This window comes from Aegilops tauschii, chromosome 4 (assembly GCF_002575655.3).
Source record: "Aegilops tauschii subsp. strangulata cultivar AL8/78 chromosome 4, Aet v6.0, whole genome shotgun sequence".
Taxonomy (NCBI): domain Eukaryota; kingdom Viridiplantae; phylum Streptophyta; class Magnoliopsida; order Poales; family Poaceae; genus Aegilops; species Aegilops tauschii.
This window is the reverse complement of record NC_053038.3, coordinates 313668165-313740253: the sequence shown is the minus strand read 5'-3', so window position 1 is coordinate 313740253 and position 72089 is coordinate 313668165. Positions and strand designations below refer to the sequence as shown.

Here is a 72089-nt window from a genome sequence, read left to right as displayed (position 1 = left end):
TCCTCGGTAATGTCGTAAGGCCTCTGAGGAAGAGGATCGAGGCTTGGACCATATTTATATCGCTTGTCTCCGCCTGTACTTCCTGTACTACCTCGACTTGTACTGCTACGCACCATAGCTGTGGCGTGTCTCTTCTGCGATTCCTGAGGCGGCGGAGACGGCTGACGTGGCTGAGTTGGAGCAGGAGGAGTGGCCTGACGCTGTGCCGGACTTGAAGCAGGAGGTGTCGCCTGACACGGTGTCGGACTTGAACCAGGAGGAGTGGCCTGACGATGTGCCGGACTTGAAGCAAGAGTCTGCTCACGCGTTCGTGGACTTGGAGGAGCGGGAGTTTGCTGACACGGTGGCGGACTTCGAGGAGGAGTCGGCTCATGCGTTCGTGGACTTGGAGGAGCGGGAGTCTGCTGACTCGGTGGCGGACTTCGAGGAGGAGTCGGCAGACGCGGTGTCGGTGGACTTCAAAAGACGATGCAATCCTTTCTCCATAGGATGATACGATGTATGGCCTCTCCCAGTGTGTGCTCGTCGTCAGCTCCAGGAATGTCAAGCTGTAGCCCTGAATATGGGTCCACCACCTCATCAACCAAGACACGAGCATAGCCCGCTAGAATCGGGGTGCAATGGAAGGTTGCTTGGGGGGTAATTGTAAAAGCAATGGCGCCCGCCACCTTCATGGATATGTTCTTCATTTTGAAGTGTAGCTGACAGTTAGTGTTCTCTATGATGTCATCCACAGGGTATGTATCCAGCAGTGCGTCGCCCAGGGCGGAACCAACGCTGCTTCTCGGCATGGATGGGATGGCTGAGGGAGTCCTGGATTAGGGGGTCCTCGGACAGCCGGACTATATACTTCTGCCGGACTGTTAAACTATGAAGATACAAGACTCAAGACTTCGACCCGTGTCCGGATGGGACTCTTCTTGGCGTGGAAGGCAAGCTTGGCAATACGGATATGAAGATCTCCTCCCTTGTAACCGACTCTGTGTAACCCTAGCCCCCTCCGGTGTCTATATAAACCGGAGGGGTTAGTCCGTAGGACAACAACAATCATACCATAGGCTAGCTTCTAGGGTTTAGCCTCTACGATCTCGTGGTAGATCAACTCTTTTAATACTCATATCATCAAGATCAATCAAGTAGGAAGTAGGGTATTACCTCCATCGAGAGGGCCTGAACCTGGGTAAACATTGTGTCCCCCGCCTCCTATTACCATCCGCCTTAGACGCACAGTTCGGGACCCCCTACCTGAGATCCGTCGGTTTTGACACCGACATTGGTGCTTTCATTGAGAGTTCCACTGCACCGTCACCGTAAGGCTTGATGGCTCCTTCGATCATCGGCAACGATGCGATCCAGGGTGAGGTTTTCCTCCCCGGACAGATCTTCGTGTTCAGCGGCTTCGTACTGCAGGCTAACTCACTTGGCCATCTGGAGCAGATCGATAGCTACGCCCCTGGCCATCAGGTCAGGTTTGGAAACTCGAACTATACTGCCGACATCCGCGGAGACTCGATCTTCGACGGATTCGAGCCCATGTCAGGTGCGCCGCACAATCACGATGAGCATGATTTAGCTCTGCCGTCGTACTGTGTTCGGGAGATCACACCTGCAACTACTCCGGCCCTCAATCCGGAACAAATCGCGCCATCTGTGGATGGGTGGATGGACCCCGCCACGGAGGCCGCACACTCAGTGGCGATAGCACCGAATACTGACTGCACCTCCTACGATACCCGTGTTGCCGAACTGTTGGATTCGTCCCCGGCCACGGACTCTGAGCCGCTTGTGTCCGTGCCCATCGAATCTGATGGGGCACCGATCATGGAGTTTACCTCCACGGATATCTTTCAGCACTCGCCTTTTGGCGATGTGCTAAATTCATTAAGGTCTCTCTCCCTGTCAGGAGACCCTTGGCCGAACTATGTCTGGCTAGAATGGGATACGGACGACGAAGAAATTCGCGACCCACCCACCACCCACTTAGTAGCCACTGTCGACGATTTAACCGACATGCTCGATTTCGACTCCGAAGACATCGACGGCATGGACAACGATGCAGGAGAGGAACAGGAACCATCACCCACAGGGCGCTGGACAGCCACTTGATCACATCACATATACATGGTGGATACACCCAAAGAAAACAATGACGAGGAACGAAAGGATGCAGCAAAGGATAGCTCCCTCGGGAAGCAACCAAAGCGTCGGCGTAGGCGCCGCTCCAAATCCCGCCTCGGCAAAAACAGCGATAACAGCACAAGAGAAAATAACACCCCAGTCGACTCCAGAGGAAACGACGACCACATTGACCCAGCGGCAGAGCAGGATGAACCAGCAAATGGCGAACATAGTACGGATCCGCTGTCCGAACACGGCGACGCCGAGGATAAAGCTCATCAACCTCCCTCCGGAGAGGAAAACAGTCCAGACGAGGATGCACACATCATCCCAGAAAGGCACTTGGAACAAGAGAACCTCCGCAGAAGGCTTATCGCCACCGCGAGGAGTCTGAAGAAGTAGAAGCAAAGGCTTAAGGCCGCGCAGAATACGCTCAACAATAGATGGAACAAAGTGCTCGATAATGAAGAAAAGTATGGTGGTAGTTACCACACAAAGAGTTATCCAAAGCGCAAGTTGTTGCCTGAATTTGATGATGAGGCCTTAGAGCCCACACAGCCAAAAAATAAAACGGCCGACCGGTCGGATCAACCACCTTGTGGCCGCGATAGAGCGGCTAACAAGGCCGCACATAAGTCAGCACACGATTCACGTGAGGACTTGCATCAGAAGACCGGCGCGACCGGATCCATCTACGGATCAAGGAAACGCGCTCCAGCGCACAACCAAAACCAAAGACAACAACCGTCAGAACGCCACGACACATCCAAATACAGGGGTGCCGCACACCCCCTATGTTTCACCGATGAGGTGCTGGACCACGAATTTCCAGAAGGATTCAAACCAGTGAACATAGAGGCGTACGACGGAACCACAGACCCTAGGGTCTAGATTGAGGACTTTATCCTCCATATCCATATGGCTCGCGGAGACGATCTCCACGCCATCAAGTACTTGCCCCTCAAGCTGAAAGGACCAGCTCGGCACTGGCTGAAAAGCCTCCCCGAAAACTCAATTGGAAGTTGGGAGGAGCTTGAGGATGCTTTTCGGGCTAATTTTCAAGGGACCTATGTCCGACCTCCGGATGCAGACGATTTAAGTCATATAATTCAACAGCCCGGAGAGTCAGCACGAAAGCTTTGGAACAGATTTCTCACTAAGAAGAACCAAATCGTCGACTGCCCGGACGCCGAAGCCTTAGCAGCTTTCAAACACAGCGTCCGAGACGAATGGCTTGCCAGACACCTCGGCCAAGAAAAACCGAGAACAATGGCAGCCCTGGCAAGCCTCATGACCCGCTTTTGCGCGGGCGAAGACAGCTGGCTAGCCCGTAGTAGCACCAGCGACCCAGGCACATCCGAAGTCAGGGATGGCAATGGAAAACCACGACGCAGTAAAAGCAAGCATCGAAATAAAGAAGACAGCCCAGATAACACGGCGGTAAATGCCGGATTCAGGGGCTCCGACTGGGTCAGCGGAAAAAGCCTTTCAAAGGCAGCAGAGATGGACCGTCCAGCCTAAACAAGATTCTAGACAAACTATGTCAGATTCATGGCACCCCCGATAAACCTGCAAATCACACCCACAGAGAATGCTGGGTCTTCAAGCAGGCCGGTAAGCTAAACGCCAAACACAAGGGGAGGGAGACACCAAGTGAAGACGAGGACGAGCCTCGCCAGCAAAGCACTGGGGGACAGAAAAAATTCCCACCAGAGTTCAAAACAGTGAACATGATCCACGTCACGAAGAGGAGAAGCAAACATGCACTCCGAGACACACGCGCCGTAGAGCCCTTCACCCCTAAGTTCAACCCCTGGTTGGCCCGCCCGATCACTTTTGATCGCAGGGATCACCTGACATGCATCCGGCACGAAGGATTGGCTGCCTTGATGTTAGACCCAATAATAAACGGATACCATCTCACACAAGTCCTTATGGACGGCGGCAGTAGTCTTGATCTGATATATCTGGACACAGTTCGCAAAATGGGGATAGACCCGACAAAAATCAGCCACAGTAATACTTCCTTCAACGGAGTAATACCAGGCCCAGAGGCCCGCTGCACGGGCTCTCTAATACTAGAGGTTGTATTCAGTTCTCCCGACAACTTCCGTAGCGAAAAGTTAACCTTCGACATGGCTCCATTCCGAAGTGGCTATCAAGCACTACTCGGAAGAGCAGCTTTTGCTCGTTTTAATGCAGTAACGCATTACGCTTCCCTTAAGCTTAAGATGCCCGGTCCATGTGGCATCATCACAATTAGCGGAAATATCGAGCGTTCCTTATGCGCGGAAGAACGTGTGGCGGCTTTAGCAGCCGAACACTAAACGACCTCTTCAACCAGAATAAATGATCGGTCGTCAAGACCGCAGACATGGCTAGACGAGTCCGGCGCATTACTAGCTATAATAGCTTAGATAAACCCGGTATTGGTTTGATGGTTATACCCCCATAGGCGGTACCAGGGGCTTCCCGCGTGTAAACAGGGCTAGTTCGGCTCAACTTTACTTATCTTGAATTTTCATGGTTTATCGAGAATAACCAATTTTTCGGACGACAACTTTCACCTAAGTTCTTCTCTTTTACAGACGACAATCGTGCTACACCCTTCTAGGATGCGGCACAACGGAGACACAGGCACATACGTGCAGCAGGGACCCGCTCAAAGGTTTCTTTTCAGATTAAGACCCTGTGTAAACCTTTTTTACTGTCTTTTGTTGTTCACATCCTCCGGATACTCAGTATAACCGAGAGCGATGCTGACGTTATTGGCATTTCGCCACGTCAGAACGATGCACGTACCTGGACACTCGGGGATAATTATCAAGGGCGTTATTCAGCCCGGTATATGTTGTAAAGACCGAATACCTTAGGGAGTGTTCGGCGTCGTGAGTTTGGCCTTATATGCATCAGCTCCGAATCATGTCTTTGGTCAAATGTTGGGTTTGCCCGGCTCCCGTGTTTTGCTACCTTATGTTCCGCTCTATCGGCTAAGGTGGCACCGGGAGAACTACTGCGATTGTGCCCTGGTTCATCCGGGTGAGCACCTCAGTAGAGAAAGCCGAAAACTGACTGTCATGATAAAGCGCGAGACTGGTCAACCACTCGATGACTTAGCGGAATCTTCGGGATTCCTCTGCATTAACGAAGGGCCGTTTCCCGGTCATGTACGTACGCGCCCCGTATTCGGATGAGCGCGGAGATACCAGGGGCTATATAGTAGTCCCACCGTCAAACTCCTATGGCTAAGTGAAAGTGTTAAAGCAATATAGTCTGATTGCCTCGTTCGCTGCGCTATCACCTCCTTGATCGACCAAGAGGTTGGATCAAGTGTGAACATGCGTTTTTTGTGAACACTCCCGCATTATATGCGTGGGGGCTGAAGCCGACGACTACAAACTTTCAGGTTATATACATATATACATAAACGGCCGCACATGAGGCATCATAATACTTTCAGGCAAAAGTATAAACACAGCCTTTATAATTTAATAAACATTGTCTTACAATGGGAATACATGTCACTAGAACATAATATTCTTCGAGCACTGAGCCTCTATTAAACGAGCGTCTTCAAGGACATCTTCAAAGTAGTGCTCGGCCGATACTCGGCCCACGGCCGAACTATGGGTTGCAATAGCGGTGGCCTCCATCTCTGCCCAGTATGTCTTGACACGGGCAAGTGCCATCCGCGCACCCTCTATGCACACCGACCTCTTCATAGCGTCGATGCGCGGCACAGCACCAAGGAACTGTTGCACTAAACCAAAATAACTATTCGGCCTTGGCCCTTCCGGCCAAAGATGATCCACAACAGACCTCATGGCAAGCCCGGACAACCTATGGAGCTCGGCCCACTCGGCCATTCGCTCATTCAAGAGCAGCGGACGCACTAGAACATTGAACTGTGACCAGAACAGTTTTTCCACTTCACAATCTTTTTGATCTTTGAAAAACTCGACCGCATCAGCAGCACTCGCTGCCAAATCCAGGTATGCGTCTGTAGAACTCCATAGTTGATCAAGAGGGGCATACTTAGGATCTCCGAACTTCGTCCGCAACAAAAAGGGCTTCCCAGCCGCGATATCCACGGCTTGACGTAGCTCCTCCTTCGCCGCTCTGATTTTAGAGCGGGCGTCCTTGGCCGCTACCATGGCCTTCTCCAGGTCCGTCATCTTCGTTCGGTTTTCCTTTTCAAGAAGCTCGTAACGGTCGGCGGCATCTTTCAACTCAACAGCCATCTTGGCTATTTTATCCTTGCTTTGGCAATGCGCAGCCTATTCAGCTCTCAGCTCTTCGACCGCCTTTAGAGCGGCCGCATCACTCTTCCTGGCTTGTTCCTTGGCTCGGGCAAGTTTCGCCTGAAGGGTCTCCACGGCGGCAGCCCCATCTGCAGTCACAACATATTAAAGATACTAGCATTTTGCTCCTCTTAATATGTGTTGATCACCGGAGAAAACGCATACCCTGTGCCTCGTTAAGCCGCTTGTTTACAAGCACGATGTCGGCATCTGCCGCATCAAGTTGCCGCTTCAATTCGGCAAACTCACCAGTCCGGCCAGCCACCGGACCCGCAGCCACCTGCACATGAAAGTAGCACGGTTATTACCTGGGACCATGATCCTCTATTTGCCGTCTTTTTCGACAGCAACCAGAGTCTCAGGGGCTACTATCTACATAGGCCACACCTAGCATGTGCGGTATGGTCCAAAAAATATATATTACTTCACGTACCTCAAAGCCTTTCAGCAGACTCATAAAAGCTTCATGCAACCCGCTTTCGGCGGATGAAATCCTCTCAACCACCGTGCCCATTAGAGCACGATGCGTTTCCGAGATAGCCGCTTGCTCCAGAAGATTCATCAGTGCGTCCGATCGCACACCGGACGATTCCGGACTCTTTCTGTGGCTCTTCTTAGGAGCCGAATACCCTGGACTTCGGTTGGCCGAAGGTTTACCTCCTGGCCTTGGCGGATTAGGAGAAATCCTCCGTGACGACACCTCAGGGTCGCCCGCTTCACGAGGCGGGGAGGCACGGGGAGGTGTTTCGCTCTCCATCATCTCCGGAAGAAGATCCCCCGAAGACAAACTCTGTCGAGAAGGGCTACGATCCGAACTACAAGACGCACGCCTCGGTTATCGTTCTCGGAAACGAAGCAGGATATATTTACTATAAAGTACTTTTGTTCACTTATAGCTCGGTAGAGGTCTGGTCCCCTTGCGGGTACTGTGCAGTAAGGATGCCCTCCGGGGTAGGACCCTCCGACAAAGGATTCTTCCCTCGCTTGGAGACCATTACTTCCAAGTCTTCAGAGGCGGTCCTCTTCCTCCCCTTGGGAGAGGGAATTTTAGATTCTTCCCCCCGGTTATCCTCCCTCGAGGAGGCACTAATTCCCCCGGTTTGGATGAATAGTGAGTGAGGCTCACTCTCGGCCTCTTTGTTCCTCCCGTTACCTTCCCCTGATGGCGCTTGATAAGGCGCAAGCTCAAGCATCCTGGCTAGTACAGGATCCGGTGAGCCCTCGGGAAGGGGAGCCGGACACCTGATCATCTTCGCCTTTTTTATCTAGTCCTGGTCAAAAGGCGACTTTTCAGAATGATGTTGTGATAAATTAAAAGACAACGTGTTCGTCCACGGAATTACTTACTTGACTGTCTGGACGATTGCAGTTCAGACCCGCATCGTCGGAGGTGTCCGGACACTCTATTTGTGACCCGAAGAACGATCTGTACATCTCTTCAAGCGTCACGCCGAAGAAGTGCTGAATAGTCCACGGTCCTTCCGGTTGAACTCCCACATACGGAGAGGTCGACGTTTGCAAGGCAGGGCTCGACGAACTAGCACAACTTGCATTACCTTAACAAGGGTGATATTTCCCTCGTGGAGATCTCGGATGCGACTCTGCAATGTCGGCACATCATTTACTGCCCCCAGTCCAGCCCCTTGTTGACCCATGACGCCAGTTGTGGCGGGGGGCCCGAGCAGAAGGCAGGGGCGGCTACCCACTTGGTACCCCGGGGAGCTGTGATATAAAACCACTCCCGTTGCCATAAACTGGACACCTCCGGGAAGGAACCCTTTGGCCATGGAACATCGGCGCCTTTGCTTATTACAGCACCTCCGCACTCTGCATGTCGCCCCTCAATCATCTTCGGCTTCACATTAAAGGTCTTGAGCCATAGGCCAAAGTGTGGGGTAATGCGGAGGAAGGCTTCACACACGACGATGAACGACGAGATGTGAAGGATAGAATCCGGAGCCAGATCATGGAAATCGAGCCCGTAGTAGAACATGAGCCCTCTGACAAAGGGATCTAGACTGAAACCTAGCCCTCGGAGGAATTGGGAGACGAATACGACACTCTCGCCAGGTTTGGGAGTGGGAATGACCAGCCCTCGGGCGGGCAGCCTGTGCTAGATTTTGCCGGTCAAATACCTAGCCTCTCTTAGCTTCTTGATGTCCTCCTCTGTGACGGAGGAGGGCACCCACCGACCTTGAAGGTTGGATCCGTACATGATTGTAGGTACGAAGCGCCTAGCCTGAGCCTTGGGTGTTGGAACTCGAGGTGGGGGGACGATTTGATTGAGCGCGAGAGGAAGGAGACAGGCCTAGGCCTCTTTATAAAGGGGATGAATATCAAGCGTCCTCCGCATGGCCGTTTGGGACTTGCCTAAATTGAGGAGTCATACCAACGGGCACGATTGGGTTACCTATACCCGTATTGATGAGAATCCCGTGAAAAAAGGGACACGATCTCTGCTTCGACAGGACGTGCCAATAAAAACCGCCTCGCAACACGCGTAGTGGCAGGCTCGGAAAAACGGTTCGTCGTGACCAGACCACGGCAATACGTCACATTATGAAAAGCGTTGGCAGATTGGATTTGTGGAAATATTATTCTCTCTACGGTGGTATGTGGAATTTGTTTTGCAGAGCCTGACACTATCCTTGTGTTCAAAATCTTCTATGGAGTATTCGGAGGAGGAACCCGCCTTGCAATGCCGAAGACAATCTGTGTGCTGGACTCATCGTCATTGAATCCTGGTTCAGGGCTACTGAGGGAGTCCTGGATTAGGGGGTCCTCGAACAGCCGGACTATATACTTCTGCCGGACTGTTAAACTATGAAGATACAAGACTCAAGACTTCGACCCATGTCCGGATGGGACTCTCCTTGGCGTGGAAGGCAAGCTTGGCAATACGGATATGAAGATCTCCTCCCTTGTAACCGACTCTGTGTAACCCTAGCCCCCTCCGGTGTCTATATAAACCGGATGGGTTAGTCCGTAGGACAACAACAATCATACCATAGGCTAGCTTCTAGGTTTTAGCCTCTACGATCTCGTGCTAGACCAACTCTTGTAATACTCATATCATCAAGTTCAATCAAGCAGGAAGTAGGGTATTACCTCCATCGAGAGGGCCCGAACCTGGGTAAACATTGTGTCCCCCGCCTTCTGTTACCATCCGCCTTAGACGCACAGTTCAGGACCCCCTACCCGAGATCCGTCGGTTTTGACACCGACAACGGCGCTATCCAATGCTGGACGATCATCCGCTTGCTGCTGCTGCTGCTGCTGAGACCCCCTTTCCTGGCTAAGTGAGTCGATCTGCTGCTGCTGCTGCTGGAATTTGAGTGCCAACTCCGCGTGCCTTGCTTCTAGGCCTTGAAGGCGTTCTGCGTCCTGCTTCCTCTGCTCCTCCTCCAGCTTCCTCTTCTTCTTCTCCTCCTCCATCTTCTTTCTTGCATGGGTCCTGTAGTCGTCGTTCCATTCCAAAAAGCCCTCATACCAGGGCATAACGCCCTTGCCTCGTGTTCTTCCCGGGTGTTCAAGATTTCCCAGGGCGCGCGTAAGCTCGTCATTCTCTTTGTTGGGCGTGAACACCCCCTTTCGAGCATCTTCTATTGCGTCATGTAACTTTTGTTCGGCTCCTTTTAGACTTGCCTTCTTCAAAACCAGGCCTATCTTCGGGTCCAACGCCCACCCATGCGCATAGAACCAAGTTCTGCACCTAGGGGGCCAGCTCCTAGTAACCGGAGTGACCCCTGCATCCTCCATCTCTTGCTCAGACTTATCCCACTTAGGCATTGCCACCGCATAGCCACCTAGACCCAGCCTATGGAACTGCGTCTTTTTTGCGGCATTGGCCTTGTTTTTTCTCGACCGTTCCTTAGATAATTCTGATTCCTTGAATTTCACGAAAGCAGGCCAGTGTTCTCTTTGCTTCTCCAGTGTTCCCTTGAATTCTGGAGTCTTCCTTTCTGCAGCAAGGTAGTTGGCCCATACAGTTTTCTTGTGGGTGTTGAATGCAATTGCCATCTTCTTAAGAGCAGCGTCCTTGACTTTTTGCACATCTGCATCAGTGAAATAATCTAGTAGGGTGAAATGTTCCATCAGAGATTCCCAAAGATTTTGTTTTGCTCTGTCGTCGACCCAAGTAACATCTGGACGTTTAGTTTTTGGGTCTTTCCATTCTTGAATGGAGATCAGGAGTTGGTCCTTCACAAGAACTCCGCGCTGACGAGTCCACTTGTTCGCAATCTTCTTAGGCGTGAGGGGTTCGCCATTAGCTTTGATGGAGTCGATGTTGTACTTTACACCCTCCTTCAACTTTTTGCCCGGGCCTCGCTTTGTCCTGCTGTCTGTAGAAGCAGATTTGCTCGATCCAAAGGGCTGAAAGAAGAAAGATCGATTCGTTAATATATCTTCAAATATAAAAAATGTGATGATCACCATATGCCTGCTTATATAAATATACCTCGCCGGTAATCTTTGTTATTTCAAGATCAACATTGTCTGTGTCATCATAAACATTGTCTGCGTCATCATAATCATAATCATAGTTCATGGCTTCATCAGCTCGGTCGTCGAGATCGAATATCTTATCATCACCCTCCCCGGTATTGTTCAGATATTGGGAGTCCTTGTCATCTGCTTCATTCAGATCATCTAGCCTGCGAGGGCTGCGTATGATCTCGAACAATTCCTCTTCTCTCTCTGCCGGTATTGTCCGCCATAGCTTTTACTTAACTAATACAGAAGAAATATAAAACAATTTAGTATTCAAATTACAATGTATGGATGCAATCAATAAGGAAAAACTGAATCATATAGTACATAATATGCATCGTCTCGAATAATATATAATCTCGAATACATCGTCTCGAATAATATATATAATCTCGAATACATCGTCTCGAATATTATATATCAAATACATCACTGGCTAGGTACCTAATAAAGATCGAATACTATAGAAGAATCTAGGCCACTCGAGGTCCCTGGGGCGCGGGTGGTGGACACCCAAAGAGAAGGAACCATCACAGGATCATATCTCCGGTCATCTGCCCAAAGAACCTACCAGGTATTGGAGAACCTGACGTCCATAGCAGCCATGTAGCGATGGACGTGCTCGTCCTCCTCCCTGACACGGCGACGCACCACCTCCGGCGGGGCTGGCTCCCTCTGCACCGAATGTGGCCCACGCGAACGCCACCAAAGGAGATCAGGGTCGACGACACGACCTGGTTCCTCACCAAGCGGCGCGCCCCTCCAGGTAGCACCTCCCAGTGCCAGCCCGGCGGAGCCCAGTCCCGGACATGGGTCAGCCAGACGTCGTCGCGAACAGGTCGACAGCGAGGATGCGGGCCGGGCATCGTCGAGAACAAATACTATATGCCCGCAAAAAGTAACATTTTTTAAATGATTGGATTGTGATAACTAAAATTCTATATGCAAATTCTAACAATTTGACATTAATCTAATTCATCTAACTAAAACTAATTCTAAACTTTCTAATATTTCTATATATATAACTAACATTTCTATAACATTTCTAATATTTCTATAACTAAAAAACAGAAAAATTGCTAACATTTCTATAAATATTTCTATAACTAAAACACAGAAAAATTTATAACATTTCTATATAACTAACATTTCTAATATTTCTATAACTAAAAAACAGAAAAATTTCTAACATTTCTATAGATATTTCTATAACTAAAAAACAAAAAAAATCTATAACTAAAATTTATAACTAAAAACTAAAAAACAATGTGTGTGTGTGTGTGGACATGGCGGTCGGGGCAGGAGCTCACCGGCGAGGCGCGGCGACGGGGGGCGGCGATGGGGACGGAGACGGGCGGTGACGACGGGGATGGGGACGGGGCGGCGACGACAGGGACGGGGACGGGTCGGGCGGGGACGACGGGGCGGGGCGCGGCGACGGGGACGGGATGGGGACGGCGACGAGGGGCGGAGGCGACGGGGCAGAGGAGAAAGAAGCAGAGGGAGAGATGAGAAACTGAATTTTTTTGAAGTGCTTTCTTATATAGAACACCCCTTTAGTACCAGTTGGAGCCACAAACCGGTACTAAAGGTCTGTTTTGGCCAGGCGAAGCGGCGGGAAGCGCACCCCCTTTAGTACCGGGTGGTGGCACCAACCGGTACTAAAGACACCCCTTTAGTATCGGTTGGTGCCACGACCCGGTACTAAAGGGTGTGCGCTGCCAGGCGAGGGGCGCAGAAGTTTAGTCCCACCTCGCTAGTTGAGGAGCGCCAAGACCAGTTTATAAGCCCCGGAGCAGGCACTGCATTGAGCTCCTCTCAAAAGCAGGCCTTCTGGGCCTACCACTCCTACTCTGCCTGTGGGCCTACTGGGTTTGCGGGCCTGCATCCTGGCCCAACTACAGGTTGGGTTTCTAGTCGTATGCATGTCGCTCTGGCCCTGTAGGTGGGCTTTTTATTTTCTTATTTTTTTGCTTTATTTATTTTTGGTTTATTTATTTTTGAGTTGTTTTTTGCTGTATTTAGAGTTTCTTTGTGCATATTTTTCCTTTAGGTACAAAAAATTACAAACTTTCTGTTAGTGCCGGTAGTTTTCAAATTTGAAGAGTTTAAAATTTGAATTATTTGAAAAAATCAGTAAATGCATGAAAGAATTTGTTTGCATAAAATTTCTTCGCGTTTCAAATGCCAAAACACATAACTACCCTAACTATTACAGAGATTCCCTCCTGGGTGTGAAACACAGAAGAAAGTGATGATAGTGAAGCCGATCACATCCCAGATCTTTGGGTGTGAAACCTTTTCTTCGCGTGTGTCCCTTTGCGACGTAGCCATGGAAAATCTTCATCATTTAACTGGATGCTCGGGTCAATATTCACTGTGAATGGAGCAATTTCATCAAACTTTTCATAATCTTCTGACATGTCTGTCTTGTCATCCACTCCCACGATGTTTCTCTTCCCAGAAAGAACTATGTGGCGCTTTGGCTCATCGTATGATGCATTCGCTTCCTTATCTTTTCTTTTTCTCGGCTTGGTAGACATGTCCTTCACATAGAAAACCTATGCCACATCATTGGCTAGGACGAATGGTTCGTCTGCATACGCAAGATTGTTGAGATCCACTGTTGTCATTCCATACTGCGGGTCTTCCGTTACCTCGCCTCGTGTCATATTGACCCATTTGCACCGAAACAAAGGGACCTTCAAACCACGTCCATAGTCAAGTTCCCATATGTCCTATATGTAACCATAATATGTTTCCTTTCCCGTCTTGGTTGTTGCATCAAAGCGGACACCACTGTTTTGGTTGGTTCTCTTCTTATCTTGGGCGATCGTGTAAAATGTATTACCATTTATCTTGTACCCTTTGAAAGTCATTATATTCGAAGATGGTAACTGGGACAGCGAGTACAAGTCATCTTCAATAGAGGCATCATGCATGGTACGTGTCTGCAACCAGCCGGCGAAACTCCTGGTTTGTTCATGTGTAATCCAGTCATCAGACCGCTCCGGGTGTTTGGAGCGTAGAAAATTCTTGTGTTCGACCATATACGGAGCCACCAAGGCGGAATTCTGTAGAACTGTGTAGTGTGCTTCAGTGAGAGAATGTCCGTCCATACATATTAGTTGATTCCCTCCTAGCGTGCCTTTTCCATCCAGTCTGCCCTTATGCCGCGATTCAGGAACACCAATCAGCTTAAGGTCAGGAATAAAGTCAATACAAAACTCAATGACCTCCTCATTGTGATGGCGCTTGGAGATGCTTCCTTCTGGCCTAGCACGGTTATGAACATATTTCTTTAAGACTCCCATGAACCTCTCAAAGGGGAACATATTGTGTAGAAATACAGGACCCAAAACGTTAATCTCTTCGCATAGGTGAACTAGGACATGCGTCATGATGTTGAAGAAGGACGGTGGGAACACCAACTCGAAACTGACAAGACATTGCACCAAATCATTCTCTAACCTTGGTATGATTTCTGGATCGATTACCTTCTGAGAGATTGCATTGAGGAATGCACATAGCTTCACAATGGCTAATCGAACGTAATCCGGTAGAAGCCCCCTCAATGCAACCGGAAGCAGTTGCGTCATAATCACGTGGCAGTCATGAGACTTTAGGTTCTGGAACTTTTTCTCTGCCATGTTTATTATTCCCTTTATATTCGACGAGAATCCAGATGGTACCTTAATACTGAGCAGGCATTCAAAAAAGATTTCCTTCTCTTCTTTGGTAAGAGCGTAGCTGGCATGACCATGATGTATGCCGTCTTTTCCGTGCTTACGTTTCTGGTCCTCCCGTGCCTCAGATGTATCTTTTGTCTTCCCATACACGCCCAAGAAGCCAAGCATGGTCACGCAAAGATTCTTCGTCACGTGCATCACGTCGATTGCGGAGCGGACCTCTAGGTCTTTCCAATAGGGCAGGTCCCAAAATATAGATTTCTTCTTCCACATGGGTGCGCGTCCGTCAGTGTCATTCGGAACAGGTTGTCCCCCAGGACCATTTCCAAAGACTACCTTCAAATCCTTGACCATATCATGTACATCAGCACCAGTACGGTGGCGAGGCTTTGTCCGGTGATCCGCCTCACCTTTGAAATGCTTGCCTTTCTTTCTTACGGGATGCCTGCTCGGAAGAAATCGACGATGTCCCAGGTACACATTCTTCTTACAATTATTCAAATATATACTGTCGGTATCATCCAAACAGTGCGTGCATGCGCGGTATCCCTTGTTTGTCTGTCCTGAAAGGTTACTGAGAGCAGGCCAATAATTGATGGTCACGAACAGCAACGCCTTTAGGTCAAATTCTTCCCCCATGTGCTCATCCCACGCACGTACACCTGTTCCATTCCACAGTTGTAAGAGTTCTTCAACTAATGTCCTTAGGTACACATCAATGTCGTTGCCGGGTTGCTTAGGGCCTTGGATGAGCACTGGCATCATAATGAACTTCCGCTTCATGCACAACCGAGGAAGGTTATACAAACATAGTGACACAGGCCAGGTGCTATGGTTGCTACTCTGCTCCCCAAAAGGATTAATGCCATCTGCGCTTAGACCAAACCATACGTTCCTTGCGTCATCTGCAAACTCCTTCTCGTACTTTCTCTTGATTTTTCTCCACTGCGACCCGTCAACGGGTACTCTCAACTTTCCGTCTTTCTTACGGTCTTCTCTGTGCCATCGCATCGCCTTAGCATGCTCTTTGTTTTGGAACAAACGTTTCAACCGTGGTATTATAGGAGCATACCACATCACCTTGGCAGGAATCTTCTTCCTGGGGCGCTCGCCCTCGACATCACCAGGGTCATCGCGGCTGATCTTATAACGCAATGCACCGCATACCATGCAAGCGTTCAAATCCTCGTACTCACTGCGGTAGAGGATGCAGTCATTAGGGCATGCATGTATCTTCTGCATCTCTAACCCTAGAGGGCAGACAGCCTTCTTTGGTTCGTACGTACTCTCGGGTAATTCGTTGTCCTTTGGAAGCATATTCTTTATCATTACCAGCAACTTTCCAAATCCCTTGTCAGATACACCATTCTCTGCCTTCCATTGCAGCAATTCCAGTGTGGTGCCCAACTTTTTCTTCTTAGCTTCGCAATTCGGGTACAACAATTTCTTGTGATCCTCTAACATGTGCTGCAACTTCTTCTTCTCCAAATCACTTGCGCAGTTTCTCTTTGCATCAGCAATGGCCCGACCTAGATCATCAGCGGGCTCATCTGATGCCTCTTCTTCAGCTTCTTCCCGCATTGCTGGCTCAGCTTCTTCCCCCATTGTTGTATTATCGTATTCAGGGAACCCATGGCCAGGATAGCAGTCGTCGTTCTCTTCTTCTTCATTGTCTTCCATCATAACCCCTCTTTCTCCGTGCTTGGTCCAAACATTATAGTGGGGCATGAAACCGGACTTAAACAGGTGGACGTGAATGGTTCTTGACGTAGAGTAATTGTGATCATTCTTACAGACAGCACATGGACAAGGCATAAAACCATCCACCCGCTTGTTTGCCTCAGCCGCAAGCAGAAAAGTTTGCACGCCATTAATGAACTCGGGAGAGCATCGGTCATCGTACATCCATTGTCGGCTCATCTTCATTACACAACACCGAAAAGACCAAATTAATACAAGTTCATACATATAGTTCATACATAAAGTTCATACAACACTTAAATGCAACAAACAAATAACTCTCTAACTAAAGAATTTAAATGCAACAACAAATGCGATCAAGATCGCAACTAAGGTAACAATTGATCCAACAGCATAATGATACCAAGCCTCACTAGCATGGCATATTTTCTAATCTTTCTAATCTTCAAGCGCATTTTCTCCATCTTGATCTTGTGATCATCGACGACATCGGCAACATGCAACTCCAATTCCATCTTCTCCCCCTCAATTCTTTTCAATTTTTCTTTCAAATACTCGTTTTCTCTTTCAACTAAATTTAACCTCTCGACAATAGGGTCGGTTGGAATTTACGGTTCACAAACCTCCTAGATAAAAATATCTATGTCAACTTGATGGGCATAATAATTTGTCATAAACACGAAATGCAACAACTAGTTTTAAAAGAGAATATACTACATCCAAATCATAACAAGGACGAGGGCCGATGGGGACGGATATCAAAACCATGGCACTATGTATAACAAACAACATACGGGTAAGATAATTATACGAGTAACTATATATCCAAATCACACAAACATCAATTTGGTAATGTAAAACATTCATGAATAAGAGGCTCACCACAAGGTGGTGCCGGCGACGAGACGGTGCGGGCGATCTACGGTGGTTACGACGGAGATTTAGATGGCACTAAGTAAACCACACCTACATATGCAAACTAAGTGTTATTTTTGACCTCAAATTTCATATAAATCAAATACTAGCACATATATTTCCTCCCAAATTACTAAACTCATGAATTAATCACTATACAAAGCATTGCAAGAGCTAATCTAGCAATGAGAGATGAAAGGACAAAGTTGCTAACCTTTGTGATCATTTGAATGGATGGGGGTCTTCAAATCTTGACAAATTTTGGGCAAAATGTGTGATGAGCTCGAGAGGAAGAGGGGAAGAACAGAGAGGAGAGGGGAAAGGGGAAGAACAGAGCGAGCTCGGGTGGATGAAGGGTTTATGTACTACGACCTCTACCACCGGTTCGTGCCACGAACCGGTACTAAAGGTGCTGGAGGGGCCCCGGACTGACAACATCCTGCCACCACTCACTTTAGTACCGGTCCGTGGCACGAACCGGTGCTAAAGGTTCGCCACGAACAGGTACTAATGAGAGCGGCCGGCTAGCCGTTGGAACCGGCACTAATGCACACATTAGTGCTGGCTCAAAATCAAACCGGCAGTAATGTGCTTGACATTTGACCCTTTTTCTACTAGTGGAGCTAGATGGCAGTTCCTTACCTCCCCTCGTAGTTGAGGGATAAATTTTTGTTTTAGCGTCTTTCAAGTTCTTCATAGTGACCAGCAGATATAAATCCCAAGTGACTCAAAGAATAGAGCTATGCTCCCCGGCAACGGCACTAGAAAATAATCTTGATAACCCACAAGTATAGGGGATCGCAACAGTTTTCGAGGGTAGAGTATTCAACCCAAATTTATTGATTTGACACAAGGGGAGCCAAAGAATATTCTCAAGTATTAGCAGTTGAGTTGTCAATTCAACCACACCTGGATAACTTAGTATCTGCAGCAAAGTATTTAGTAGCAAAGTAATATGGAAGTAACGGTAACGATAGAAAAAGTAATATTTTTGGGTTTTGTAATGATTGTAACAGTAACAACGGAAAAGTAAATAAGCGAAGAACAATATGTGAAAAGCTCGTAGGCATTGGATTAGTGATGGAGAATTATGCCGAATGCGGTTCATCATGTAACAGTCATAACATAGGGTGACACAGAACTAGCTCCAATTCATCAATGTAATGTAGGCATGTATTCCGAATATAGTCATACGTGCTTATGGAAAAGAACTTGCATGACATCTTTTGTACTACCCTCCCGTGGCAGCGGGGTCCTAGCGGAAACTAAGGATATTAAGGCCTCCTTTTAATAGAGTACCGGACCAAAGCATTAACACATAGTGAATACATGAACTCCTCAAACTATGGTCATCACCGGGAGTGGTCCCGATTATTGTCACTTCGGGGTTGCCGGATCATAACACATAGTACGTGACTATAGACTTGCAAGATAGGATCAAGAACTCACATATATTCATGAAAACATAATAGGTTCAGATCTGAAATCATGGCACTCGGGCCCTAGTGACAAGCATTAAGCGTAGCAAAGTCATAGCAACATCAATCTCAGAACATAGTGGATACTAGGGATCAAACCCTAACAAAACTAACTCGATTACATGATAGATCTCATCCAACCCATCACCGTCCAGCAAGCCTACGATGGAATTACTCACGCACGGCGGTGAGCATCATGAAATTGGTGATGGAGGATGGTTGATGATGACGACGGCGACGGATTCCCCTCTCCGGAGCCCCGAACGGACTCCAGATCAGCCCTCCCGAGAGGTTTTAGGGCTTGGCGGCGGCTCTGTATCGTAAAATGCGATGAATCCCTCTCTCTGATGTTTTCTCCCCGAACACGAATATATGGAGTTGTAGTTGAGGTCGGTGGAGCGTCAGGGGGCCTACGAGGCAGGGGGCGCGCCCCCCACCCTCGTGGACACGTGGAGGCCCCCCTGACGTGGATTCTTCTTCTAGTATTTTTAATATTTTCCAAAAATTAGTTCCGTGGAGTTTCAGGTCATTCCGAGAACTTTTGTTTCTGCACATAAATAACACCATGGAAAGTTTGCTGAAAACAGCGTCAGTCTGGGTTAGTTCCATTCAAATCATGCAAGTTAGAGTCCAAAACAAGGGCAAAAGTGTTTGGAAAAGTAGATATGATGGAGACGTATCATTGTTCTATGTTGACACGAGAAGAAAAAAATTGAAAGCAATAAGAGGCAATGGATATTGTTTCGTCCCCAAAGGTGGGACGTTCTCTACCGAAAACCATCATGCTTGTTGTGAGAAGCTCCGGTTTGTGAGAAGCATATACCCCAACCTGCCCCAAATGGGACAAAATTTGTACCACGGCATGCTGATGCCGCTCCATGATAGCATGCCAAGTTTCATGAATTTCAGACGAGTTTTGGATTTACTAGAATTTAAAAACTAGGCATCTCAATGTTTTGCCGGCAATCAACGGTGCCATGGTGTTTGAAATTCATTCCCATTTCTTGCATGGGACCTAAGCATGCACCCAAGGACAAAGATTTGAGTTTTCAACGAATTTATATGCACTGGAGCATGTGCATGTAGTTCAAATTTAAATTATGCACATAAATGCATTGAAAACTCACTTAATGCATAAAAATGTCCAAATTTTCGGCTTCCGCGGAAATATCTACCTCCCCGCCCCCTCCCCCTTACCAAAAGCCACATTTCCCCTCTTTCCTCCTTCCTTTCCAAGTTGAAACCTTCACTCCTTCCTTGCAGCGCCGCCGCCTCCTCGTCGGCGACCCTCCTTCACGCTCCTCGGCCTTGCCTATCCAGGCAGGTAATCCACACCCGACCCCCATCCTCCTCCTCCTTCCACATCCCACATGCCCCTACCGTCGGCGCGAGCGCGACACCTTCCACCCAAATCACCGACCCCCTCCACCAAATAAGCACCAGCCTAAGCCATGGTACACGCAGTATAGCCAGGACCTCGAGGAGCATTTGGCAGCGGAGAAGCAAATCGGGGCCGCACGCGCGGATGAGGTCGCGATGGCTACCATTCGTGCCGACCGCCAGACCTTGAAGGAGCACCTTGCCATTTCCTAGCTACACCGGTTAAGCATGCCCGGTTTCCCCGTTGCGTGTGCTTCTCCTGCCATTCCTTCACAAATTCTAGTGAATTCTGCTATCTAATTTTACCATGCAATCTGTTGCTCTAGTGTATATGTTCTATATGTCGTGCAGTGTGGTGCTCACTTATTAACTCTTTTGTTAATTAGTTGTCGTCTTCAGTTAACTGTTTGGTTCAATTCTGCAAATGTGATGTTCAATTCTTCAGGCTGCAATTTTGTATTGTCTTCCATGTGAGAAATAAATCGAATCTATCTTTACAAAATTGTGGGTGCATGTTGTTATTGTATACCATGTGAGGAATAAATTGATTTTGGCTGTAGTAAATACATGAGAAACAAATACAATTGCTACAATTGGCTGTAGTTAACTATTTGGTTAACTCTCTGATCTTCTATTAGGAGTATGTTATATTGTGCAATGTGGTGCTCAGTTAATGTTTGGTTCATTTGTTGTGGTGTTTAGTTAACTGCTTGGTTCAATTCTGCAATGCGATGTCCAATTGTCGTGGGTGGAATTTTGTATTGTTGTGCATGTGAGGGGTAAATCGAATTTGGCTGCATTTAATACATGAGAAACATATACAAGTGCTATATTTCCTAGTTCTTAATCATGCTTGGTTTGGATAAATGGGTTTTCCGTGTGGCTTCAATTAATCTGATGAATCTGCAATGTGATTATTTTTCATCAACATATTTTACTGATAGCATGCGAACCCTTACTTAACCTGATGACTAACTACCTTATATGTGTTGCAGGGAAACAATGGGAAGCACGGAGGTTTACAATCGAGGTTAGCACGTGCATGGTCCGTTGTCTAATAGCACATTATTGTGCAATTGCAGGAACCATTCTAAAATTTAGGTTTATAACAATTTGGCCTTGCACATGTAGGTCCTGCTGTCAGAGGTTTTGACCCACTGTTCGACCCTTTTTGCATATGGGGAAATGAGTTGTCCATGAATATCAGTCAGGTCAAGAAACTCAAAAGGATTGTTAGGATAAAGAAATTAGCAACAAAAAACAAGATCTTTGTCTGCACAATGAAGAAGACATCAGTTCACTACAGGATGGTACTAACTATTATACCTTGCCTTTTTTATTCCTTTGCCCCATTTCCAATATAGAGAAGATATTTATGCATATCCTTGTTTTCAGGCCTTTCCAAAGCAGTTCACTGATGATTACCTCTCAAACCACCTATATGGTCAGGAGGCGAGGAAGGTATTCATACAACACCCATGGTTCAATATTGTAGGGTTCCTGAAGAGGATGAAGGACGGATGGTCAATCATCCACAGGCACTGGCTTAAAGTTACAAAGACCTTCAACATCAATGAAGGCTCAATATTCGCCTTCTGCTTCAGCAGTTTTCCAGATGAGATACATCTGTCTATGTACCGTCTATGATGCTAATTTTGAAAGGTTATAGATGTTGCATGTGAAAATGGTCCTGGTGTAGTTGTGTAATGGGGTAGCTGAGTGCTGAAGCTATATGATGTTTTACTCTAATGTATTTCAATTATGAAAATGAAATATATTGTGTGCTTAATATGAACTGTCAATTAGATTAATAAATGGATTATGAATAATCAGATAATTAGCCTGCTAATTGGGTTTTGCTATTGCAAACGGTTGTTGAAAAAATACTGTGGGCGATGACCTCAGGCAACGCACACAGTTTCTAGGAATAAACCGTGTTGGATCAATGAACAATCACACACGACTTTCTCTTGAAAACTGTTTGCGTTAGGCCACCTTGCGCAAACGTTTACCACATGAAAACTTTGTGTGATGGACAGCCTTTGCCACACAGTTTCTTCCACGGACCGTGTGTGATATATTCAATAACGCAAGCGATTTAACGGGAAAAATTGTGTGTGATGTACCTGTGAACGGAAACGTTTTCCTTGGAGCAACTGTGTGGGATGTACATACGAACGGAAATGTTTAGCGGGGACTGACTGTGTGGGATGTACTTGCGACCGGAAACAATTTCGCCGTATAATTGTATTTTTTAGCTCTACTGTACGTATTTCCGTACTTGAGCGCTCGCCGGTCGCACACGACCTCATTTTGCCAAACGTGTGTGCCAGGAGGGCATAACCCCGACGGTTTCTGGGTCGTGTGGGAAGGACCCCCCTATCGCCCACACTCACTTGGCGGCGGTTCCAAATGCCGTCGCGGAAAGGGGTTAAAAACCGTTTGTTTAGGAGCTCGCTGTACTAGTGTAGGTTAATAGGTTAGTCCCAAAAATAGTATAACATAGCATATTAATGTATATAAAACATTCAAAACAGATAATATAATAGCATGGAACAATAAAAAATTATAGATATGTTGGAGATATATGAAGCAACCCCAAGCTTAATTCCTGCCCGTCCTTGAGTAGGTAAATTATAAAAACAGAATTTTTGATGTGGAATGCTACCTAACATATTTATCCATGTAACCTTCGTTATTGTGGCAAGAATATTCAAATCCATAAGATTCAAAGCAAAAGTTTAATATTGACATAAAAAATAATACTTCAAGCATACTAATAAAGCAATCATGTCTTCTCAAAATATCATGGCCAAAGAAAGTTATCCCTACAAAATCATATAGTCTGGCTATGCTCCATCTTCATCACACAAAGTATTTCATCATGCACAAAGTATTTCTCAAGAATTTTCAACTTTCACGCAATACATGGGCATGAGCCATGGATATAGCACTGTAAGTGGAATAGAATATGGTGGTTGTGGAGAACACAAAAAGGAGAAAGTCTCACATCAACTAGGCAAATTAATGGGCTATGGAGATGCCCATCAATTGATATTGATGTAAGTGAGTAGGGATTTCCATGGAACGGATGCACTAGATCTATAAGTGTATGAAAGCTCAAAAGAAAACTAGGTGTGCATCCAGCTTGCTTGCTCACGAAGACCTAGGGCAATTTGAGGAAGCCCATCATTGGAATATACAAGCCAAGTTCTATAATGAAAAATTCCCACTAGTATATGAAAGTGACAAAATAGGAGACTCTCTATCATGAAAATCATGGTGCTACTTTGAAGCACAAGTGTGGAAAAAGGATAGTAACATTGTCCATCTCTCTTTTTCTCTCATTTTTTTATTTTCTCTTTTTTTTGTTTGGGCTCTTTGGCCTCTTTTTTTATTTTGGGCTCTTTGTCTTCTTTTATTTTTATTTTTTGTCTGGGTCCTCATCCCAACTTGTGAGGGAATCATAGTCTCCATCATCCTTTTCCTCACATAGGACAATGCTCTAATAATGATGATCATCACACTTTTATTTACTTTACAACTCAAGGATTACAACTCGATACTAGAACAAAGATATGACACTATATGAATGCCTCCGGTGGTGTACCGGGATGTGCAATGATCAAGACTGACATGTATAAAAATTATGAACGGTGGCCAAGCCACAAATACTATGCCAACTACATGATCATGCAAAGCAATATGACAATGATGGTGCGTGTCATAATAAAACGGAACGGTGGAAGTTGCATGGCAATATATCTCAGAATGGCTATGGAAATACCATAATAGGTAGGTATGATGGCTGTTTTGGGGAAGGGTATATGGTGGGTTTAATGCACCGGCGAAAGTAGCGCGGTACTGGAGAGGCTAGCAGTGGTGGAAGGGTGAGAGTGCGTATAATCCATGGACTCAACATTAGTCATAAAGAACTCACATACTTGTTGCAAAATTTATTAGCCATCGAAGCAAAGTACTACACGCATGCTCCTAGGGGTATAGATTAGTAGGAAAATACCATTGCTCATCCCCGACCACCACTCATAAGGAAGACAATCAAGAAATAAATCATGCTCCGACTTCATCACATAACGGTTCACCATACGTGCATGCTACGGGAATCACAAACTTTAACACAAGTATTTCTAACAATCCACAATTACTCACTAGCATGACTCTAATATCACCATCTTTATATCTCAAAACAAATGCAAGGAATCAAACATCTCATATATTCAATGCTCTTTATGAATTTTTTTATTATACCCCTCTTGGATGCTCATCATATTAGGACTAAATGCATAACATAAGCAAATTACCATGCTGTTTAGAGACTCTCAAAATAATATAAGTGAAACATGAGAGTTCAACAATTTCTTCCAAATAAAACCACCGCCGTGCTCTAAAAAGATTTATGTGAAGCACTAGAGCAACTACCCAGCTCAAAAGATATAAGTGAAGCACATAGGGTATTCTAATAAATTCACGATTAAAGTGTGTCCCTCTAAAAAGGTGTGTATAGCAAGGATGATTGTGGGAAACTTAAAAGCAAAGACTCAAATCATACAAGACGCTCCAAGAAAAACACATATCATGTGGTGAATAAAAATATGCTTCAAGTAAATTTATCGATGGATTGAAGACGAAAGAGGGGATGCCATCCGGGGCATCCCGAAGCTTAGAATCTTGATTGTCCTTTAATATTACCTTGGGGTGCCTTGGGAATCCCCAAGCTTAGGCTCTTTCCACTCATTATTCCATAGTCCATCAAATCTTTACCAAAAACTTGAAAACCTCACAACACAAAACTCAACACAAAACGCATGAGATCCGTTAGTATAATAAAACAAATCACCACTTAGGTACTGTTTTGAACTCATTCTAAATTTATATTGGTGTTATATCTACTGTATTCCAACTTATCTATGGTTCATACCCTCCAATACTACCCATAGATTCATCAAAATAAGCAAACAACACAATGAAAACAGAATCTGTCAAAAACAGAATACTCTGTAGTAATCTGGAAACTTCGTATACTTATGTAACTCCAAAAATTCTGAAAAATTAGGACAGTCTAGGAAATTTGTATATCAATCTTTTATGAAAAATTCAGCTCAAAATCACGCTTCTGTGAATTTCTAAAATTCTGTCAATGAGCGCAAAAGTTTTTGTTTTTCAGCAAGATCAAATCAACTATCACCATAGACCATCCCGTAGGTTTTACTTGGTACTTTATTGAAATAAAAGCTATAAAACATGATTACTACAGTATCATAATCATGTGAATACACAAAAACAGTAGGGGTAAGTATTGGGTTGTCTCCCAAGAAGCGCTTTTCTTTAATGCCTTTTTAGCTAGGCATGACGATGCAACGATGCTCACATAAAACGTAAGAGTTGAAACATAAAGGGAGCATCATGAAGCATATGACTAGAACATTTAAGTCTAATCCACTTCCTATGCATAGGTATTTTGTGAGAAAACAATTTATGGGAGCAAGAATCAACTAGCATAGGAAGGCAAAACAAGCAAAACTTCAAGATTTTCAACACGTAGAGAGGAAACTTGATATTATTGGGATATGTAGAAGCATATATTCCTCTCTCATAATAATTTTCAGTAGCATCATGAAGGAATTCAACAATATAACTATCACATAAAGCATCCTTCTCATGATTCATAAGCATATAAATATTTTTATTACTCTCCACACATAAGCAAAATTCCTCTCATTCGGAATAGTGGGAGTATAATAAGAAACTCGAATACTATAAATTGTTTCCACAATAAAAGAGTAATGTTCAGAAAAAAGGTAATCATAATTATGACATTTTTATAAATATAATCATCACTACTTTTTATAACATAAGTGTCATCACAATAATCATTATAAGTAGCAACTTTGTTCCCATCAAAATCAATTCAAACCTCTTCCAAGATAGTGGAATCATTACTAAATAAAGTCATGACCTCTCCAAATCCACTTTTATCATTATAGTAAGATTCAACACCCTCCATGGGATAATTATTATCTAAAGTTGACACTCTTCCAAACCCACTTTCATAAATATTGCAATAATAATAAATAGGAGGCATGCTATCATCATAATAAATTTGCACATCAAAACTTGGGGAACTAAAAATATCATCTTCATCAAGCATAGTGATGACCCACAAGTATATGGGATCTATCGTAGTCCTTTCGATAATTAAGAGTGTCGAACCCAACGAGGAGCAGAAGGAAATGACAAGCGGTTTTCGGCAAGGTATTCTCTCCAAGCACTGAAATTATCGGTAACAGATAGTTGTATGATGAGATAATTCGTAACGAGTAACAAGTAACAAAAGTAAACAAGGTGCAGCAAGGTGGCCCAATCCTTTTTGTAGCAAAGGACAAGCCTGGACGAACTCTCATATAAAGCAAAGCGCTCCCGAGGACACATGGGGAATTGTTGTCAAGTTAGTTTTCATCATGCTCATCCGATTCACGTTCGTTACTTTGATAATTTGATATGTGCGTGGACCGGTGCTTGGGTGCTGCCCTTCTTTGGACAAGTCCCCCACTTATGATTAACCCCTCTCGCAAGCATCCGCAACTACGAAAGAAGAATTAAGATAATCTAACCATAGCATGAAACATATGGATCCAAATCAGCCCCTTACGAAGCAACACATAAACTAGGGTTTAAGCTTCTGTCACTCTAGCAACCCATCATCTACTTATTACTTCCCAATGCCTTCCCCTAGGCCCAAACAATGGTGAAGTGTCATGTAGTCGACGTTCACATAACACCACTAGAGGAGAGACAACATATATCTCATCAAAATATCGAACGAATACCAAATTCACATGATTACTTATAACAAGACTTCTCCCATGTCCTCAGGAACAAACGTAACTACTCACAAAACATATTCATGTTCATAATCAGAGGAGTATTAATTATCATTAAGGATCTGAACATATGATCTTCACCGAATAAACCAACTAGCATCAACTACAAGGAGTAATCAACACTACTAGCAACCCACAGGTACCAATTTGAGGTTTTGAGACAAATATCGGATACAAGATATGAACTAGGGTTTGAGAGGAGATGGTGCTGGTGAAGATGTTGATGGATATAGACCCCCTCTCGATGAGAGGATCGTTGGTGATGACGATGGCTTCGATTTCCCCTTCCCAGAGGGAAGTTTCCCCGGCAGGACAGCTCGGTCGGAGCCCTAGATTGGTTCTGCCCAAGTTCTGCCTCGAGATGGCAGTGCTTCATCCCGAAAGCTTCCTGCTGATTTTTGCCAGGTCAAAACACACCATATAGCAGAAGATGGGCGTCGGGGGACTGCCAGGTTGCCCACAAGACCGGAGACCGCCCCCTCACCCTTATGGATGGCAGGTGGCCCCCTTTGGTGGTTTCTTCGCCCAATATTTTTTATATATTCCAAAAATATTCTCCGTGAAGTTTCAAGACTTTTGGAGTTATGTAGAATAGGTCTCTAATATTTTCTCCTTTTCCAGTCCAGAATTCCAACTGCCGGCATTCTCCCTCTTCATGTAAACCTTATAAAATAAGAGAGAAAATGCATAAGTATTGTGATATGATGTGTAATAACATCCCATAATGCAATAAATATCAATATAAAAGCATGATGCAAAATGGACGTATCAACTCCCCCAAGCTTACATCTCGCTTGTCCTCAAGAGAAAGCCGATATCGAAAAATATGTCCACATGTTTAGAGATAGAGGTGTCGATAAAATAAAATACGGACATGAGGGCATCATGATCATCTTTAGAACAGCAACATATAGTGTCCTATAATTTCTTATGCTAAAGTAACAATTCATTCTCAAGGTAAAGCGTGAATCAGAAACTTCATTGAAAACTAACAAACTATGATCTAAGTCATTGAAGCAATTGCAATTTATCATCACATCGGAAAGAGTCAATTCAAGAGCTTTTCAGCAAGTCCACATACTCAACTATCATTTAATCTTTCACAATTGCTAACACTCACGCGATACTTATGGGTTCAAAGCTTCAATCGGACACAGAGAAAGATAGGGGCTTATAGTTGGACATGGAGTTATTGTGCGCGAGCTCAAATGAGCTCTTTATCGTGAGCATTGATTTCTGCGTGAGGATCTGTGCCATTTCTTTATACAGGAGGTTGTGGGCTGCCAGGGAAAAAGGAACTGTTCCGAAATACGTTTTTTTAGACAGTCTCGCTAAGCTTTATTTGAATCACTCCAATGTTTACAGGTAAAAATAAAAGATCTCCAGGATGACCAAACCAAACATGGCGGCCAAACCCCAGTGTTAAAGCACGCTTAGCGAGATTGTGAGCCTCGGTATTTGAGCTCCTATACTCGTGAACTATATTACAAGATGAGAACACAACCGAATGTTCTTTGACTTCATGTACTATTGCACCATATTCCACAAAAGAGCCCTGCTTAATTCCGTCCACCACTGTCTTACAGTCCGAGGCCACCTGAATTTTCCTCACATAAAGATCTTCTACCAATGCTAGAGCCTCTCGAATTGCCATAGCTTCTAGTGTTTCTGGGCATGAAATATTCCTGACCGTAATGCATGATGCACCTAGAAAAAATCCTTCAGAATCTCTACTGACCACAGCCACTGAACCATAATGCCCGTCTCTAGATACAACTGCATCAGTGTTGAGCTTTACATGATCCTCCGGCGGTGCTACCCATGATGGTCTCGCTAGCGGGATTCTATTCTGACCACTTGATGGCTTGGCAAGCAGCCCAATGTTCCAATATATGTATGCGCTGTAGGCGGGTAGTGGGCCATAAGTTAACCGGATCGTGGACGGCCGTTCGAGTGAGAAGAGGCGAGCCGTGGCCCAAAATATGCGTGCATGTCTGATCCGTGGCCCGGGACGTTGCCTTTTCCTGTTGGTGAGGTCCGGAGCTCCATGACCGCCATTCTAGTCTGTTCTCCACTTCGGGTGTTGGAGACGGAGTCATCGAGAGAAGATGCGGCGGCGGCGACGACAAGCCATGGAGTTCCTGATGATGCAGCCTATACGTGGGTTCATAAAAATCTTCCCTTTTCTCGTGGTTGACTTCCTGGATTAGCTACGTGGACTGATAGTTTGAAACGAATTTGGTTCGTCATCCATCAGATCTACTTTTCTGGAGGAGGTAGGCGAGAGTATAGTGCTGCCTCCTGTGGCAGAACATGGTGCGGTGCAGCGGGCACTGGCACATGGGATGGAAAGGCGGCGAAGCAGCTAGTGCTAGGGGCGGGTGTGGTGGATCAGTCAGCGGCGGTGGGGGATTTCATGGTGGCAGAGCAAGATGAGGGGGAGCAGCGCAGACGCTCAAATCTGGGCGGCTGGCGCAGCGGCGGCAGACAGGAGAGAGAGCTCGCCCGCGGCTTCAGAGCTGTCAACTGGGAAGATGAACCCCCGGGCTCTTGGATGGAACAAAAGGTCAGTGGTTGAGTCAATCATGCAGATAAATTGGAGCAGTAAGAACCTGGAATAGATGTGCTGAAGTAGTGTGTTCATTGTGGCCATGACAATACTTGTATGCTTAGGTAGCAAAAGATTTCTTGTTACATCAAATAATCTACTAGGACTTTAAGACAAATGATTCCATGGATTATAACAACTACAGAATTAGATGCACTTGCTGTAGGTAGAATGATGCTTGCGAACCAGTGAATTACAAGGATCTAGTTAGTATTCCCTCTGTAAAGAAATGTAAGAGCGTTTGGATCACTACTTTAGTGATCTAAACGCTCTTATATTTATTTACGGAGGGAGTATGAACTATGCTTGCTGAACCTTTCTAAGCGAAATAATGGAATGGAACTTTTTAAAGAAATGTTTCCCTGGATTAGAACCACTACAGAATTAGATGCACTTGCTCCAAGTAGAATGATGCTTGCAAACCACTGAATTAGATGGATGTAGTTAGTATGAGTGATGCTTTCTTAACCTTTGTAAGGTAAATAATGGACTGGAAGTTTTTAAAGAAATGATTCCATGGATTAGAACAACTACAGAATTAGATGCACTTGCTGTAGGTAAAATGATGCTTGCGAACCACTGAATTACATGGATCTAGTTAGTACTCCCTCTGTAAAGAAATATAAGAGTGTTTAGATCAATAAAGTAGTGATCTAAAAGCTCTTATATTTCTATACGGATGGAGTATGAATTATGCTTGTTGAACCTTTGTAAGCTAAATAATGGACTAGAACTTTTTAAAGAAATGATTCCCTGTAGTAGAACCACTATAGAATTAGATGCACTTGCTCCGAGTAAAATGATGCTTCCAAACCAGTGAATTACGTGGACGTAGTTAGTATGAATGATGCTTGCTGAACCTTTGTAACATAAATAATGCACTTGAAGTTTTTGAAGAAATGATTCTCTAGATTAGAACCACTACAGAATTAGATGAACTTGATCCAAGTAAAATGATGCCTGCAAACCAGTGAATTACATGGATCTAGTTAATATGAATGATGCTTGCTGAAACTGCAGAAATTAGATGCTTGACTTCCTCTATAAGTAAAATGATGCTGGCAAGCAAGTGAATTACATGCATATAGATAGTGTGAATGATGTTTGCGGAACCTTTGTAAGCTAAAATCATAGTTGCCTGTTTTCGCAAAGGCTACGTATTGGAGCTGCAGCACCTAGCAGAGCACCTTGCCCAAACAACGTTAGTGCATTTGAGAAGGCTGTCGGGAGTTTGGCTGAGAACCCAGATGAGAGTGTGATTACCCCAGTTATTGGCACTACATTTGACTCAGTGGGTAAGGCGTACAACTTCTACAATTTGTACTTGTGGGAGAAAGGCAGCCGACTGAATGTCAAGAGGACAAAATGCATGCCATAAATAGTGTGTGGGTGCTCGTGAGTACAATTTTTTGCTAGTGGTACTGCTTCAGCAATCCCAGTTTATTTGATCAGGTTGCGAAGTTGGTAACGAAAATTGCTAATCATTTGGCAGGGGAAAGCTGGTGTCGAGAACACAAGGTCTTGCCGACGCGAATGCCGATGTGAAAATTGCTACTAAGAGCAGAAGAGAATGGGTGGTATATCGCGGAGCATAGAGACACACACAACCATTCGCTTTCACCTAATTTTGGTGAAACAATCCACTGGCCTTCATGCAAACACATAGATGTTTACACCAGGGATCTTGTGAAGCAGTTAAGGCAGAACAATGTCAACCTTGCAGAGGTGTACAACATCATAGGAGGTTTCTTTGGGTCGATGGAAAATGTTCCATTCACGAAGAGGTCTCTGCGTAATTTGTGTGGCAATACAAATAGGGACCAGGCAGATGAAGAGGATGTAAAGAAGATGATGGATGTGTTTGCGGAGATTGGAGCTAAAGATCCGCACTTCACATACAGGGTTCAAGCTGACAGTGAGGGTAGGGTCAAGAATCTGATGTGGGCAACTGGTAGCAGCAGGCTGCAGTACAACTTCATTGGTGATGTCATAACATTCGACACAACTTACAGGACGAACTTGTATGACATGCCTTTCGGCCTTTTTGTTGGCGTGAACAATCACTTTCAAAGTGTGATTTTGGCTAGTGTTCTTGCTCGCGATGATACCCAAGAGAGTTTGGAGTGGGTCTTTTCAGAATTCCCAAGAATGATGGGTGGTTCTCCACCCATGACCATACTTAAAGGTATTTTTCTCTGATTGGAAAATTTGACAATCCTTCGTCTGACATATAGATGATCTATATTTTGTGATGGTTGTTTACCTGATCGTTCGACTGTTTTGTAGACCAAAACTGTGCCAGGGAGCTTGCTATCAGTAAGATTATGCCCGGGACAACACACAGATGGTGCAAATGGCACATTTTGAAGAAGGCAAAGGAGGCGTTGGATCCTCTGTATACAAAGAAAAGTGACTTGTGGTGGCTAGCATACGTGTTTACCAAAATAAAGAGATGCCTGAACTAATCGGGAGAGATAATCTTAGTACAAAAAATCATAGATAAAACATGATTGCCCACATAATGGGCTAACAAAAAAGATTAACATAGATCACATCGTTGGATTAGTATACACAAAAGAGTACACTACTACTTGGCACACTGATTGCCACGGTTACAGACCATTCCTGATTACAAGCTGCGATTACGAAAATTAACTAGTACACCACACCGGGGGGCTATCCCCTATTACAAACCATACCGCACATGGAACTAGTTGCTGCACTGCACGAAGATTAAGAAAATCATGCCTAGTACAATTGGTTCCGGCCAACAGCAACGTTGTGCGGTTGCTGTCAATGGAGCAGCATTGCGGTGCGGTGCTGGGAGGGCTCGCCTGCTGCATGTGCGGCTACAGCGCGTGCATGAGCTGCTTGGATTTCCCCTGGATGCTGGACGGGCTTGCTTGCTGTGTGTGCGGCTGGAGGCGTGCATGAGCTGCCGTCGACGAACTGGCGCTGGCGGTTGGATCTATGCTGAAGGACACCGGATGGGTGTGCAGCTATAGAGCGTTGCGGCATGTATGGTTGGGTCAAACCAAGGCGACTAAGCTCCGGGAGGTAGGTCTCCGTCGAGTGATTTCATCCTGAGATTAAATGGTAAGCATTCGATTTTTCTTAGCAAGGAGTACTTACATGTTTTCTAATGCACTTGTAGAAGCATTCTCCAGCTCGGGAGACGAAGGTGACCACCTTATCGCCACAAGGTGGACAAGGGATCAGCGGGGGCACCTCGTTGGGCTGCGAGAAAGAGGAGGAGGCTGCCCTTATTTCCGATTTGGTTCTCCTCGGGGAAGATGAAGAGGACAAGGGAAGGAGGAGAGCAGAGGTAGCAGAAGAATCTTGGAGTGGAAGGATGCAGGGATTAAAATAATGGGATCGGTGGGAGTGAGACGAGGGACGACGTCCGTTTGCTGGGAGGCGGCTGAGCCGTGGCCTACTACACAACGTTCCATCTGAGTCGTGGCCGCTAGGATGATCGCCGTTACATTTACTGCGGTAGTTGGGTGGGCCAGATACTGCGAAAACGCAGCGCATACTGCAACAAATACAGAGTGAAATACTAGCACTGGTGCGAATCTTGGCGTTACACAACGGCTGAGATAAAGGGCACATCTGAGCCCGAGCTCAGAATAGCACTTTCATTTATAGTTTCGCCTTCCAACCTTTTACCTCAAGGGTAATGTCAACAATAATACTTTATGGTGCTTGCCAAAAGAAAAAGTATAAAAAGGGAAGGTGAAGATCACCATGACTCTTGTATAAGGGTAGAAGATAAAAATAACAGATAGGCCGTTCGCTGAGGGAAGCAGAGGTTGTCATGCGCTTTTATGGTTGGATGCACAAAATCTTAATGCAAAAGAACGTCACTTTATATTGCTGCTTGTGCTAAAGAACTTTATTATGCAGTCTGTCGCTTTTATTTCTTCCATATCACAAGTTCGTATAATGCTTATTTTCTTCACACTAATAGATCATACATATTTAGAGAGCAATTTTTATTGCTTGCACCAATGACAACTTACTTGAAGGATCTTACTCAATCCATAGGTAGGTATGGTGGACTCTCATGGCAAAACTGGTTTAAGGAATGTTTGGAAGCACAAGTAGTATCTCTACTTGGCGCAAAGAATTTGGCTAGCATGAGGGGGAAAGGCAAGCTCAACATGTTGGATGATCCACGACAATATAACTTCTATTCGGATATAAGAAAACATAACCCATTATGTTGTCTTCCTTGTCCAACATCATCTTTTTAGCATGTCATATTTTAATGAGTTCTCACAATTACAAAAGATGTCAAAGATAGCATATTTATATGTGAAGCCTCTCTTTCTTTATTACTTCCTATTAATTGCAACAACGATCAAAACTATGTTTGTCAACTCTCAACAACTTTTATTCATCATACTCTTTATATGTGAAGTCATTACTCGCCATAAGATCAATATATGATCTTTTTATTTATTTTATTCTTTATTTTATTTAATTCCCTCAAGATCATAGCAAAATAGCAAAACCCTCAAATCAAAACTACTCTTTGTTATATATATAACTCAAGGACTCAATTACATAGATAGAGATCGAAACAAAACTCAAAGCTAGATCATACTAAAACTTTATTCTGCTAGATCAAGATATAACCAAAAGGATCAAACTAAGAAAAATGATAAAGATAGAGGTGTGATGGTGATATGATACCGGGGCACCTCCCCCAAGCTTGGCACTTGCCAAGGGGAGTGCCCATACCCATGTATTTATGTCTCTTTCTTCGGAGGTGGTGATGATGGAGTTGTTGATGTAGTAGGCTTGTCATCCATATTCCAAGGCATAGGCTCACCATCATAGAAAGATGAACGAGTCTCCGAGATCCTCAAATTTGCAGCCAAACTCGTCCTCTTAAATCCGTATTCATACTCACAGTTTTGGTTTTGTAGGTCATAGATCTGGGCTTGGAGATGCTCGATTTTCTCATGAAGCTTGAAGATGGCCTCCCAAATGTTCTTGTCATCCAGCTTGTGATTGTTGGTGAACTCTGCGATAATCATGTGATTGGCGATGAGTCCATGTCCCACCATCCATTGGCACTTGAAAACGTGCTGCTCCATTGCTTTGAGTCTTGTCTCCATGCTTCCGGTCTTCTTCGCCCCCTCAACATCGCGGATGTGCAGCACCCCCTCATGCATCTCAATGGTTTGAGGGTGTTGCAGCACATCCGCGAGGTAAGGGTTGATGACCTTCTCAAAAAACTTGTCCTTGGGGCGCTTGGAGACGTCATGGTGATCGAGATCTGTCGAAACAACAGCTCAAAACAAAAACAGGAGATATTGTCGTGGTACGGTGGTCAAAACCTCCGGGAGATTATATAATGAATTTTTAACGACCAAAAGAAGTATTGTCCAAGAAAACGGAGTCAGGAGGGCACATGAGGTGGCCACAAGGTAGGGGGCGCGCCCTCCACCCTTATGGTCTCCTCGTGTCTCTTTCGGACAACTTTTAATTTTCCTATTTTTTAAATATTCCAAAACAGAGAAAATTTGCCATTGGAAACGTCTTGGAGTCGGTTTACTTACCGTACCACATACCTATTCCTTTTCGGAGTCTGAAACGTTCTAGAAAGTGTCCCTTATGTACTCCTCCGGTGTTACGGTGTCAATTATATTGGTCTCAACATTTATGGGAGTACCAGAGATATAATGTTTGATTGTTTGAACGTTCACCACCTTCAAATTTGTGCCTTTGGCGTTGTTGATTTTTATGGCACCGGAACGATATACCTCCTCGATGATGTAAGGACCTTCCCATTTAGAGAGAAGCTTTCCTACAAAAAAACTTAAACGAGAGTTGTATAACAAAACATGATCACCTATGTTAAACTCACGGTTTTGTATCCTCTTGTCATGCCATCTTTTAACTTTTTCTTTAAACAACTTGGCATTCTCATAGGCTTGGGTTCTCCATTCATCAAGCGAGCTAATGTCAAATAACCTCTTCTCACTGGAAAGTTTGAAATCATAATTGAGCTCTTTAATAGCCCAATATGCCTTATGTTCTAGTTCGAGAGGTAAGTGACATGCTTTTCCATAAACCATTTTATAAGGAGACATACCCATAGGGTTCTTATAAGCAGTTCTATAAGCCCATAATGCATCATCAAGTTTCTTAGACCAATTCTTTCTAGATCTATTAACAGTCTTTTGCAAAATCAATTTAATCTCTCTATTTCTCAATTCTACTTGACCACTAAACCGAGGATGACATGGAGATGCAATTCTCTGGTTGACAACATATTTAGCAAGCATTTTACGGAAAGCACCATGAATAAAATGTGAACCACCATCAGTCATTAAATATCTAGGGACTCCAAACCTCGGAAAAAAACTTCTTTAAGCATCTTAATAGAAGTGTTATGATCAGCACTACTAGTTGGAATAGCTTCTACCCACTTAGTAACGTAATCAACAGCAACAAAAATATTTGTATAACCATTAGAGGAAGGAAAAGGTCCCATATAATCAAAGCCCCAAACATCAAATGGTTCAATAACAAGTGAATAATTCATAGGCATTTCCTGACGTCTACTAATATTGCCAATTCTTTTGCATTCATCATAAGACAAGACAAACTTACGGGCATCCTTGAAGAGAGTAGGCCAATAAAAACCGCATTGCAATACCTTGTGCGCATTTCTATCTCCAGCGTGGTGTCCTCCATAAGACTCGGAGTGGCACTTGCACAAGGTATGTCCCTGTTCATGCTCAGGTACACAACGTCTAATAACACCATCTACTCCTTTATAAAGGTGTGGGTCATCCCAAAAGTAATGTCTTAAATCATAGAAAAACTTTTTCTTTTGCTGCTATGTGAAACTAGGTGGTATAAATTTAGCAAAAATGTAATGAGCATAATCAGCATACCATGGAGTATTATGAGAAGCATTTATGATAGCTAATTGTTCCTTAGGAAAGCTATCATCAATAGGCAGTGGGTCATCAAGAACATTTTCTAACCTACACAAGTTGTCAGCAACGGGGTTCTCAACTCCCTTTCTATCAATAATATGCAAATCAAATTCTTGTAACAAGAGAACCCATCTAATAAGTCTAGGTTTACAATCTTTCTTTTCCATAAGATATTTAATAGCAGCATGATCAGTGTGAATAGTTGCTTCGGAATTAATAGCAGCATGATCAGTGTGAACAGACACTTTGGAATCAACAATATAAGATCTGAACTTATCACAAGCAAATACAACTGCTAAAAATTCTTTTTCAGTACTAGCATAATTTCTTTGGGCACTGTCTAGAGTTTTACTAGCATAATGAATAACATTCAATTTCATATCAACTCTTTGCCCTAGAATAGCACCAACAGCATAATCACTAGCATCGCACATAATTTCAAAGGGTAAATTCCAATCAGGTGGCTAAACAATAGGTGCAGAAATCAAGGCTTTCTTAAGTATTTCAAATGCTTCTACACAATCATCATCAAAAACAAAAGGAACATCTTTTTGCAAGAGATTAGTGAGAGGCCTAGAAATTTTAGAGAAGTCTTTAATAAACCTCCAATAGAAACCAGCATGACCAAGAAAGCTTCTTATACCTTTGATATCTTTAGGACACGGCATCTTTTCAATAGCATCTACTTTAGCTTTATCAACTTCAATACCTCTTTCAGAAATTTTATGCCCCAATACAATACCTTCATTAACCATAAAGTGGCACTTCTCCCAATTCAAGACAAGATTAGTTTCTTCACATCTCTGCAAAACTCGATCATGGTTGCTTAAGCAATCATCAAAATAAGTTCCGTAAACGGAGAAATCATCCATGAAAACCTCAACAATCTTTTCACAAAAATCAGAGAATATAGCAGTCATACATCTTTGAAAGGTAGTAGGTGCATTGCATAAACCAAAAGGCATACGTCTATTAGCAAAGGTACCAAAAGGGCAAGTAAAAGTGGTCTTCTTCTGATCATCTTTTGACAGAGGTATTTGAGAAAAACCAGAATAACCATCTAGAAAGCAAAAATGTGTATGTTTGGATAGTCTTTCTAGCATTTGGTCAATAAAAGGTAGAGGGTATTGATCTTTTCTAGTAGCTTTATTCAATTTGCGAAAATCAATTACCATTCTATAACCTGTAACAATTCTTTGTGGAATTAATTCATTCTTATCATTAGGAACAACAGTAATACCTCCCTTCTTAGGGACACAATGAACATGACTTTCCCATCTACTATCAGCAATAGGATAAATTTTACCTGCCTCCAGAAGCTTTAGTATTTCATTTCTTACCACTTCTTCCATCTTAGGATTTAACCGTTGTTGGTGATCAACAACTGGTTTAGCATCATTGAAGGAGTCCTGGATTATGGGGTCCCCGGGCATCCGGGCTATGTGACATGGGCCGAACTGATGGGCCGTGAAGATACAAGATAGAAGGCCTTCCCCCGTGTCCGGATGGGACTCTCCTTTGCGTGGATGGCAAGCTTGGCGTCCGGATGTGTAGTTTCCTTTCTCTGTAAACCGACTCTGTACAACCCTAGGACACTCCGGTGTCTATATAAACCGGAGGGTTTAGTCCGTAGAGGCTATCACAAATCATATAGGCTAGACATCTAGGGTTTAGCCATTATGATCTCGAGGTAGATGAACTCTTGTAACCCCTATACTCATCAAAGTCAATCATGCAGGAAGTAGGGTATTACCTCCATTAAGAGGGCCCGAACCTGGGTAAACATCGTGCCCCCTTTGTCTCATGTTACCTTCGATCCTCAGACGCATAGTTTGGGACCCCCTACCCGAGATCGGCCGGTTTTGACACCGACATTGGTGCTTTCATTGAGAGTTCCACTGTGGCGTCAACAGAAGGTTCGATGGCTCGTTCGATCATCTACAACGATGCCGTTTCATGGGAAACTTTTCTCCCCGGTCAATTTTTTGTGTTCGGCGGCTTCGCGCTGCATGCCAACTCGATTGGCCACCTTGAAAAAGATCGACAGATACGCCCCTGGTCATCAGATCAATTTTGGAAATCTGAATTATGTCGCTGATACCCGAGGAGACTTGATCTTCGAAGGGTTCGCGGCCCCGACCACTGCTCTGGCCTTAGATCCGGAGCAAACTACCAGGTCCAAAGATGGGAGTTTAGAGGCCACCCAACTCTCTGCAATTATGAAGCTCCCTACCGGAGATCCGGAGGGGGCTGCGTTATCGGCAAGCCCGGAGTCAAATGGGGCTCCCCTGTCATTGGAAAGCCGGACTCACCCCCGGATACCAGCTTTGAACCCTCGAGGTCCATGTCACGTGAGCATGTCCAGGAGGCTCCTGCCCTGCCTAGCTCCACGAACTCTCGCTTCCCCGTCCAAACCTTGTTCTTAAATGAGGCTTTGGATCTAATGTGATCCCTCGTCATTACAGAAGAATCACCTCCGAACTATGCCCAACCTGGACTAGGGGCTGAAAGCGGGGAATTTTACGTCTCACCCACCACCCACTTCATAGCCACTGTCGAGGACTTAACCAACATGTTGGACTATGCCTCCGAAGACATAGACGGCATGAATTACGATGCCGGACACGAACAAGGCCAAGACCCGCCGTTTACCGGACGTTGGACGGCCACCTCCACATATGACGTGTATATGGTGGACATGCCCAAAGAGGATGACGACGACGGCAGGAAGGATCCGGTTGAGGACAAGCCTGCTGAGGCACCACCAAAGCATCGACGTCAGCGACGCCGCTCAAAATCGCGTCGTGAAAAAGACAGCAATACCGGCCCCGGAGACAATAACACTCCGGACAACGCTAAAGACCCCGAAGCCCCGTCGAGCCAACATCCGAACAGGATGATTGGGAAGAGGGGCAAGGTAACCCTGATGATCCGGTCGGGAACGAGGACTCTCATGATAGTAACTATCTACCAATCTCCGAGGATGATGTGAGCCTCAGAGATGAAGACTTCATCGTGCCAGAGGAACCCCTTGAGCAGGAGCGCTTTAAGTGCCAGCTAATCACCACTACGAGAAGCCTAAAAAAGAAGCAACAATAGCTCCAAGCCGAACATGATACACTCAACGACAGATGGACCCGGGTCCTAGCGGCCGAAGAGTATGGCCTTCAATGCCCGGCAAAGAGTTATCTGAAGCGTCGGCTACTACCACAATTTGACGACGAGGCCCTCAAGCCAATACCGTCAAGACATGACCGCGCTGATGAACCAGACCGGCCACCATTTGACGGGACAGAGCGGCCACTCATGCCGAACACCATCCCGCACCACTCCGCCATAAAGGCAGAGAGACAGCGGCCCCAGGGTACACCTACGACCTACGACAGGACCTGGACAATAGAGCAGGCCAAGCCAGATAAATCTACGGATCAAGGGGGTGTGCCCCAACGCGAGAAGATGGCCATCAGGCCTGGCGTGATTGGCACAACCTCACCCAGGCCGAAAACCACATACGGACGTCATCCAAACTCCATCGTGACGTCGCCCGATACAGAGGCGCCACACACCCCTTATGCTTCACCGATGAAGTAATGGAGCACCAATTCCCAGAAGGGTTTAAACACGTGAACATTGAATCATACGATGGAACGACAGATCCCGCGGTATGGATCAAAGATTTTCATCTCCACATCCACATGGCTCGCGGTGACATCCCCACGCCATCAAGTACCTCCCACTAAAACTAAAGGGACCAGCACGACACTGGTTAAACAGCCTCCCAGAAAACTCTATCGGTAGCTGGGAAGAATTGGAAGATGCCTTTAGAGACAACTTCCAAGGTACCTATGTCCGGCCTCCAGACGCCGATGACCTTAGTCACATAGTCCAGCAACCCGGAGAGTCAGCCCGGAAGCTCTGGACCAGGTTCTTAATTAAAAAGAACCAAATTGTCGACTGTCCGGATGCCGAAGCCCTCGCGGCCTTTAAACACAGCGTCCGGGACGAGTGGCTCGCCCGACACCTCGGCCAAGAAAAACCGAAGTCCATGGAAGCTCTTACCGCACTCATGACCCACTTTTGTGTGGGAGAAGATAGCTGGCTAGCTCGCAGAAGCAACAGCACCAGTGACCCTAGCACCACCGAAGCTAGAGACGACAACGGTAGGCCATGACGCAACAAAAAAAAGTGTCGAAGCAACAATGAAGATACTGAAGATATGGTGGTCAACACCGGATTCAGTCGCTCTAAACCCGGTCAGCGGAAGAAGCCATTCAAAGGAAACAAAGACGGTCCATCCAGTTTGGACAAAATACTTGATCGGCCCTGCCAGATTCACGGCACCCCTGACAAGCCTGCCAATCATACCAACAGAAATTGTTGGGTCTTTAAATAGGCAGGTAAGCTAAACAGCGAACATAAGGGGAAAGGGCCGCCCAGTGAGAACGACGATGAGCCTCGCCCAACAAACACAGGGGGGCAAAAGAAATTCCCCCCCCCCCCCCCCCCGAGGTAAAAATAGTAAATATGATCTACGTTACTCATATCCGTAAGCAGGAGCGCAAGCACGCATTAAGAGACGTCTACGCCATAGAGCCAGTCGCCCCAAAATTCAACCCATGGTCAGCCTGTCCGATCACTTTTTGATCGCAGAGACTATTCGGCCAGTATCCATCATGGAGGTTCGGCAGCATTGGTCCTTGATCCAATTATCGACGAATTCCATCTCACGCGAGTCCTTATGGATGGCGGCAGCAGTCTTAACCTGCTTTATCAGGACACTGTCCGCAAAATGGGTATTGATCCGTCAAGAATCAAGACCACTAAAACCACCTTTAAAGGAGTGATACCCAGCGTAGAGGCCTGCTGCACATGGTCAATAACGCTGGAAGTAGTCTTCGGCTCACCAGAAAATTTCTGAAGCGAAGACTTGATCTTCGACATCGTCCCCTTCCGCAGTGGCCATCATGCACTGCTCGGACGAACCGCTTTTGCGCATTTCAATGCAGTCACACACTATGCTTATTTAAAGCTTAAGATGCCCGGACCACGCGGCGCCATAACAGCCAATGGGAACATGGAGCGCTCCCTCCGTACCGAGGAGCATACCGCGGCCCTCGCAGCCGAGGTACAGGGTGGCCTTATCAAGCCGAATACTTCATCGGCCATCAAACCCCCGGACACTATCAAACGAGTCCGATCTAGCCTGCAGAATAACAGTTCGGTTCATCCAGAACTTGATTAGCAATTCAGCATTCGTCAAAACCCCCACCTAATCGTGGCATACGTATCGCACGTACATAACTACGCACTAAAAATACCATGCGCAGGGACGGAGGCACATTAAGGACAAAGTCCACAATACGGCTCGAACCTATTCGGACCTTAATCTCCTTCTTCTTTTTTCTCTCTTCTCTCATATTTCAGGTTCTTTAAAACCCAAATCACTTGTCGGTGGTACAAAGGGCCCCTTACCAGGCCCCTTCTATATACTCGATCATTGATCCTCTTAAAGGATCCTAAACCATAGGTGAAAAGCGGCGCAGACGTGCGGCAGGGTGTCCAAAGGATCTTCAAGACCACCATTTTTTAGGACCTGTATGGAGCTTTTCCCCTGTTCTCAAATTCTTGGCATGTAAAATAGCCTTTATGATTGTGGCATTCCTTGTAAGAGCACATTTGACGTATCAGTCAGACTATAATAGAAACAGCTTTGTCCAACCCTATTCGGTATTGGATTATTTCATAAACTGTTTTCCGTCTTCACGACAGATTAACATATACACCTCGGCATAAATTGCCAGGGGCTCTATTCGGCCACATATATTTTTCAAAAACAGAAGTCCGAATACCTATATAGTATACTTCGGCGTCCCAGATATTGCATTATATGCATCAGCTCCGAATCATGTCTTTGGTCAATAGTTGAGTTGCCCAGCTCCTCTGGTTACTACCTTATGTTCTGCTCGTTCGGCTAGGGTAGTAAAGGGAGAACTACTGCCATTGTGTTTCCGGTTCGTCCGGTCAAACACCTCAGTAGAGAAAGCCGAAAACTGGCTGTCATGATGTGGCGAGAGTTGGTCAGCTATTCGGCGACTTAATATAAATCTCTTGCGATTTCTTCCGTATTATACGAAGGTCTGGCTTCCGTTCAGTCATGCGCCTAAGGCATCCCAGCTCGGATAGCCGCATACGCACCAGGGGCTAGTACTTAGTCCCACCGTCAAACTCCTATGGCTAAGTGAAAGTGCTAAAGCCGCATAGTCTAACTGCCTGGTTCGCTACGTAGTCACCTCCTTCGCGGACCAAGACGTTGGGTCAAGAGTGATCATGCGTTATTCCAAACACCCTCGTAGTATCCACGTGGGGGCTGAAGCCGATGACTGGCAACCTTTCAGAATAATAAAATATGGCAGCACAGGAGGCAAGTAATTCGAGATAAAGGCATAAATATATTACAAAGCCTTGGTTAATAATACAATGTCTGGCCAACTTGGATACATTCACTCAAATATGGTATTTTGAGCATTGACCCTCTATTAATCGGGCACCCTCCAGGACATCTTCAAAATACCGCTCTGGCTTGCGGTGGTCCTTGCCTTTGGGTGGGCCCTCGATCGCCACGACGGCGGCCTTCATTTTCTCCCAGTGCATCTTGACACGGGCAAAGGCCATTCGCGCACCTTCGATGCACGCCGAGCGCTTGACAGCTTCAATTCGGGGCAGCGCGTCGGCAAGTCACCTTACCAAGCCGAAGTAGCTACTAGGAATGGGTTCGGTTGGCCACAGCCGGACTATTACGTTCTTCATAGCCAATCCAGACATCCTATGCAGCTCCGCCCATTGCATCATCTGGTTGTTCAACAGCGCCGGACGCTCCTGCGCCGCGAACTGTAACCAAAAGAGCTTCTCCATCGTGTGCCCCTCTTGGGCCCGGAAGAACTGCGCGGCGTCGGCGACACTCTTCGGAAGATCCGCAAATGCGTCTGGAGAACTCCACAGTCGAGTGAGCAAGGCATATCTTTGACCGCCAAATATAGTCTGCAAAAGAAAGGGCTTACCAGCCGCTATCTGTTCGGACTGCCGGACTTCCTCACGAGCTGCCCGAGACTCGGTCCGCGCCTCCTTGGCCTCTTGGAGGGCCTTGATGAGTTCGGCTGCATGGGCCTTATTATTCTCCTCCAAGGACTCGCACTTGCCGGCGGCGTCCTTGAGCTCTTGCTCCACCATGGTCACCCTCTCCTCGTACTAGCGGCGGGTGACCTGTTCGGACTTTAAATCCACAGCCGCTTTGTCTGCGGCCGCTTTGCTCGCCTTCGCCTCCTCCTTGGCTTCGGCAAGGGCACTCTTGAGGGTCTCGACCTTGGTCGCGCTGTCTACAATCATACACATAGTAGCACATGAGCTTAAACTCTGAGTTTGCATTTCAATTTAGGCTTGTAAGAGATCTTTAAAAAAACATACCTTGTGCCTCATCGAACCGCTTGTTAATGCGGTCGATCTCATTATCAGCCAGCTTCAGCTTTCGATTTAGTTCGGAAACTTCAGTGGCCTGGGCGGTTGCCGCCAACAGGGAAGCCTGTTAGCAAATAGCAAAGTACGTCACCTCCTGATTATTACTTGATCCTCCGTTCGGCCTTTTTTCAAAACCGAATAGAGTCTCAGGGGCTGCTATCTATATACAGGCATATTTTTCATATGAAAAGTGGCCAAGAATATTACGTTGCATACCTCGAAGCCTATTAGCAGGCTATTGAAGGCTTCGTTCAGCCCGCTCTTGGCGGACTGAATCTTCTCAACCACCACACCCATCATGGTGCGGTGCTCCTCCACAATGGAAGCACGTTGCAGTGCCTCCATGAGTGTGTTCGGCGCCTCCAGGTTAGTGGAGGTCGCCGCAGGAGTTGGCACTCCCCCTCCCTTGAAGGGGGTCGCTCATTCGGTTCCGGAGCCACTTGGGTTCCGGAATGGTGCTCGGTTGGGACCGGACTGGTCAGGGCCCCCGCCGTCAGTCTCCATGGGGATTACGCCCCCCATGTTCTCGGCAGCCGAGGCATTACCCTCTGGCGCCGTCTGGGCGGCCTCCCGCACCTCTCCGTGGCCCGGAGAGGCCCTTCGAGACAACACTTTGGTGTCGTCCGTGGCGGTTGGCGGGGAGGCTCGCGGGGGCGTCTCGCTCTCCACCATTGATTGCTCTCTGACTATAGCGCCAGAAAAGCTCCTGTCTGCTAGGACTACGTCGGTATTTCCCCCAAGAGGAAGGGATGATGTAGCACATCGACGGTAGGTATTTCCCTCAGTGAAGAAACCAAGGTTATCGAACCAGTAGGAGAACCAAGCAACACAACATAAACAGCACCTGCACACAAATAACAACACCTCGCAACCCGACGTGTTAAAGGGGTTGTCAATCCCTTTCAGGTAACAATGCCAGAAATTTGTAAAATATTGAAATAATAGATCGCAAATAAAATAAAGTGCAACAAAGTATTTTTGTATTTTTGTTTTAATAGATCTGAATAAAAATGCAAAGGAAAAGTAGATCGCAAGCAAATATATGAGAAAGAAGACCCGGGGGCCGTAGGTTTCACTAGTGCCTTCTCTCAAGAAAAATAGCAAACGGTGGGTAAACAAATTACTATTGGGCAATTGATAGAACTTCAAATAATTATGACGATATACATGCAATGATCATTACATAGGCATCACTTCCAAGATTAGTAGACCGACTCCTGCCTGCATCTACTAATCTTACTCCACACATCGACCGCTATCCAGCATGCATCTAGTGTATTAAGTTCATGGAAAAATGGAGTAATGCAATAAGAATGATGACACGATGTAGACAAGATCCGTTTATCTATTGCATAGATATAGATCCCATCTTTTTATCCTTAGTAGCAACGATACATATGTGTCGGTTCCCTTTCTGTCATTGGGATCAAGCACCGTAAGATCGAACCCACTACGGGGCACCTCTTCCCATTGCAAGATAAATAGATCAAGTTGGCCAAACAAAACCCAAATATCGGAGAAGAAATACGAGGCTATAAGAGATCATGCATATAAGAGATCAAAGAAACTCAAATAACTTTCATGGATATAAAAAGATATAACTGATAATAAACTCGAAGTTCATCAGATCCCAACAAACACACCGCAAAAAGAGTTACATCATATGGATCTCCAAGAGACCATTGTATTGAGAATTCGGCGAAAGAGAGAGAGAGCCATCTAGATACTAACTACGGACCCGAAGGTCTACAAAGGACTACTCACGCATCATCGGAGAGGCACCAATAGAGGTGGTGAACTCCATCCAAGATGGTGTCTAGATTGAATCTGGTGGTTCTGAACTCTGCGGCGGCTGGATGAATATTTCGTCGACTCCCCTAGGGTTTCTGGATTTTTGGGGTATTTATAGAGCAAAGAGGCGGTCCGGGGGGCACCCGAGGTGGGCACAACCCACCAGGGCGCGCCTGGGCCTCCTGGCGAGCCCTGGTGGATTGTCCCCTCCTCGGGACTCCCCCCAGGTGCAACCAGGGCCCAACTTCTTCCTTTTGGTCCATAAAAAACCATCATGAAGTTTCATTGCATTTGGACCCCGCCTGATATTGATTTCCTCTTATGTAAAAAAACAACAACTGGCACTTGGCACTATGTCAATAGGTTAGTACCAAAAAATGATATAAAATGATTATAAAACATCCAAGATTGATAATAAAACAGCATGGAACAATCAAAAATTATAGATACGTTGAAGATGTATCAACATCCCCAAGCGTAACTCCTACTCATCCTCGAGTAGGTAAGTGATTAAAACAGAATTTTTGATGTGGAGTGCTATTTATCAAGTCATATCATATTCTTTTCTTTAGCATGGACATTTGGAATTTTATGTGATTCAAAGCAATAGTCTAGTTTTGACATAATAATTTAGATACTCAAGCATATCAACAAGCAACCATGTCTTTCAAAATATCAATGCTAAAATAAGTTATCCCTAGCCCATCATGCTCAAACATTGATCCATTCACGAAACACACTCGAATATTAGCTACACCCAATACTTAAGTACGATCATATTGCCTCCTAGTTGGTACTTTTGTAAGAGAAGATGGAGACTCAAATTCAAAAATAAAAATTGCATAAAGTAAAAGAAAGGCCCTTCGCAGAGGGAATTAGGGATTTGTAGAGGTGCCAGAGCTCAAAGCGAAAAAATTTGAGATAAAAACATTTTGGGAGGTGTATCCATCCCTCCAATGAAAATGATGTAAGTTACGAACACTTTCCATGCTAGATATGCCATAGGCGGTTCCCAAACAGAAAATAAAGTTTGTTCCTTTTTTCACCATTCTTTCACTTTCCATGGCTAGCCGTATCCACGGGTGCCTTCCATACCAACACTTTCCAAGGAATTTATTATTTGACAACATAAAGTAAATTCATTTTTGCATTTCGGGACTAGGCATCCCTAAAACCTTTGCCTTACTCTCGTGCAATGACAAGTGAATAAACACTCATCGTGAGAATAACACATCCAGCATGGAAAATATTAGCCACCCGTTATCGTTCTGCGAGCGAAATAAACACAGAAAAGAGAAGTTTCTTTTGAGAATTAGAGATGGCACATGCAAATTTGCTTAGAACGGCAAAAGAATACCGCATATAGGTAGATATAGTGGACTCATGTGGCAAAACTGGTTTAAAGGATCTTGGATGCACAAGTAGAGGTCATACTTGGTGAAAATTGAAGGCTAGCAAAAAGATTGAGAAGCGACCAACCAAGAAACAAATAATCTCATAAGCAAGCATTAAGCATAATTAACACCGAATAATGCACCACAAGTAGGATATAATTTTCATTGCATGATTATTGACTTTCGTGCATGCATAGGGAATCACAAACCTTAACACCCATATTCTTACTAGAGCACAATTACTCATCAACATAACTCACATATCACATCATCATATCTCAAAACTATTACTAAGAATCAAGTTTATTTTGTCCAATGATCTTCATGACATTTTCTTACTTTATCCTTCTTGGATATCTATCACTTTGGGACTAATTTTCATGTGTTGCTTTTCATAAGCTCAAACAAATATAAGTGAAGATCATGAGCATAACAAATTTTCTTTCACTCAAAATAATTTAAGTGAAGCAAGAGAGAATTTCTTCAACATTTCACTAACTCTCAAATAAATATAAGTGAAGCAAGAGAGCATTTCTTCAAAAATACTAAGAACACCACGCTCAAAAAGATATAAGTGAAGCACTAGAGCAAGTCCTAGCTCATAAAAGATTTAAGTGAAGCATAGAGAGCAATTCTAACAAGTGATGGAATAATTTTGGATCTCTCAAATAGGTGTGTCCAGCAAGGATTTATGACTTAAAACACAAAATAAAACAAGCAAAGACACATATCATACAAGACGCTCCAAGCAAAACACATATCATGTGACGAATAAAAATATAGCCTCGAGTAAAATACCGATGGTCGTTAGAAGAAAGAGGGGATGCCACTCGGGGGCATCCCCAAGCTTATTTGGTTGCTCATTCTTGGATAAAATCTTGGGATGCCGGGGCATCCCCAAGCTTAGGCTCTTCTATCCTTCTTTCATCCATCGTAAGATAACCCAAAACTTGAAAACTTCAATCACACAAAAGTCAACAAAACCTTTGTGAGACCCATTAGTAAAAGAAAGCAAACCACTACTATAAGTGCTGTATCAAACCAATTCATATTTTGTTTTTGTATTATATCTACTGTATTCCAACTTTTCTATGGCAAAAACTCATCAAAGAAAACCATAGAGCCATCAAAATAAGCACACAACACAAAGAAAACAGAATCTGTCAAAACAGAACAGTATGTAGTAATCAGACTTTTGCGAATACTTCTGGAACTCCAAAACTTCTACCAAAATAGGAAGGCCTGGGTAATTTTTATATTAATCTTCTGCAAAAAGAATCAGGGAAAAATCTCTTTCTCATAAAAAATGAGAATTTTTTTCGTGAGCGCAAAGTTTCTGTCTTTTTCAGCAAGATCAAACAACTATCACCCAAGAAGATCCTAAAGGCTTTACTTGGCACAAACACTAATTAAAACATAAAAAACACAATCATACCAGTAGCATAATTGTGTAAACACTCAAGAACAGAAATCAAAAGCAAAAATAAATTGTATTCATTGGGTTGCCTCCCAACAAGCGCTTTAGTTTTACGCCCTTAGCTAGGCGTAAGCCAAGGATCTAAGTTTTGTCATCTTTGGTTCGAGATCCATAATATGCCCTCATGATTGATTCTTAAGGTGGCCTGATTTTTTTTCTAGGAAAGTGTTCCATACCCTTCCTCAAAGGAAATTGGAACTTGATATTGCCTTCTTTCATATCAATCACGGCACCGATAGTGCGTAAAAACGGTCTACCAAGAATAATAGGACAAGACGGATTGCAATCAATATCAAGAATAATAAAATCTATGGGCACATAATTCCTATTTACAAGAATAAGAACATAATTAATTCTTCCCATAGGCTTTTTAATAGTAGAATCCGCCAAGTGCAAATTCAAAGAACATTCTTCAAGATTGGTAAGACCAAGCACATCACATAAAGATTTCGGAATTGTAGAAACACTAGCACCCAAGTCACACAAAGCAAAACACTCATAATTTTTAATCTTTACTTTGATAGTAGGTTCCCATTCATCATGCAATTTTCTAGGAATTGAAACTTCTAATTCCATTTTTTCTTCCAAAGCTTTCATCATAGCATCAACAATATGTTTAGTAAAAGCTTTGTTTTGTTCATAAGCATGGGGTGAATTTAGCATGGATTGCAACAAGGAAATACAATCAATCAAGGAGCAACTATCATAATTAAAGTCTTTGTAATCCAAAATAGTGGGTGCATCACTAACTAAAGTTTTGACCTCTCCAAACCCACTTTTATCAATTTTCTCAACAAGATTTTCACCCTCCGAAATATTGGGACGCCTTCTACCTAAAGTTGACTCTTCTCGAGTCCCTTTTTCATCAATCTTATATTTACTAAACAAGGAATCAATAGAAGAAACACCAATCATTTTAAGATCTTCATCATTTTTGCAAGAATAATCCCTAGACAAAGCTTTCTCTAAAAGTTCTCTTTTAGCTCTAAGCATAGCAGTTCTTTTCTTACTTTCATCCATAGAAACATAAAGAGCTTTAATTGATTCATCAACTTTAGGCAAAAAAAATTCAACTTGAGATTTCCCACATCATGAGCAATTCTATCAACACTTCTAGACAAATCATCAATCTTATTCAACTTTTCTTCTATGGAAGTGTTGAAAACTTTTTAAGTGTTGATAAATTCTTTAATATTATTCTCAAGATCAGAGGTATTCCGATTATTATTGTAAGATTGATTTCCATAGGAATTACCATAAATATTAGACGAATTACTAGGAAAAGGCCTAGGATTAAAATTTCCTCTATAATCATTGTTGTTGAAATTATTGCGAGAAATAAAATTCACATCAATGGCATCACTATTTTGCTCAATCAAAGTAGACAAAGGCATATCATTAAAATCAATAGGAGCACTTTTACTAGCAACCAATTTCATAAGAGCGTCAACTTTATCACTCAAATAAGAAATTTCTTCAACCGAGTTAACTTTTTTACCAGTAGGAGCTCTTTCGGTGTGCCATTGTGAATAATTTGCCATGATATTATCAAGAAATTTGGTGGCTTCACCCAAAGTAATTTCCATAAAAGTAGCACCCGCGGCAGAATCTAAAAGACTACGAGAAACAAAATTCAACCCCGCATAAAAAATTTGTATGATCATCCAAAGATTTAACCCATGAGTTGGGCAATTCCTTAGCATAATTTCATCCTTTCCCAAGATTGTGCAACATGCACTTGTTCAAATTGCTTGAAATTCATGATCTGGGTTCTAAGGGAAATAATTTTTGTGGGCGGAAAATACTTATTGATAAAAGCATCTTGGAACTTATTCCAAGAATCGATACTATTGCGAGGCAAAGAAGAGAACCAAATTTTTGCAGAATCACGCAAACAAAACGGAAATAATTTCATCTTGACCACATCATTGTCCACATATTTTTTCTTTTGCATATCGCATAATTCCACGAAGGTATTAAGATGGGACGCGACATCCTCATTAGGAGTACCATAAAATTGGTCTTTCATAACAAGATTTAGCAAAGCAGTATTAATATCACAAGTCTCAGCACTAGTGGCGGGAGGAGCAAGCGGAGTGCCAATAAAATCATTGTTGTTGGTATTTGAGAAATCACATAACTTGGTCTTCTCTTGAGTCATGATGACTACACAATAAGATTGCACTCAAAAACAGATCCGGCAAGAAAACGGCGAACGAAAAAAGAGAGGCGAATAAAACGGCAAATTTTTGTGAAGTGGGGAAGAGGAAAACGAGAGGCAAATGGCAAATAATGTAAATTTCCAGGAGATGAGATTTGTGATTAGGAACCTGGTTATGTTGAAGATCCTCCCCGGCAACGGCGCCAAAAATTCCTTTTGATTGCCCTCTGACTATAGCGCCAGAAAAGCTCTTGTCTGCTAGGACTACGTCGGTATTTCCCCAAAGAGGAAGGAGCGTACCACCTGCGTGATGCATCAGACAATCGCTTAGAGCCAAACCCGTGGAATGCCGCCAGACTCCGAAGATTCTACGCCTAGAGTCGTACTCTTTGTTCATATTCTTCTCCCTTTGTTTCCATTTTTCTCTCTTTAACTTTTTCTCTAGCTCCACAGCTCTTGTGCGGCCAAACCGCACACCTATGACGTACACATCCTTAAATGTATACGCTCATAATACCTGGGGGCTTATTTTACAGAAGCTTATTATTATTTTCCGAGCATCAAGCTCACCACATATGTGTCCTTTCCTCATATGTACCTTTTCTTCGCCATTATATGCACCGTTATGACTTAAGTTTTTGCCAAGCTGGGTTGCCTGGCTCCTGTGCTTATGCCCTACGTTCCCGTTTGTTCGGCTAGGGCATAAAGGGAGAACCTCTACAATTGTTACAGCCGGGTCGTCCGGACTTGTACCTCAGACTAGGTGAAGCCGAAAGCTATCGTTCTTAAGGGAATATTCGGTCGGCGGACTAAAGACTTTATACCCTAATTACACCGTGAACCCCCAAATGTTACGTATACTGCGATTTTTCAATCACAGTTCGGGCATGCATACTAACGCATGTTCACCCAGGGAAAGGAACCTTTAACGGATCTATTCTCCCTGGAAGATGTTTCTTACAATCAACAAGTAATATAACATAGCTAGCCAGATACAACTTGTCTGTTCAAGCAACTATGACCCCTACGCCTGGTTTCCACGCATACCCCAGTCTATATTGCCACTTCGGTATTCAGAAACAGTCCGCACCTTCGGGTCTAGAGGTCAAAGCGAAAAGGTCTGCCATGACAATTGTTTTACAATCCGGCTAGGGACAAATTTCTCAATTGAAGTACATAGTCACTTGGACTAAAAAACTTCTTCCTCTATGCCGTCTAACAGGCTGTCTAGCTTACAATCCTGTTGGGAAAACTTGGCGGCTATCTTTACTTGGTCATATACCAAATTAACTGGAATTTCTTGTCCATCTGACCCCCGAGGTCCGACCCGGGCCATATGATTCAGATCAAGCTTGGTGTACCGTGTTGTCACCATCGCCCAGGCCTCTCGCGCACCTTCTCGGCAGGCCGATATCTTCCATAATCGAAAGCGTCGCCGAGCTCCTTGGAATAGCTTCACAAGCTCCTCCATACTTCCTGGAGGGGAGGCGGATGGCCACAAAGCCTTGGCAACGCTCCGCATTGCTTGCCGAGCTCGCTCGTGCACTCGGCACAGCTCTTGCAACAGATCACCTTGAGATCCGGACATTTCCTCTTTGGGATGGCCAGTCAGCATACCTGCAGACATAAATATGTTAGCTCATTTCTTCGCTGAATTACACGGAGGTAAGTTCAAAAGCATACTGAATATGCCACCTCGTAGCCTCCTATTTTCTTTACGGCGTCAGCTAGCTGGGCTCGTACATCTTTTAGCTCTTCGTCCAGCAGGGTGTTGGAATCCTGCAGCTTGTTCTTATCATCCCTGACCCGTGTCAGCACACGTTCGCCTGTGGCCAGTTGCCTTTCGGCCTGTTGTTTACCCACCTGCGCGACTTTCAGTCCTCTTTCAGTTGATCTACTGATCCTGTCATCGGAAACGCAACAGTATTAATATTACTGGTACATGATTATACTTTTTTGGATGGAGGGGAACATTACCAGGCGGTGCCTCCTTGGACTTCTCCAGTTCGGCGTAACAACAGCTAGCTGAGTCCGGCACTTTTCCAGCTCATGAGACAGCATGTTGTTCTTCTCTGTGAATACCTGATTATACAATGATCCTTAAATCAGTTGTTTCAACTGTTTCAAGTCTCGGGGGCTACTGGTACATGATTACCAGATCTGTACAATGCGTACTTACCCGCTTATCTTTCAAATACTGGTCAGTGGCTCTGGTAATCCCATCCCGAGCAGCTCGGATGTACGCACCAGCCGAGCTGAAGGCGACGAACGCCTCTTTAGCAAAGCCGGGGTCGCGAAGAGCGGCCCTCCAGTGCCCATGATTCATGGCACTCTCACTTCAGAATTCGTGACAGATACATTATCTGAATCCTCTAAAGGAGGACAATCCGGCGTTACTCCCATGTCTGCCCTCGCCCTAGAAGCAGGGTCTGGAACCTGATTGGTGGGGGCACGACCGACAGGCTCCTCGAACATGGTCTGGTGAACGCTCTTCCTGATAAAACACAACGAACAATTTCATGGTTCGATGTGACTACCATAGGGCATATTTAAAGCCATACCTCTTTGAGGAAGGTTCGGCCGTGTTGTCATTTGCCTTTCTCTTTGAAGACCCGCCTGGCGCAGGCGCCGCTCTCTTCTGAGACGCCTCTGGTGCAATATGACGCGTCGAGCGCCTCCCCTTTGGAGCACAAGATAGTGCGGCGGGTGAGGCATAATGAGGAAGCTCCTTCAGAGAAAATGTCTCCTGGTTACTTACATATGAGGCTGGAAGGAGGCCGGGATAATCGGCCGTGATGGCCACTTCTGTGCCATCATAGCTCGCCTGGTAGAAGACTCCCTCCTTGAGCTCTATGAATATGTCCGGATCTTCTTCGAATCCAGGATCGAGGTCCCGGTTATGGTCCTTTGTCTGTGGAGCGGGGCTATAGATCCCCGCGGCGACCCTCCGCCATTCCTATTTGACGGACGGGTTAATGTCGGTTAAACATGACTCGGGGAGAGGATTGAATAAAGTGGTGGGATTAAAACTCACCCAGCTAGGAGGATTGTACATGGAAAATCCCTCTCGGCGCGTAGGACGAGTGAACTCCTCTTTCTCCCCTTTATACAGATCGGCCAATATTGTGGCCAGGGCGGCGAGGGAATCTGGACCCTTTCGTCCGCAGTGTGAGGCATTATCTTCCCCATTGTAGTGCCACATAGGGAACCCCCTGAATTGGAGCGGCTGAACACCTCGCACTATGGAAGTTGCCATTACCTTGATTATTGATAATCCGGACTGGGCAAGTGTCCTTATCTTGCCCATTAATTGTTGGACTTCTGCGCTTTCTTCCTCCTCAAGGCTCCGAGGACGCCAGCTGTGGCGTTTCCTCAACGGAGCGCTGGAAAATTCGGGAAGGCCCATTCGGACTGGGTCGAGGAGAGCGACATCTTCAATATAAAACCACTCCGAGGGCCACTCTTCGGATGCCTTCTTCGGCATGCCGGACAAGTATCCGGTCCAAGCTATGCGCCATATCTCGGCGCCGCCCACCTCGAACACGGATCCCTTTGGGTACGAGGGATGAGGCAGAAAAGTTTCCTCCATAAATCAAAGTGGGCCTCGCAGCCCAGAAATAGCTCGCAAAGAGCGACAAAACCCGCGATATGTAGGATGGAAGCCGGAGTGAGGTTGTGCAGTTGGAGGCCATAGTACTCCAGGAGACCTCAGAGGAAAGGGTGGATTGGAAACCCGACGCCTCTTATTAAGAAGGATATGAAGCACAGTCGCTCCCCCCTGGTCGGATTAGGGAAATTTTCCGCCAGGGCTTCGCCTGTAAAAGAGGTTAATCCTGCCCGGGCAGGGACTAGATCTGCGGGGGGAAGGAATCCCTGCATTTGAAGCTTACTCAACTGGTCATGGGATACTGAACATTTCTCCCAATCACCTTTTTCGGAGCCATGGGGGCGGGAGGAAGAACTGGGAATGCTAGCCATGCTGGAATGGTTTCTCCTAGAAAGCTCTAAGGATTTTCCGCCTGGTGTGAGATGGCATCTGAGATCCAATCCACTTAAATATATGCCTTTCTTACATGGCCAGGGTGTTATGTGCAAAAAATCCTCCGACCTTTCGTGTTCGCTCGACACATGGAAGCCGAAGCAATGGAGGCGCAGAAGCCAATGGGTACGACATTAAATGGAAAGCCGAGTATAACTCTTCGGATCAGACGCTTTGAAGTATTCGGAGGAAGAACCCGCCTTGCAATGTCGAAGACTATCAGCGCGCCGGACACATCGTCATTGAAGCCTGGTTCGGGGGCTACTAAGGGAGTCCTGGATTAAGGGTTCCTCGGGCGTCCGGCCTATGTGACATGGGCCGGACTGATGGGCCATGAAGATACAAGATAGAAGACTTCCTCCCGTGTCGGGATGGGACTCTCCTTTGCGTGGGTGGCAAGCTTGGAGTTCGGATATGAAGATTCCATCCGCTGTAAACCGACTCTGTACAACCCTAGGCCCCTCCCGTGTCTATATAAACCGGAGGGTTTAGTCCGTAGAGGAGAATCACAATCATACAGGCTACACATATAGGGTTTAGCCATAATGATCTTGAGGTAGATCAACTCTTGTAATCCTCATATTCATCAAGATCAATCAAGTAGGAAGTAGGGTATTACCTCCATCAAGAGGGCCCGAACCTGGGTAAACATCGTGTCCCCCGTCTCCTGTTACCATCGACCTTAGACGCACAGTTCGGGACCCCCTACCCGAGATCCGCCAGTTTTGACACCGACACTAGGCCGATACAAAAGTCAGTCCATCTTAAATCCCATTTGTTTTTTTTAGGAAAAGCACATATTTCTTGAAGATGGGCACTCCCAAAAAAACCTCCTTCCTCCTCGCCTCTACTTAATGTAGTTCGCTGGACTCTCCCCCTTCCGTCGCCCCCAATTCCCCGCACTCCCCTTCTTCCTCACTCATAGAGAAAACCCCCGCTCCCCTTCTTCCTCACTACTACAGAAAACTCCAGTCCTCCTTCCCCACTTGCACTGTCACTAGGCTCGTCTCTCGCTACTCTACTCAAACTTGTGAGCTTGAACACGACGCCCGCAAGGAAAATGGAGTTGGCTGGCCCCAACACCAAGAAGATGACGCTCCTGCTAGTGAGAACACTGGTTATAGATCTTGCACCCGGCAGCGCGGGGAGAAGTGACGAGCCCCCCACCCCACCCGATCTGAGGAACCCGTAGAATCTCGGGTGGACCACATCAACGATCTCTCGGACTCCACCCTTGGGGAGATCATCTCCCTTCTCCCCACCAAGGATGGCTACCACACACAAGTCCTCGCATCTCGGTGGCGCACTCTGTGGTGCACCGTGCCTCTTAATCTCGATTGTCATCAGCTATCTGTCATTCATGACTTTGAACTCCGTAGAGCCATCATCTCCTCCCACCAGGGCTCCGTTGAACGCCTCTGCATACCAACATGCTACCTGATGTCCATACCCCCCCGTGGTGGACGCCTGGCTGGCATCCTACGAATTTGAAAAACTCCAGCAGCTTGATTTCTACCATTATTATGAAAATTACATACCACAAAATAAACGCCATGTATTTGTGCCTACACCACCGTTGTCCATCTCGTGGTTTTCCTCCTCTCTCCACACCGCCACCTTCGCCTGGTGCCATTGATACGTCTCCAATGTATCTATAATTTTTTATTGTTCCATGCTATTATATTATCTATCTTGGATGTTTTATATGCATTTAAATGCTATTTTATGTGTTTTTGGGACTAACCTATTAACCCAGTGTAACATCCCAAATTTTCAATTTGGAATGTTATACATAGATCATCATTTGCATATCATGTTTTATTGCATTTTGACAAAATCCTCGATAAATCCTAAGCAACTCAAGGACCCTCGGAGAGAGTTGGGGATTTTCTCGAATTTTCTTATTTGATTTTTCAAACGAGGATTTGGTTTTAATTATTTTTCTCTCCGGAAAAATATTTCATTTTAAATAAACGAGAGGAGAAAATATGACTTCTCCAAAACAATTGAAATACTGGAGAAAAAATGTTAAAATCATTATTTGAAATTATTTGGATTTTATTTGCAATTTTTATTGCATTTAAAAATATGCATGTTTTCAAAATATTTATTTTTGATTTTAAAAATGTTCACCCTATTCTAAATTTTCTAACTAGACGGGGAAAATTTAGTTCATATTTTTTCTGATTTTTTTTATTTTTCTACGCAATATTTTCTGTGGAACTTTTTAAAAAAAATGCGCGCCCGCGCCGGCTGGGCCGAGCCCAAGCCGACGGCCCGCCCGCGGCCTCTCCTCCTCCCGCACGCCGAGCCGCCGCCGGAGTCCGCCGCCCGCACGCCGCCCCGGTCGCCCCCTTCCCCAAGTCGCCGCCGCCCCCTCCCCTCTTTATATACCCCCCCTCTGTTTTCTCCTCACCCGAGCCGCCGCCGCCGCCACCCGCATCCCGCCGCCGCCGCCGCCCGCCGCCGGGAGCGCCCGAGCCCGGAGCCCCTCGCCGCCGGAGCCCCTCCCCGAGCCCCGCACCCCGCCGCCCGAGCCCCGCCCACCCGAGCCTCGCCGGAGCCCCGACGAGGTACTGCTGCCGCCGGCCGTTTTGCTATTGACCGGTTTTCTGTAAAAAAAACCTTTTGTTTAAAAAACCCTAGATCGATTTTTTTCAGTTTTCTTATTTCGCTAGCGTTCACCGAACCGTTCGTTTTAACGAACGCGTTCGTCGGTTTTTCTCTGTTAACGAACGTCCGTTATTTAACCGTTCGTCCGTTTTTCTTTTTCGACGGATTTTCTCGTTATTTTCTCAGATTCGATTTCTGATCGAATTTTCGAATCTGTTTAACTTTTCGCTCGTTGATCTAAGAGACCGTACAGGATGCCCGCAAAGGATTTGGAGGAAATTAAGAAGCAGATCAAGGAGTTACTAGATAAAGGCTATATTCGCCCAAGTTCGTCACCTTGGGGATCACCAGTACTTCTAGTGGAGAAGAAAGATGGATCACTAAGGATGGTTGTTGATTACCGAGGATTGAATGAAGTGACCATCAAAAACAAGTACCCACTGCCGATGATCAATGATTTGTTTGACCGCCTGCAAGGAGCAAAAGTATTTTCCAAGATCGATCTACGATCAGGATACCATCAGTTAAAGATTCGAGAACAGGATATACCTAAGACGGCATTTACCACCAGATATGGATTGTATGAGTATACCGTTATGTCATTTGGACTGACTAACGCACCTGCCTATTTCATGAACCTGATGAACAAAGTGTTTATGGAGTTTTTGGATAAGTTCGTCGTGGTGTTCATTGATGATATTTTAATCTTTTCCAAGGATGAAGAAGAGCATGAGGAGCATTTACGATTGGTACTTGAGAAGCTCAGAGAACATCAGTTATATGCCAAGTTCAGCAAATGTGAGTTTTGGTTGAAGGAAGTTGGATTCCTTGGACATGTTATTTCTGGAGAAGGAATAGCAGTAGACCCTGCCAAGGTTGACACAGTGACAAGTTGGGAATCGCCCACTACAGTTGGAGAAATCCGGAGTTTTCTTGGACTTGCAGGATACTACCGGAGATTTATCGAGAATTTCTCAAGGATTGCTAAACCTATGACTGAGCTATTAAAGAAAGACACCAAATTCAATTGGACTGAGGAATGTGAAGCTAGTTTCCAGGAGTTGAAGAAACGATTGGTTATATCACCAGTGTTGATTCTGCCAGATCAACGCAAGGACTATGAAGTTTATTGCGACGCTTCTCGCCGAGGACTTGGAGCAGTGCTTATGCAGGAAGGAAGAGTTGTTTCGTATGCTTCACGACAACTTAAACCCCATGAGAAGAATTATGCTACGCATGATTTGGAATTAGCAGCCGTGGTGCATGCATTGAAGACATGGAGACATTTTCTCATCGGAAACCATTGTGAGGTGTACACGGATCACAAGAGTTTGAAGTACATTTTCACGCAGAAGGAGTTAAACCTCAGACAGAGGAGATGGTTGGAGCTCATCAAATACTACGATATGAGATTGCATTATCACCCTGGAAAGGCTAACGTAGTAGCAGACGCGTTGAGCCGCAAGAGTCATGTCAACACCCTCATGACAGGAGAATTACCCCAGGAGTTAGCCAAGGACCTTCGCGAGCTATGTTTGGAAATAGTCCCAAGAGGCTATTTAGCGACATTTGAGATTCAGTCTACCTTGATGGAAAGGATCAGAGAAGCTCAGAAGACAGACAAGGAGATTGAAGAGATAAAGGAGAAGATGAGCAAAGAAAAAGCCAAGGGATATCGTGAGGATGAGCACGATACCTTATGGTTTGAGGACCGCGTTTATGTGCCAAATGATCCGGAGATCAGGAAGTTGATTTTGCAAGAAGCCCATGATTCACCGTACTCGATTCACCCAGGGAATACCAAGATGTATTTGGATTTGAAGAATACTTTCTGGTGGACCGGAATGAAGAAGGATATTGCGGAGTTTGTAGCAGTTTGTGATGTATGTCAGAGAGTGAAGGCAGAGCATCAGAAGCCAGCAGGATTGCTACAGCCATTGCCGATACCCGAATGGAAGTGGGATAAAATAGGCATGGATTTTTATCACAGGATTACCCAGGACTCGTTCAGGCTATGACTCAATATGGGTTGTAGTCGACCGTTTGACGAAAGTGGCTCATTTCATTCCAGTGAAGACCACTTACACCAGTGCTAATTTGGCAAAGATATACATGACCAGAATAGTATGTTTGCATGGAGTTCCGAGGACCATTGTATCAGACAGAGGAACCCAATTTACCTCGAAGTTTTGGAAGCAGCTACATGAAACGTTGGGAACCAGGCTAGAATTTAGTACAGCATTTCACCCGCAGACAGATGGACAGACCGAGAGAGTCAACCAGATTTTGGAGGACATGTTGAGAGCATGTGCGCTAGATTATGGATCTAGTTGGGACGACAATTTGCCATATGCGGAGTTTTCATATAACAACGGTTATCAAACCAGTTTGAAGATGGCCCCTTTCGAAGCTTTGTACGGAAGGAGGTGTAGAACACCGTTGTTATGGGACGAAGTTGGAGATCGTCAGTTGTTTGGACCAGATTTGATTAAGGAGTCTGAACAGAAAGTAAGGTTGATTCGCGATAGGCTCAAGGTAGCCCAGTCCAGGCAGAAGAGTTATGCTGATTCTAAACGCAAGGAGACAGTTCACGAAGTCGGAGACAGAGTGTATCTTCGAGTATCGCCACTTCGAGGAGTGAAGCGCTTTGGAGTTAAGGGAAAGTTAGTGCCTCGTTTTATCGGACCATACAGAGTGTTGGAACGTATGGGAGAAGTTGCCTACAAGCTGGAATTGCCCGAAGGATTGTCTGAAGTTCATGATGTATTTCACGTTTTGCAGTTGAAGAAGTGCCACGCAGAGATGGCTGAGATACCGCTGAGAGATACTGTGCCACTGGAAGCGATTCAGTTGGAAAGTGATTTGACCTATGAGGAGAAGCCAGTCAAGATTCTCGAGTATGCCAGCCGAGTTACCCGCAGCAAGGTTATCAAGTTTTGCAAAGTTCAGTGGAGTCACCACACAGAAGATGAGGCCACCTGGGAGCGAGAGGAAGATCTACGGAAAAACCACTCCCACCTGTTTTCTAGCCAACCCGAATCTCGAGGGCGAGATTCATCTTAAGGGGGTTGGTTTGTAACATCCCAAATTTTCAATTTGGAATGTTATACATAGATCATCATTTGCATATCATGTTTTATTGCATTTTGACAAAATCCTCGATAAATCCTAAGCAACTCAAGGACCCTCGGAGAGAGTTGGGGATTTTCTCGAATTTTCTTATTTGATTTTTCAAACTAGGATTTGGTTTTAATTATTTTTCTCTCCAAAAAAATATTTCATTTTAAATAAACGAGAAAAGAAAATATGACTTCTCCAAAACAATTGAAATACTGGAGGAAAAATGTTAAAATCATTATTTGAAATTATTTGAATTTTATTTGCAATTTTCATTGCATTTAAAAATATGCATGTTTTCAAAATATTTATTTTTGATTTTAAAAATGTTCACCCTATTCTAGATTTTCTAACTAGACGGGGAAAATTTAGTTCATATTTTTTCTGATTTTTATTTATTTTTCTACGCAATATTTTCCGTGGAACTTTAAAAAAAAATACGCGCCCGCGCCGGCTGGGCCGAGCCCAAGCCGACGGCCCGCCCGCGGCCTCTCCTCCTCCCGCACGCCGAGCCTCCGCCGGAGTCCGCCGCCCGCACGCCGCCCCGGTCGCCCCCTACCCCAAGTCGCCGCCGCCCCCTCCCCTCTTTATATATCCCCCCCTATCTTTTCTCCTCACCCGAGCCGCCGCCGCCGCCCGCATCGCCCGCCGCCGCCACCCGCATCCCGCCGCCGCCGCCCGCCGTTTGCCTCGCCGCCGGGAGCGCCCGAGCCCGGAGCCCCTCGCCGCCGGAGCCCCTCCCCGAGCCCCGCACCCTGCCGCCCGAGCCCCGCCCGCCGGAGCCCCGACGAGGTACTGCTGCCGCCGGCCGTTTTGCTATTGACCGGTTTTCTGTAAAAAAAACCTTTTGTTTAAAAAAACCCTAGATCGGTTTTTTTCGGTTTTCTTATTTCGCGAGCGTTCACCGAACCGTTCGTTTTAACAAACGCGTTCGTCGGTTTTTCTCTGTTAACGAACGTCCGTTATTTAACCGTTCGTCCGTTTTTCTTTTTCGACGGATTTTCTCGTTATTTTCTCAGATTCGATTTCTGATCGAATTTTCGAATCTGTTTAACTTTTTGCTCGTTTATCGGAATCAGGTGATTCAAGCGCCTAGAGTTTCGTCTCGAAATTCTCTTTCCGATTAATCCACTGAAACAAGTTTTTGCTACAGTAAAATCTGACCTAGATCCAGATTAGCAAACGAAGTTTCTTTCTTTCGCCGTTTGACTTTCGTTGATTCTTTCGAGTTGATTCTTTTTGCAAACCGGAGTTCTTAAGTTGAACTTTCTGGTTGGATCTTTCATTCGAGTTTTACCTGTGCATTAGTTGAGTACTGATTGTATGCTTGTTTGTTTTCGATAGAGTACCCGGAGTGTGCCGCTTGTTACTTCGACTCGCTAGGTTTTGCGGATCATCAGCAAGGCAAGTAACACTTTGATCATACCCCGTTCATACCCAGTTTTATTGCATTAGATCTGCTTTTCTCAAACACACTGCATGATTAGGATCTAATTAAACTGTGGGTATTGGGAAGTAGTTGAGGTAGTACCTATTACCTGTTTTATTCATCAAATCCTTGGGAGTTACTTCTACGTTGCTATATTATTGCCATGCTATGCTCGTAGACGTGGATTGGGTTTGAGTGATATCCATGACAGATGTGAGATGTTTAATAATGGTTCAACTTAAGGTGGCAACTAAAACTCACATCTGGGTGGATTGAGGCACCTGGAGAACCCAGTGTTGTCTGTATGTATAAGGTCCGCCACCCAGGCTCAAAGGGATCATAAGATTATTCATGCTAGAAACTTCCGTGTGCAGCCGCAAGCTATTATGGGCTCTAGCATAGCTGAGTAGGTTACAGGATCTCTTGAAGAGGTGGACTAGCAGATGTAGGGGAAAGTAGGTGTACCGGTCCATCCAGAGTAGAGAGTGACTGTTTCTGAAAGACTGTGTCTCGGTCATCCATTTCTCAAACAACATGCAGTGCGAGAATCAAGCGGAGGCGATCGAGTCTTGTGGGGAAAAGTGCACAAACCTCTGCAGAGTGTACAAACTGATCATGATTAGCCGTGTCCCCGGTTATGGACAACTTGAGTATCTAGTACCTGGATTATCATTTGAATCTCATCACCGTGATACTTATAATTAATTTTGTTGGGTTAATGATGATAATTAATTGGGATTGAGTTGGAGGTACCTTCTCAATGTTTCAACCACCATGATAGTTAAATAAAATTTGTTCCTTTGTAGTAGGATAAAATTGTCTTTTCGCAAAAACTGTAACCATAGAGCCTTTCCACCAGCCATATATGCATATAGTATAGCCTTATTGTTCATTGCTCTCTATGTGTTACATTGCCAGCATATTCTATGTGCTGACCCGTTTTCGGGCTGCAACGTTTCATGTTGCAGACTTTTCAGACGACGAGTAAGGTGCCTTAGGTCGTGGTCTTACACTCAGTGATGCCGCTGGAGTTGATGGACTCACTTATCTTCCAAGTCTTCCGCTGTTATCGTTATTAGATGGCCTTAAGCCATGTTTTTCATACTTAATCTCTTCGGAGATATTCGATGTAATAAGTGTGTGATTGCTACTCTGTTATAAATCCTCCATTTGTACTGTGCGTGTCAGCATTACTGATCCAGGGATGACACTGGTGCACAGCAGCACAGGCCATTTGAGGTCTGGTCGCTACACCCAGAGCCCAGTGCCAGTTTCTGTTTTTTCCTTATTTTTGGGTTTCACAGAAAAGGAATATCAAATGAAGTCCAATTGAGCTGAAACTTTCCGGAGATTATTTTTGGACCGAAAGAAGCCCACGGAGTACCGGAGATGCGCCAGAGGAGTCCCGAGGCAACCAAAATGGTGGGGGCGCGCCCCCCGACCTTGTGGGCCCCTCGTGGACTCCCTTGACTTGTTCTCGACGCCAACACCTCTTATACATCCCAAAACCTCCAGAACAGAACCTAGATCGGGAGTTCTGCTGCCGCAAGCCTCTGTAGCCACCAAAAACAAATCGGAGCCTATTCCGGCACCCTGCTGCAGGGGGAAACCATCATCGGTGGCCATCTTCATCATCCCAACGCTCTCCATGACGAGGAGGGAGTATTTCACCCTCGGGGCTGAGGGTATGTACCAGTAGCTATGTGTTTGATCTCTCTCTCTCTCTCATGTTCTTGATTTGGCACGATCTTGATGTACCGCGAGCTTTGCTATTATAGTTGCATCTTATGATGCTTCTCCCCCTCTACCTTCTTGTAATGGATTGAGTTTTCCCTTTGAAGTTATCTTATCGGATTGAGTCTTTAAGGATTTGAGAACACTTGATGTATGTCTTGTATGTGCTTATCTGTGGTGACAATGGGATATTCACGTGATCCACTTGATGTATGTTTTGGTGATCAACTTGCGGGTTCTGTGACCTTGTGAATTTATGCATAGGGGTTGGCACACGTTTTCGTCTTGACTCTCTGGTAGAAACTTTGGGGCACTCTTTGAAGTTCTTTGTGTTGGTTTGAATAGATGAATCTGAGATTGTGTGATGCATATTGTATAATCAAACCCGTGGATACTTGTGGTGACATTGGAGTATCTACGTGACATTAGGGTTTTGGTTGATGTGCGTCTGAAGGTGTTATTTTAGTACGAACTCTAGGGCTGTTTGTGACACTTATAGGAATAGCCCAATAGATCGATCAGAAAGAATAACTTTGAGGTGGTTTCGTACCCTACAATAATCTCTTCATTTGTTCTCTGCTATTAGTGACTTTGGAGTGACTCTTTGTTGCATGTTGAGGGATTATTATATGATCTAATTATGTTATCATTGTTGAGAGAACTTGCACTAGTGAAAGTATGAACCCTAGGCCTTGTTTCGAAGCATTGCAATACCGTTTTCGCTCACTTTTGTTACTTGCTACCTTTCTGTTTTTATATTTTCAGATTACAAAAACCTATGTCTACCATCCATATTGCACTTGTATCACCATCTCTTCGCCGAACTAGTGCACCTATACAATTTACTATTGTATTGGGTGTGTTGGGGACACAAGAGACTCTTTTTTATTTGGTTGCAGGGTTCTTTGAGAGAGACTATCTTCATCCTATGCCTCCCATGGATTGATAAACCTTAGGTCATCCACTTGAGGGAAATTTCCTACTGTCCTACCAAACTCTGCGCCTGGAGGCCCAACACGAGTCTACAAGAAGAAGGTTGCGTAGTAGACATCAGCCATCTACCAGAAAATCTGGTACAAATGCTTCGACTCCCACAGCTAAAAAAACTTTCGCTTGTGGTGGTCGATCTAACGGAGGCCTCACTACACAACATCATACACTCCAGTTGCGTACCCTAGAGTGCTTGCTGCTTGTTTTGAGAGTAGAAATCTATATCTATTGTCTCCTAGTAAAGTCGCCTCACCTTAAAAGCATTGGAATTTGTTTTGAAGGACATCAGCTCGTCATCGGGGATGCCCCTTCACTTCAAATGTTGCTCCTTGATTATTGTTATGTACCTTCACAAATAATTTTCGTCTCTGCGCCTAAACTAGAGACCTTGGGTGTAATTCATGATCCATTTAATGATTAGAAAATGGTGTCTGGCTCCACACTTATTCATGTATTGTATATTATCATCTACACTTTTGTAATCATAAGCTGCATTTTCATTTGTTCGCGTAAGTTTTATATCATCTTGGAGTACACTTTGGGTACTAATATTACGTTATATGCTCAATGAAGAGTTCATCCGTGGCTAGCCTATCAATGGTGCTGGATTCTGTCAAGATCTTATATATCGGAATGTTTAGTTATGATCTGAACATAATTAATGGTTTGTTGCGATGCTTTCCATGTCTAGAGAATTTGTATATAAAGGTGATTATTTCATGGACATTGAAAGCCCATATATATTGTACTAGAATTAACCGTTCAGTTGTCACTGTTTCAACATACTCTTTTTTTAGACCTTATCTGTTTTCAATCTTCATGTCTACTTATGCACTAACACATGAAGAAAAACATATAACCAATTGGTGGCGTAATAAGCACCGGGATTTTCTCAGTTCTCAAGACATTCGTTTGAGGACAATAACGATGGAAGGATATGCATCCAACCAGGCAAACAGAAGCTTTGTCACATTCTTGCTGTTGAATGCGAGGTTACTATTTTTTTGAGAACTCATACAGTGGGAGAGGCTCCCACTGTGTTTGTATTAATCAAAAATAGGATAGTACAAGTGGTGTTACTTATTTACTAGATGGTCACTCCACTTTGGGAGAGAGGAGGTAGGGCTGCCTATGCTAGAAAGTGTATAAAACAGAGGGTTTCTAGGTGGGTGGTATATTTTGTACAAAAGAGAGAATGAAATCCCTCTTGTCCTCACTAGTCCTATGCTTGAGTAGGGAAACGTCACTCTTGAATCTCGCAAGCCAAGAGATGTAAGTGGGGGTGATGCTTCTGAAATGTTTATTGTTTCTCTCCTTCCAGATACTCCAAGCAGCCTGGAGAAATATTTCCATGAACATGGGCCTATCCCAATTATGTTTTGCCTGACCTATCCATTGGAGCCTGGAGCCATTCTCTCCCCATGTTATTCCTAATTTGGACCAGCAAGCCTTGCTGAAAGTGCAATGGAAGACCATATGTTCCACGTCCTCTTCTATTTGTTATCCACATAAGATGCAGTTGAAGTCCTCACCAATGTTGTAATGTCTCCTTTTGAGCATATTTCGTGTATTTAGGCGGCCAGAGAGGAGCCAACCAAATATTTTGATCTTCAATGTAACTTTTGATTTCCAGAGCCAACGGTATGATTGGTAGGCAGTAACATCTCTGTAATAGAATTTGTAGTATCGTTTTGCAGAGTATTCCTTAGATCCCCAGCAATATGACCAGGTGTCAAACGCATGCATGTCCTCATTGTTACCTATGTGAGCAACCTCTTGTTGAAGTTTTCGGACCTCCTCATGTGCTTGAGCTGAGAGTGGGAGGTGAAACGTTTTATGCAGTGAGCCGGATCCCAAGAAGTCCCGTACTGATATATCTTCATTTACTGTGTATGACAAGGCTCGTGGATATGTTTCTGCAAGTATGCTGTCCAACCACAGATCCTTCCACATAAGCACAGAACCTTCTTGACGATCCACAAGTATAGGGGATCAATTTTAGCTCTTTTCAATAAGTAAGAGTGTCGAACCCAACGAGGAGCAGAAGGAAATGACTAGTTTTCAGTAAGGTAATGTCTGCAAGTGCTGAAACGGTAAGTGGCGAGTAGTTTGATAGCAAGATAATTTGTAACGAGCATGTAACGATAATAGTAACAAGTATGCAACAAGGTAGCCCAATCATTTTGAGTCAAAGGACAGGCCAAAACGGTCTCTTATGATGAGCAAGGTGTTCTTGAGGGTACACGGGAATTACATCTAGTCACTTTCATCATGTTGGTTTGATTCGTGTTCGCTACTTTGATAATTTCATATGTGGGTGGACCGGTGCTTAGGTGTTGTTCTTACTCGAACAAACCTCCTACTTATGATTAACCCTCCTGCAAGCATCCGCAACTACGAGAAAAGTATTAAGAATAAATTCTAACCATAGCATTAAACTTTTGGGTCCAATCGGTCCCTTACGGAATAGTGCATAAACTGGGGTTTAAGCTTCTATCACTCTCGCAACCCACCATCTATTTACTACTCCACAATGCATTCCCTTAGGCCCAAATATGGTGAAGTGTCATGTAGTCGACGTTCACATGACACCACTAAGGGAATCACAACATACATACTATCAAAATATCGAACACATATCAAATTCACATGATTACTTGCAGCATGATTTCTCCCGTGACCTCAAGAACAAAAGTAACTACTCACAAATAATAAACATGCTCACGATCAGAGAAGTATTAAATAGCATCATGGATCTGAACATATAATCTTCCACCAAATAAACCATATAGTAATCAACTACAAGATGTAATAAACACTACTAGTCACCCCCTAGCACCAATCTATAGTTCCGGTAACAAGATTGAATACAAGAGATGAACTAGGGTTTGAGATGAGATGGTGCTGGTGAATATGTTGATGGAGATTGCCCTCCCCAAGATGGGAGAGTTGTTGCTGGTGATGATGACGATGATTTCCCCCTCCGGGAGGGAAGTTCCCCGGCAGAATCGCTCCACCGGAGGGCAAAAGTGCTCCTGGCCAAGTTCCGCCTCGAGATGGTGGCGCTCCGCCCCGAAAGTCTTCTCCTTATTTTTTCTAGGTAAAAATGACTTATATACTAGAAGATGGGCACTGGAGGTGGGCCGAGGAGGCCACAACCCACCAGGGCACGCCTGGGGGGCCTGGCGCGCCCAGGTGGGTTGTGCCCACCTGGTGGCCCCCTCGGGTAGTTATTGGCTCCAATATTTCATAAATAATCCATAAAAATCTCCGTGAAGTTTCAGCTCATTTGGAGTTGTGCAGACTAGGTGGCCTGACGTAGCTTTTTCAGGTCCAGATTTCCAGCTGCCAGAATTCTCCCTCTTGGTGTCTACCTTGCAAATTATGAGAAAAGGCATTAGAATTACTCCAAAAAGCATTATTACGGATAAAAACATTATAAATAACAGTAAGAAAACATGATGCAAAATGGACATGTCAACTCCCCCAAGCTTAGACCTCGCTTGTCCTCAAGCGAAAACGGAAATGGAAAAACATGTCCACATGCTTTGAGAGAGAGGTGTCAATAAAAATAAAATACGGACATAGAAGCATCATGTTGATTATTATAACAGCAACAAAATTAAACATAAGACTTTTATCATAGAACTTCTATCATACACTTCCCATGAATGACTAATAGTTCATCACATAATCGAAGTATAAAGCAAAAACTCTATTAGAAACCAACAAACTATGCTCTCAGTCAACTTTGCAACTACAATTCATCATCTTTTCAGGAAGGGTCATGTGTCGGAGCCTTTAGGCAAGTCCACATGCTCAACCATCATATAGTCTTCTATGATTGCTAATACTCACCTTGTACACATGAGCAAAACGTTTCAACCGGACACATAGAAAGATAGGGGCTTATAGTTTCGCCTCCCAACATACTCACCTCAAGGGTGATGTCAACAATAATAACTCATGCTATCTATATTCAACTGGACATATGTGCCTAGATCTTTCCTCACCACATGATGCTTGCCAAAAGAGAAAAAAAGGAGTAGAAGGAAAACTTTGACTCTTTGCATAAAAGTAGATACATAAAAGTAAAAGATAGGCCCTTCGCAGAGGGAGGCATAGGTTGCCTTGCACTTATTTGTTTGTATGCTCAATCCCTTAGTGCAAAAGAACATCACGTTACATTGCCCCTTAAGATGACAACCTTTATTATGCAGTCTGTCGCTTTTATTCTTTGTCATCCAAGTTTGTGCAACGCTCAATTTTCTCTTACACTAAACAATCTCACACTTTTAGAAGCAATTTTTATTGCCTTTTTGCACCGATGACAACTTACTTGAGGGATCTTGCTCAATCCCTAGGTAGGTATGGTAGACACTTGAAAAAGATTTGGGTTTAAGGGTTTTGGATGCACAAGTAGTATCTCTACTTAGTGCGTAGTTTTTGGCTAGCAAAGATAGGGGCAAGCACCACATGTTGAAGGATCTATGACAATATGACTTCTATGTGAATATAAACAAACATAAACCATTATGTTGTCTTCCTTGTCCAACATCAACAATTTTGGCATATAATATTTTGATGAGGGCTCACAATCACAAAAGATTTCTAGGATAGTATATTTATATGTGAATCTTCCCTTCCCTTATTAATTCTTGCATGAGTTGCATCATTAACTAATCCTATGTTTGTCAATCTCTAATAAAATTTCCTACTTATACTTTTACTTATGTGGTGCTATCACCTACCATAGGATTAGTATATGATCTTATTGATTTATTCCTTTCTTTTATTTGTTTTCTTTCTCTTTTTCTTTTCTTATTTATTTCTTTATTTGCAACATGAAAGTAAAGAAAGCAAAAACTCAAACTAACTTTATTATATAACTTGCACACGATTACAAATGATAGATCACTAAGCAAACTCACAAAGAAGAAAGGATCAAACTAAACTTTTTATTCACCTAAAGCAAGAGATCGAACTAAAATAAGTAAAAGCAAAAAAGATAGTGGATGATACGATACTGGGGCACCTCCCCAAGCTTGACAGAAGCCAAGGGGGGGTGCCCATACCTGATACTCAGTTCTCCTTTGGTGGTGAAGAAGGTGATGTTGGTGATGAAGCGATCCTATCCTTAAGGATCAAGAGATTCTCCAACCGACGGATGACGCTCCGGAGATAGGTGATATGCTCTTGATGCAGAATATTTTTGCAAGTGAGATACTTATTTTGTATGCGAACTATTTCAATGACGTGAAAAGCTTCAATCTCGGCAGGAGTAAGATGAGTAAGGTAGGGCTTAAGGATATCTTCTTCCTCCTCCTCGGCCAGCAGTGCTTGTGCTGCCACCGGGGATGGATCTACGGTAGCTTCATTGCCCTTGTCTCCCTTGACGACGTCCGTAGTCTCCTCCCTCTTCCTCTTGATCTTCATCAGCCAAGCATCTTCTTCCATGTGGTTGGAGGAGCAGGAAGACATGATGCCTGGCTTGATAAATCTGACCAGAAACAGCAAGAATAGAGAACAGAGGATTTTCTACGCGATACGGTGGTTAACAGGTTCGGGAAGTATATATAGATTTTTTATCTTGAGGGACAAGTATACAGAAGAGAAACGGAGTCCGGAAGGTGTTCCAGGTGGGCACAACCCACCTGGGCACGCGAGGCATGCCTGGCGCGCCCTGGTGTCTTGTGCCCACCAGGGGACGCTTCCTAGAAGTTTCTTTATATCCAAAATTTTAAAATATTCCAAAACTGACAAAAATATCACGTACCTCTTTATTTTCACGATTCTGGAGTGTTCCGGAAGGTCTCTTTCATGTGTTCTTCCGGTGTCAAAGTTTGGATAATATTGCTTTCAACATTAATACACTACAAAAAAAATACACTTCCGTGATGATACGTGTTTGTCACAGTAGGTCACATTTTTTGTCATGCATGTACATCCATGACAAATTTATGACAGAATCAAGATAGTCATACCTGTGCTGTCGTAGAAGTGTTCCATGACATTACCAAAATTATCATCACGGAAGTGTCCACTTCCATGACGATAAATCGCGCGTCACAGAAGTGCTTTCGTCAAGGGTGACCGACACGTGGCATCCACCGTAACGGAACGCCGTTAAGCTATCAGGTCGGGTTTTGGATCCGATAACCCGTTAACAGCCCCGGCCAATGGGGATTTTCCACGTGTAAAATCATCATTGGCTGGAGGAGACACGTGTCAGGTCCGCGTTGGCACAGGTGTCACTCATCCAATGGGCGAGACGCGCCTATGATATGTTGACACGTGGACCGGCCCATCAAGTTTAAATGGGCCGGCCCAACTGAAGGCCCACAAGATTTTGCGGACCATAATGGGCCGGCCTAGCTAAAGGCCCACGAGATTTTGCGGACCATAATGGGCTGGCCCAGCTAAAGGCCCACAAGATTTTGCGGGCCATAATGGGCCGGCCCAGGTAAAGGCCCACAAGATTTTTGTGTGCCATAATGGGCCGGCCCAGGTAAAGGTCCACAAGATTCTTGCGGATCATAATGGGCCGGCCCAGCTAAAGGCCCACGAGATTTCGCTGACATTAATGGGCCGTCCCAGCTGTAGGCCCACAAGATTTTGAGGACCCTAGTAGGCCGGCCCATTAACTAGCTGCCATGTTTTGGGCCAAATGTCGGCCCATATTTGATCCGGTCCATTAATGGCCTGCCACGCTCCGGGCCTAATAGTGGCCCATATGAGATCCGGCTCGTTAAAAGCCTACCACGTTCTCGGCCAAATTACGGCCCAGATCAGGTCCGGCCCTTTAAGAGGCTTTGGGCTCAATTATGGCCCATATCAGATTCGACCCGTCAACTGAACACTATGCTTTTGGGCCCACTTGCTAAAGGCCCACTTAGTAATTCGGCCTGATATTAGTTTTGGCCTATTAAAGGCCCGTTTAACATTTCGGCCCTATATTAATTTCGGCCTATTAAAAGCCCGTCATATAGTTGGGCCTAACTACGGCCCGGTTTGCATCTGGCCTGCTCGTAGCCGATATCTGATTGGGCCAAACAAGGACCGAGACAATTTTGGCATGTTAAAAGCCCATGATTTGATTCGCACAATCATGGGTCGGGGTTCATTTCGGGCTGCTGTCGGCCCGTGAGCTGTTCGGCACGTTTCAGGCCCAACCTACATCGTGATTGCATCACGGCCCGATTATGTACCGTAATTTTACGGTTTGGCCGGTTTACTGCGAAGACAAGATATATATACAGTAAAATAACTGCAGCATCGTGAATAAGAAAA

At 44.8% G+C, this 72089-nt stretch overlaps 2 long non-coding RNA genes across 2 annotated transcripts; one reads left to right on the top strand and one right to left on the bottom strand.

Moving 5' to 3' along the window:
• The first annotated feature begins 29012 nt into the window (after nucleotides 1-29012).
• Nucleotides 29013-32143, top strand: LOC120962983 (uncharacterized). Its single transcript, XR_012182054.1, has 4 exons — nucleotides 29013-29135; nucleotides 29233-29541; nucleotides 31076-31768; nucleotides 31870-32143. It is a non-coding gene; the product is annotated as an uncharacterized lncRNA (long non-coding RNA).
• On the bottom strand, nucleotides 32091-33675 carry LOC120962982 (uncharacterized). Its single transcript, XR_012182055.1, has 2 exons — nucleotides 32732-33675; nucleotides 32091-32666 (listed from the first exon to the last, which is right to left on the bottom strand). It is a non-coding gene; the product is annotated as an uncharacterized lncRNA (long non-coding RNA).
• Nucleotides 33676-72089: the final 38414 nt, after the last annotated feature.